Source organism: Apium graveolens, chromosome 6 (assembly GCF_009905375.1).
Source record: "Apium graveolens cultivar Ventura chromosome 6, ASM990537v1, whole genome shotgun sequence".
Classification (NCBI taxonomy): Eukaryota; Viridiplantae; Streptophyta; class Magnoliopsida; order Apiales; family Apiaceae; genus Apium; species Apium graveolens.
The window spans coordinates 84,788,662-84,860,750 of record NC_133652.1 but is presented as its reverse complement, the minus strand read 5'-3'; the positions used below and the strand labels follow the sequence as shown (position 1 = coordinate 84,860,750).

The 72,089-nt window shown below is 36.4% G+C and overlaps 2 protein-coding genes across 2 annotated transcripts; one reads left to right on the top strand and one right to left on the bottom strand.

Moving 5' to 3' along the window:
- Positions 1 to 31,011: 31,011 nt before the first annotated feature.
- LOC141665278 (uncharacterized) lies at positions 31,012 to 43,169 on the bottom strand. The gene is made up of 4 exons (XM_074471259.1): positions 43,045 to 43,169; positions 42,423 to 42,557; positions 42,120 to 42,314; positions 31,012 to 31,185 (listed from the first exon to the last, which is right to left on the bottom strand). Exons 1-4 carry the CDS (start codon positions 43,153 to 43,155, stop codon positions 31,012 to 31,014), a joined length of 615 nt encoding a protein of 204 aa, XP_074327360.1. The 5' UTR covers positions 43,156 to 43,169.
- Positions 43,170 to 47,950: 4,781 nt separating this feature from the next.
- LOC141664262 (BTB/POZ domain-containing protein POB1) lies at positions 47,951 to 52,937 on the top strand. The gene is made up of 6 exons (XM_074470177.1): positions 47,951 to 48,434; positions 49,155 to 49,268; positions 50,338 to 50,459; positions 50,888 to 50,951; positions 51,294 to 51,573; positions 51,771 to 52,937. The coding sequence occupies exons 1-6, from the start codon at positions 48,185 to 48,187 to the stop codon at positions 52,582 to 52,584; spliced, it is 1,644 nt and encodes a 547-aa protein (XP_074326278.1). The 5' UTR covers positions 47,951 to 48,184; the 3' UTR covers positions 52,585 to 52,937.
- The last annotated feature ends 19,152 nt before the right edge of the window (positions 52,938 to 72,089 follow it).

The window sequence follows — 72,089 nt, the reverse complement described above, 5'->3', positions numbered from 1 at the left end:
ACAAGACTGAATCTGTGATACAAGTGTGATGAGAAGACTAATGTGAAGTGGCTGTGTATATAGGCAAGAGAATGCCAAGAGACGCAAAGATATTTAATGCTGACAGGTAGAATTAATTCTACCTCGTCTCCCTAGACTTTGAAAAAGAATAACAGTCATTGGAAAGAGGAATCATGGTCTAGACCGCACAAGACACAAGAAACAGTGGACTGTTCAAGTACAAAACCATTAATCCTAATCATAGTGACTATTAATCTTCCACTTCAACATATGCGAGTACAAACTGAGACTGTTATTAAATTTCATTCAAAGATAAGCCAAGTAAAGGATTAGACTGAGAAATCAGAACTTAGACCTATACCAGAACTTAACAGTCATCAGAACATAATTTCTTAACTCGAAAAAGGAATGCTCATCTTAGTAAATACTCATACAAGTTCTTAGTTATGAACGTCAGAACTTAATCATCAGAACGTGTAACTAGAACTTGTCCTCAGAATTTGTGCAAAAATGACACAATGACTGTTTATCTAAAATAACATAGACCTCCACAAAAATTTTCATCATTCAGATGGAGTGATTAGTGTGTGCATTAAGCTAAATAACAGACAAAGAGTAAAGTCTGATCTACTTCAGTACATCTTAGAAATAAGTCATAATTAAAATTTTGTTAAAAAGCTGTCATTATCCTGAAACCTACTGATAAATGAGTTCATGCATGAGTCCACCTCAACTGTTTTTGTGCTAATTTTATGCATCTTTAAAATTCTCTTTTACAGTGGCTTCTCAGTGTAAGTGAGTCACGACTGCTTATCAAATTTATGCTATTATCAGAGTATTTCTCCAGTAATCATAGAGTGTGAAAAGTCACCAAGAAAATATTTTGCTTTTCTAATGCATATTTACTTAATACCAGCAATGCACTTGGGTCGTCCCTTTCACATTTTTACTCTAGATCTCAAAGGAGTACCTGATATTATTCTTTGATTTTTTTTTTCTTTTTGATAAGTGAGGTTTATCAGCACTTAGTACATTCAGCAGTTTTACTAGAATCAGAACTTAAACAGATGAGTAGCATTATTCTAATTTGGGACTTAGTAATAAGATGAATAAAGTAAACTAAACTAAGCTCAAGTATCAGAATTTGCTTGTGTCATAAGATTTCCACAGAAATAATTACTTCTTTCATGGGATCATTTGTTTATTGAAGACTAGTAGGTCAGTATCTAGCACAATTATCCTCATAGGATTGAATAGTTACTGAAACAGACATATCACTTATCAGAGTTTAGAAACATATATCAGACAACAGTCAGTACTTAAGGACATTTATCAATTAAAGCACAGAATATACAAAGAGATTAATTCTGTAAATACTGATCATAAAGTCTGATAACATAGAACAAGTTTAAGCAGATTTAGAGAAAGAACCTGAAATCATTCCAAGTTCATTTACCAATTTTGTAAAGGTAGCTTCACACAGTGGTTTTGTGAAGATATCTGCTACTTGTTGATCTGTGGGAACAAAATGCAATTCCACTGTACCTTCATCCACATGTTCCCTGATGAAATGGTACCTGATGCTGATGTGCTTTGTCATAGAGTGTTGAACTGGATTACCTGTCATAGCAATAGCACTTTGATTATCACAGTAAATAGGGATTTTGAAATATGTTAACCCATAATCCAGTAACTGATTCTTCATCCAGAGAATCTGTGCACAGCAGCTTCCTGCAGCAATATACTCTGCTTATGTAGTTGATGTGGAAATTGACTTTTGTTTCTTGCTATACCAAGAAACCAACCTGCCTCCAAGAAATTGGCAGCTACCACTTGTGCTTTTCCTGTCAATTTTGCAACCTGCAAAATCTGCATCTGAGTAACCTATTAATTTAAAATCTGATTCTCTAGGATACCATAATCCTAGATCAGCTGTTCCTTTAAGATACTTAAAGATTCTTTTTACAGCTGTTAAGTGAGGTTCTCTTGGATCTGCTTGAAATCTTGCACAAAGACAGGTAGCAAACATGATATCTGGTCTACTAGCAGTTAGATAGAGAAGTGAGCCAATCATACCTCTGTAATCAGTAATATCTACTGAATTACCAGTATCCTTATCCAGTTTTGTTGCAGTGGCCATGGGAGTGGATGCACTTGAACAGTCTTGCATTCCAAATTTCTTCAGCAAGTTTCTGGTGTACTTAGATTGACAAATAAAAGTTCCTTCTTCACTCTGCTTGACTTGAAGGCCCAGAAAATAACTAAGTTCTCCCATCATACTCATCTGATATCTTGACTGCATTAGGTTGGCAAACTTTTTGCAAAGTTTGTCATTTGGAGACCCAAAAATAATATCATCAACATAAATCTGAATCAAAAGTAAGTCCTTGCCATGGTTGAGATAGAACAGTGTTTTGTCAATAGTTCCTCTGTTGAATCCACTTTCCAGAAGAAACTGAGCTAAAGTCTCATACCATGCTCTAGGAGCTTGCTTAAGTCCATAAAGTGCTTTATCAAGCCTGTAGACATAATCTGGATGTTTGGAATCTACAAAGCCTGGAGGTTGTTCAACATATACTTCCTCTTCCAATTCTCCATTGAGAAAAGCACTTTTCACATCCATTTGAAAGACAGTAAACTTTTTGTGAGCTGCATAAGCCATGAATATCCTTATGGCTTCTAACCTAGCAACTGGCGCAAATGTTTCATCATAGTCAATTCCCTCCTGTTGAGAATATCCTTTTGCAACCAGCCTTGCCTTGTTCCTTACAATTATGCCATCACTGTCAGTTTTGTTTCTGAATACCCACTTTGTACCAACAACCGATCTATTCTTAGGTCTTGGCACTAAGGTCCAGACTTTGTTTCTTTCAAATTCATTCAACTCTTCCTGCATTGCTTGCACCCAATCAGCATCTTGAAGAGCTTCTTCCACTTTCTTTGGCTCAGACTGAGAGAGAAAAGAATTGTAAAGACATTCATTCGAAGTACCTGTTCTAGTTCTGACACCTGCCTCAGGATTTCCAATTATCAAATCAGGTGTATGTGATTTTGTCCACTTCCTTGCAGATGGAAGATTTTCTCTAGAACTGGATGCTCCCCCATGATTCATGATGTCTTCGGTTTCATTTTCTGATGCTCCCCCTGAAACTATGCTCTCTGAGTTGGATCCTTCAGCATTTAGATTTTCAGTACTGTCAGTACTTGGCTTATCAGAACTTGACGAATCAGAATTTGAAGAGCCAGATGTATGTTCTGATGCTTCTTGAGATGTGATAATATCTTGAGTATGCTCCCCCTGCATTGGTGCATCTTCCTTTGACGTAGTCACCACAGTTTCAATAACATCAGAGTTTAATCCATCAGAATTTACAGTATCAGGACTTAGACTGTCAGGACTTGAGGTATCAGAATATGAATCTTCATTTTCAAATCTCAGCTGATCATGATCAATGCAATCTTCAAGTCCAGTGATCTTCTTGTCATCAAAAGAGACATTGATAGATTCCATGACCACTTTTGTTCTCAAATTATAGACTCTGAAGGCTTTTGTAGAAAGTGGATATCCAACAAAGATTCCCTCATCAGCTTTTAGATCAAACTTGGATAGCTGTTCAGGATGAGTCTTGAGAACAAAACACTTACATCCAAATACATGAAAGTATTTGAGATTTGGCTTCTTGTTCTTCACCATCTCATATGGTGTTTTTCCATGCTTGTTAATGAGTGTTGCATTTTGAGTAAAATAAGCAGTCTGCACAGCTTCAGCCCAGAAATAGGTTGGAAGCTTTGCTTCTTCAAGCATTGTTCGTGCAGCTTCAATGAGAGTTCTATTCTTCCTTTCAACAACTCCATTTTGCTGTGGAGTTCCAGGAGCAGAAAATTCCTGCTTTATTCCATGATTTTTGCAGAACTCTTCCATTATCAGATTCTTGAATTCAGTGCCATTATCACTCCTCAAAATTTTCACAGAATCTTTGATCAATTTATCCAGATGTTTGACATGATCAATCAGGATAGATGCAGTTTCACTTTTTGTGTGCAAGAAATACACCCATGTGTATCTGGTGAACTCATCTACTATGACCAACGCATATTTCTTCTTTGCAATAGACATGACATTCACTGGACCAAATAGATCAACATGAAGCAGATAATAAGGCTCAAGAATTGATGATTCAGTCTTGCTCTTGAACGAAGATTTTCTTTGTTTAGCCTTCTGACATGAGTCACAAAGACCATCAGGAACAAACACTGATTTTGGCAGTCCTCTCACAAGATCTTTCTTGATCAGTTCATTTATCTTGTTGAAGTTTAAATGAGAGAGTTTCTTGTGCCAATTCCAGCTTTCTTCAGTTGAGGCTCTACTTACTAAACAGATTGCAGAACCATCAGAACTTGTTGAAAGCTTAGCTTCATAAATGTTACCACGCCTGAATCCCTTCAGAACAATTTTTTCTTTAGATTTACTAACTATTTCACAATGTTCTGCAAAGAAATCAACATGATAACCTCTGTCACATATTTGACTTATACTCAGTAAGTTGTGTTTAAGTCCTGAGACCAGAGCTACATCTTTAATGATGACATTCCCAAGATTGATATTGCCATATCCCAAAGTTTTTCCAATGTTGCCATCTCCATAAGAAACACTTGGGCCAGCTTTCTCCACAAAGTCTGATAGCAGGGCCTTATTTCCAGTCATATGTCCTGAACATCCACTGTCCAGAACTAAAATATTTTTCCTGTTGCCCTGCAATCAAAAAGACCACTAATTATTAGTTTTAAGGACCCAGACTTGCTTGGATCCTTTGGCCTTTTTAGGTTTGTTAACATTTGCAGCGGATTTAGCATCAGATTTTATGTTAACAGTTTTCTTATCAGAACTTATACTACCAGACTTTGAATCAGAACTTACACTAGAAGGAACAACAGAAACTTTCTTTAAAGAAGGTTTTATTTGATAATAATCATAGTACAAACTATGATATTCCTTACAAGTATAAATGGAATGCCATAAACTACCACAATGAAAACAAGGATCTTGTGGTTTGTATCTAACAGACTGACTCTTAACTCCTGATTTTGTAGATAAGGAGTTAATATTCTTATTCTTCCTGCAAAAAGAAGCCAGATGGTTAGAACTTCCACAGTTATGACACGCTTTCCTAGGAGCATCAGGAACAGATTTATAGTTATTGCTTTTATTCACACCTTCCTTTCCATTCCTGTTTTTCCTAGGTGATTTTACCTTGTTTGCATTCTTAACATCTTTCAGCTTATGCTTAAGCTGCTTCTTTGTCATTAAGCCTATGTTAACTTCAGCTGTCTTTTCCTGTTTTAGTTTGTCAGAAGCTAATTCCTTTTTAACTTCTGATTTCTCATTTTCAGATTTTTCAGTTACAAACTTAACAGGTTTTAACTTCAGCTTTTGCTTATCAACAGGCTTAATTTCTACAGTTCCTTTTTCATTTTTATTTTCTCCATAACCTAAGCCCTCTTTCCAGTTTCCACTGCTTAGCAAATTTTGAGTTGTTTTGCCAGAGTTAGTCCAAGTTCTGATAATCTCTCTCTCCTTTTCTAACTCAGTTTTTAGAGATTTATTCATTTTTAGCACTTCATTCCTAACATAAAAAGCATCATCTCTATCCTGCTGAGTTTGATGGAACATGACTAACTCTTTTTCTAAGAAATCATTTCTTTTCCTAAAAGCAAGATTTTCAGAAGTTAATCTTTCACATGTTAAAGTTTGATCTCTATAACTAACAAACATGGTTTTAAGATATCTTCTCAACTCATTAATATCATCAGTATGAAAAGCATAAGTAGTCTGAGGTACCTTTGTTTCAGCAGCTTCAGAACTGCTCTCAGAACTTGATTTATCAGCATTTGCCATCAATGCATAGTTCTCCTCACTTTCAGAGTCTGAGGTGTCTGTCCAGCTTTTCTGCTTTGTGACAAGAGCTTTGCCTTTGTCATTCTTGGTCTTCTTGCAATCAGGAGATATGTGGCCTTTCTCACCACAATTATAACATTTAACATTAGCGTAATCTCCTCTGTCAGACTTTCCTCCTCTTCCTTCAGATCTTCTGAAATTCTTCTTATCAGAACTTATGCCTTTCCTGGAAAACTTCTTTCCCTTCCTGAACTTCCTGTATGCAATCTTTGTGATTCCTTTCACCATAAGAGCACACAGCTTCATCATCTCCTCATCAGCATCAGTTTCAGGCAAGCTTTCAGAATCTGAGTCATCATCACTCTCAGAACTTGATGACTCAGTATCAGACTTTATGATAAGAGCTTTACCCTTGTCTTTCTTTGAGGAAGGTGGTTTGGGGGATTCCTCTTCAGCCTTGAGAGCAACTGTCCTTGACTTTCCTCCTTTCCTCTTGCTTCTTTGTTCCATCTCAAGTTCATGAGTCTTGAGCATTCCATAGATTTCATCAAGAGTTGTTTCATCAAGATTGTAGTTGTCTCTTATTGTTGTTGCCTTCAAATCCCAACATTCAGGAAGAGCTAACAGGAATTTAAGGTTTGTATCTTCAAGATCATACTCCTTATTTACTAATGACAAGTCATTCAAGAGTTTGACAAATCTATCATATACATCAGTCAATGACTCATTAGTCCTAGAGTCAAAGTGTTCATACTCTTGAGTGAGTATTGTCTTCCTGTTCTTCTTAACTGTTTCAGTTCCTTGACACCTTGTCTCCAGTGCATCCCATATCTCCTTAGCAGTCTTGCAGTTGATTACCCTGTTTGACATTACATTATCAATGGCACTATGCAATAAGTGTCGTACCTTGGCATCCTTAGCAATAGATGCTATATCTTCAGCAGTGTAATCACTCTTTTCCTTTGGTACGGTCTTTGCTGCTTCACCTGCAACTACAACAGCGAGCTTGGTAGGTTTGTGAGGCCCTTCCTTGATTCTATCAAGGTATTCTGGATCTGTTGCTTCCAGAAACATGGTCATTCTTACCTTCCATATGGGATATTCAGATGGTCTCAATATGGGAACTCTGATAGTCTCATATCGACTCTGAGTTGATGTCTTTGATGATTCCTCAGTTTTGGTAGGCTTAGTTGGAGTTTCTGTGTCAGACATGATTGTGTTTGGATCTTTAACTGTATGTGTGTTAACAGAAGGCTCTGATACCACTTGTTAGGTCACACTTTCACTGTAGAGGGGGTGAATACAGTGTTTATTACAATCAAATCAAACTTCAAGAACTTATGTAACAGAAAACAAACTTTATTGAAACAATAAACACTGTTACAATCTGGAACTGTTATCTCTCAGTGATGAACAAAATATCACGAGAGCTGCTAGGGTTATAATAAATAATATTCTCGATAATGATAACACTTATAGTGTAAACCCTATATCTGTGTTTATATACTACACAGTTACAAGATAATCGCTAATTGATATGGAATATAATTCTGCTTCCTAATATATATATCAATCAGATATCTTCTATTCCAAGTATTCCATTCTTCACGGAATTCCTTCTTCATGCATATCTCTTCTTATGTTTATCTTGATCTTCTTAACTTTAATCAGCTACTGTCCTTATCTGATCGTCCTTCAGCACTTAAGTTCTGATATCTATCTCCTGATGCTTATCTCCTGATAACATAAGTACTGATATCCCTTAAGTTCTGACGTCCAGTATAAGTACTGATCAGTTAAGTACTGATTTGTTCTGTTCAAATAAGATCTGAAATCTAAACATAAAACATATTAGCCATGACATTATCAAATATATCTAACAAACCTGCTATCGGTGCTTTGATTGAAACTCTTCTGCAATTTTATATGCTTCATGTCATGTATGTATGTCAGGATCAGGAGTGTACTCCATGAATCATGAATGGTGATTATGTTACCTCCTTAGAAGGATTTGATACGACATGTATGGACTCCGTATGGTTAGCTATTAAGACTTCATGGAAAATGAATGACGACAGTAGGTCAGTGGTGGACCATAGTAAGGCAACAATGATTCTGCGAGTATTGAGCTGATTACAACCGTGAGAGTTGTATTGGAATGGGTGTTGAGATTGAGTACCACTAATCGGGTCATGGTAGTGTATAAGTTATCATTGATAGACTAATTAAGTAGAGTATCTACCTAGTGAATAATTATTCTTTCTTATCAATAGAGAGTCGTATTATTATACGAGGAAGGTTGCGGTGCAAGCATAGAATTCTAGTAACGATGATGTATAGAATGAGATCCCAGATTCGATTTTCGATGTCGAGGGAGTTTCAAAGGTGATTATGTATAAGCTCGAGGAAGAGTGTGGGTCCATAGAATGATGGACGGGATAGCGAAAATATTTAGGCATGGGAAATACGAGGCTATAATGCTTAATGTTGATTTATATACGTATATGATTTGTTCTCCTATGACAAACCTCTATAGTTCAGAGGTAGGTTCCAAGCCAGATATTTTGTGGCAGTATATTTTTTTTTCATATATACAATTCTCTTCAATTCGTTCTTTTCTCTTCTTTTCATTTCATGTAAGCTGAGAAGAACAACCCTTCCAGAAAGGGGAGGTATTGCCGAATGACTATCTATCTGTGTGATAGAAGCCTAGTAGGATACCAGCTATTGTTTAATTGCTTGTCAAGTACTAAAGGCTGGCCACCTTCTGTACTAACTAAGCGATATAACAAGTGTTCATGATCATAGTGATCTCTCAACAAATTCCTTTACTTCTATTTGATTGATCAAATTTTGGAAAATAGAAACAACTGAAAAAGGAGTAATAAAGTGGTGGTAGTATGCGGAATGGAAACACATTCGTGATACTAAGGTTGACGTGGTTATTAAAATGTTATAGAACGCTAACGAGCAAAAATATAACCAGTATAATATTAGGAACGGAAGGTAGTAGCGATTACGAACTGGAAAAGAATGGGTATTGAGAAGCAAAAGCTCTAATGCTAAAAGCTATAATGAGAGTCTGTGCAATAGACTTGAAAGAAATTGGAATGATCACTTAACACGGATTGAGTTTTCTTACGACAACAGATCATATGTCAGTATTGAGATATCGCCTTATGAGATCCTTGAGGGAAGACAATATCGATCTCCCTTATATTAGGATGAAGTTGTAGAGCGCAAGATGCTCGGACCAGCAGTGGTCTAAAGGACCAAGGATATGATAGATCTAATCAGAGGACGGATGGTAGTAGCCCAAGATGGACATGATAAGTATGTTGATTTGACACGAAAGGATAAAGAGTACGAAATAGGGGACCTAGTAATGTTATAGGTATCCCTTGGAAAGGATTGATGAGGTTCGGAAAGAAAGGAAAGCTAAGTCTACAATTTGTTGGACCCTCGGATATATTAAGACGTTTGGGAAGTTAGCATATGAGCTAGCCCTACCCCCGAACCTGTAGCAAGTTCATAACGTGTTCCACGTATCAATGTTAAGGAAGTGTAATTCGGATGCCAGACAAATAGGGGCATATGAGCGCATAGACATGCAACCCGACGTAACCTATATGGAGCAACCAGGAAGGGTTATAGAGTGAAAAGGAACAAGTGCTTAGGGGAAGGATTATCAAACTAGGCAGAGTTTGGTGGCAGGACCACAATAAGGGAAAATTTACTCGAGAGTTAGAAAGTGTAATGCTAAGAAAGTATCCCCATTTGTTTTCTATTTGATTCCGGAACGGAATCCTTTTAAGGAGGGGAGACTGTAATAACCCCAATTTTTGGAAATTTTTGAAACCCTTATGAATAGTGTTTTTGCTGAATGAGAAAACTTTTCATGCCACACTATGTAGGGGTTCTGATATGGATATTCTGAGATTTTATTAGTACTTTATATGGGATATAAGTGTATGTAAAGATCGTCAGAATCCAAATCCGAACACTTTGATTTTTCCCGGAAATCCACTAGATACGGAAAGAATTGAGAAAAAGGTAACAGGATAAAAAGGATTTAAATTAAAGGATTATAAGAGAGGATCATAGAAGGAATACAATATATTGAGAAAGGTTAAGGGAACCTAAGTAATAAGATCCCGGGTATGATCCCTCAAACGATAAACGAGAACGAAAGTTAAGCGAACCGTATAACAGATCAGCGGTCATTAGGCAAACAATTAAAAGCTAATCAAAGGGATTAGTGGGTATGATGTCATCCAACCAATAGAAAGAGGACAAAGGAAGGGTGATGACATCACAAAGTGATGTAGGCATGACATGGGAAGGAAGGAGGTGTGGTTGAATGAGAACCACACAAATTCAAGGGCAACAAGGTAATTGACTAAATCAAACAACAAAAACCAACCAACCAAAAGCAAAACAAGGCAAAACACAAAAATCTCTCTTCTTCTTCTTCATGCTCTCGGCCCATTCCTTAAAAAAATGAAGATCCAAGCTCCACCACTTACTATTTAGCAAGGTAATTATCTAAGCTTCCCCATGGATAGTTACATACTTCCTATAAGTTTAAGCTTCTAATTCCAAGCCAATCTTTTTCTATAAATCATGGAAGAAGATGGTGAATAGTGTTTTTCAAGAAATAAAATTTGTGTTCTTGAAGTTTTGTTTAGATTAAGCTTGGATAAGGACTTTAAGGGTGATTCCAAGCCATTCTCTTGATTCTCCACTCTCCAAGGAAGGTATAACTTCTCAAACCCTTAGTATTAAGTTTTGTTGGTTTGGATTTCATAATGTTAGATGATGGGTTAGTGTAATGAGTGTGTACTCATAATAGAGCTTTGTTTAGTAAGTGGTTTTGTTGATTTTGGAGTTAGGAGTGATGCTTGTTAGATTTGAAGTTCTTGGTCACTTTTTTCACTTGGTTTAGATGAATAAATTGGTAATATTGAGCTGATTGGGGGCTGTTGTAATGTAGTTTAGATGGAGGTTTGATTGGGTTGTGAATTGGAGTTGAAATTGTGGTTGTTTGAATTGGTTTAAATTTGGGAAATCGCGTAAACATAGCCGTCGTAACGTCCGATTTTCTGTAGACTGTTTTTGTGCATAACATTAGGACCCGAGAACCCCCTGCTAGATTATGACCCATTTTAGATAGCTCATGTCACGAGCTTCATTTTGATATGTAGTTCGTTCGATTCCGATGCACGGTTTAGGAGAAACGACCGTTTCAAGTAACGGCGTTTCGCGAACGAAACTTTTCCCCTCGCCTTACTTTGAAACATAGGTTAAAGACCGAAAAGGGTTAATTAATGTATGAAACATTTATGGTAAGTGTGTTAGGCAGTTGGTAAGACACTCGCGAAGGAATCGCTTTAAAACTCGTAAAGGTTAAATTATTAAAAATGGTGGAGCCGAGGGTACCCGAGTGACTTAAGCGAATCAATGAGCGCAAAACAAACGTTAGAGTCTAAGTTAGTTAAAGTATAGATTTACAAGTGATTTTGGTTTAATTCCAACTTACTTGTTGTTTATAGGTTACCAGACTCGTCCCGAGCCTTTTATCACCCCAAGTCGCTCAGGCAAGTTTTCTACCCGTTATACTGTTGTTGTGATGAATATATGTATATGCATTATCTTGCGATAGATGCATGTTGGTTAATTAGCAAATGTTGCGATATATTGAAGCATGCTGATATGGTATATATATGCATGCCTGTTTCGTATTCTTGATTTATATATCTGTTGGTTCAAATGCTTATTCGTTGCATAATACATATGCTAGAGATAAGCGGTATTTGCGTATACCCTTAGTATAGGGACCCAAAGGTGAAAACATTTTCTAAAACCGGGAGTCGAGGATCCCGAGTAGATTTTATATATATATATATATATTTTTTATATATATATATGGTTATAGTTTTCAAAACTATTAATCGAATAAGGTTTATTCGATAACTTTATTTTATTAATGAATATTATCTTGAATATTCATTCGAGGGCTTATGACTCCTTTTATTTTATTAATTAAATATTATTTGAATATTCATTTGAGGATGTATGACTCCTTTATTTTATTTAATGAATATTATTTATAATATTCATTCGAGGTATTATGACTCCGCTTATTACTGAAATATATTCTTTATTTTATTAAAGAATAAGGTGTTAATAATCAAACTTATTTTCGATTATTCAAATAAAGATAATACTTTCATATAAGTATATCTTTGGTTATTTAATACCCGTTTCAAGTATAAGTTTTAAAACTTCTACTTCAATTATTTTTATAAAGATTATTCTTTATGGGAATATTATTTAAATAATAATATTCAGATATTTTCTAATATATCGGGACTGATTTATTTCATTAAATCAGCTTTACTCCAAACATTCTTAAAAATGTTTTCGAGTCTTCAAAATGATTTTAAAAGTTAGAGCGGATCCCAAAACTCGTTTCCGATTTAAGATCTTCCTTTCGAAGGAGACTTGAATATTCGCTCAAAAAAATCTTGGGGATCCGGCTCTGTGGTGTATTTTATATTCGCAACATGGTTGCTGTTTTGGAGAAAACAATTTGATTACTTGCCCAATGTTCGGGAAGTAAGTCCATCTGATTGAGTCGGCATAAGCGACAGGCCGGGGTACGGTCTATGAAAGTGTAAGTGGCTGGGTGGCAGTCCATCAACGCGTGAGTGGCCGGGTAACGGTCTAGCGCGAGGTCCTAATACGGCCAGGGTGATGACCGGTGAGGAATTCATCCATCTACAGTAGAAAAGGCTACTTATTGGTATCTTTGCCTGATCAGCAAGATATCTGGTTTATGCCAAAATTCTTTTCCTTCCAAATTCATTGGATATTGCAACTCTGTTCATACTTTACATGACAGAGGTTTTCAGGAAATATATGGGAGATATATATATGAATATATTTATATATCGGGACTTAATGAAGTATCTCGTAACTTCATTATTTATAATGATATTCAAAGATTGAATCTATTCAAGTATTATCTTGTAGTCTCATCTATGTGATGAACTTTTGAACTAATTATAACTTGAACGGTGGTAGTTCAAGTAGTATTTGGAAAAGATATAAGTATATTGGAGTATCTTGTAACTTCATCTTTTAAACTTAAATCTAGTAAATGATTATCTTATGCATGACAAAGATTTTCAGAAAAACGTTGAGACAAGGTTAGATATATGAGATCACCTTGCAACGATATTTTTATACAGTTATACACTGGAACTCTGTGTGTCTTATGCATGGAAGAGGACTTCCCATATTTTGAAAAGTATATATATATATATATATACTGAATATTTTGCGACTTCATCGCATTAAGATATCAACTTGGTTCATTTCTTTTGACCAAGACTTTCATGAGTGCTATGAGAAGGCTCATATATTGTTAATCATTATATATATTATTTTGGTGGGCTTGCTGCTCACCCTTGCTTTATTTCTTCATCACACAACAACAGTTAGGAAAGATGGCCAGACTCCAGTAGACCCAGCGCAAGCGCGTGGGAAGCGTCCCGCGTCTTCCCGTTGATGTTGTAGCTGTTATAGCTGCAGAGGTAGATCTATTGTAGATGAGACCATCTACTTTTGAGAATCAATTATGTATAATTATAACTTGTGGCAGATAATGGCAATTAACTGTAAATTTATCAAGTAATCATTTTGGGTTGTAATAACTTTTAAATTGTGGATTCAAAGACTTGTACTTATTTAAATTTCATCTCTGAGACTATAACGGGTTGTGGTGTGTGTTAGTGTGGGGTCACAGCATAAGGTTAGTTATTATTAATTAAGTGAAGTGATATTGTGGAAAGAAAGACCGTGACGACCCGGATCCCCGACCCCGGATCTGGGGGTGTTACATTTGATCACTCTTTTTCTCTCCTTTTTCCTGGGAGCAACCCAAACTCTCACTCAATTTACTCCCTTCCCTCAGTCCTAAGAGTGATTGCACTATTACTAAGTCCTCTGCACTTGTAAGAATTGATGAAATTTGAAGCTGTGTAGAGACACCCGACAGATGAGGAATATCCATTGGGTTAGCAGTTTGACTATCCGATGGATGACTGCTGTTAAGCTTATCCGTCGGGATACAATCACTACTCGACGGATGATAAATATCCTTCAGGATAGAAGAAATAATTGAGTTTGGAGTGGAGACTATTGTAGACTCTGTGCATATTGATGAAAATTTTGGCATAGATGTCTCAACAGTCTCAGAAAGGAAAGGTAAATGAGCCAACAAATCATCTAAAAGATGATGCTCACTTACTTGGATTTTTGGCTTCTCCAAGAGAGTTAAAGATGGAGAATTTAGAAGTGATGTATTGATCATGTCAACATCCAGTGAGTGTGTGGGAGAATTTGGTGTATCAGGTGCTTCAATTGTAAGAGATTTTGGCTGTGACTCCACATTTATTGGAGCCACATCAACCTGACTTTGAGAAGGTGCAGTGAATGGGTCTTTTGCACCAGTTTGCACAGTGTGTGATCCATGTGCATCCCCGAGGGTTTTTGGTTTCTTCTTTCTAATATAATTTTGGAGTGAGTTTGTGTCCCTTACCCCCTTGGCCTGTGATCTTGGCTGAGAGCTTTGTTCAATAGTCACATCCTTTTGGGAGGATGCAACTAGTAATGAGCTTAAATCTTTTGTAAGCACTGCAGTTTGTTGAGAAACTGCAGTGTGGGTAGGTTGGGAAACACTCACCTCTCCAACCTTATCCTTAGGGCTTCTTTTATTTTCACCCTGTCCCTTACCTTTCTTGCCCACCTTCACACTCCCCTCTTTGACTTTGGTGGATTTTACAACTGATTTCTTTTGAAAGAAATCAGAGGGGGCTTTCTTAGCTTTGGATTTAGGAACTTTTGTTGGTTTGGTAGCTTGGGTAGGCAACTGTTGGGTCATTGATACAGTTGCCATAGCTACACTAGAAAGCAAAGAAATTTGTGAGGTTGGAAGAATGGAGACAGAAGAAATTACCTCACTTACCTGAGGTCCCTCCATTACTGGAAAGTAGTATAGGGGAACCTTCTTGTGATGGTTTGCTCTATTTAAATCTGCAATGATCTTTCTTTCTTAAACCCAATAATTTAACTTGTTGGTTGGGTTCTCAATCACAATATCTTCAATAAGATGGTTAGCAAGCATCATAAAGAATCTAGCATAATAGACACTTTTACCTCTCTTATTGATCTCTCCTAACTTAAAGCCTAACTCAAACAAAACCAAATCACTGAAATTAAAGTACTTATCAGTAACTAGCATGTAAAACATGTTAAGCATAGAAATGTTTATAGAGTCAAACTTACTAACTTTACCAATAAAAACCTTAGTTACTACATCACATAGATAACTCCATTCTTTCCTAAGACCCAACCTCCTAATTTCACTTAATTTAGAAGTAGTGAGTGCATAGCCCATGGAATTAAGCATATTAACAATGTCAGTGTCTGTGTGTGAAGCAGTTACAGTATTATTAGGAATCTTGAAGCATGCTTTCATAATATCACTATTTATGCAAAACTGCTTACCTTTCAGAGTGAATGTGATGGTCTTGTCTGTCGAGTTGTACACTGCAGTTTTCCATATCTCTTTAACAATCTCACAGTAAATGGTGGGTGATTCCAGCATGGCATAGTTGAGGTTGCAGTTCTTCACAAAAACCATCATTTTGTGATAGTCATAAGACTATTGAATCTCCTTGTTCACCAAAGCTGAGAAGTTATTTTTCTCATAGATATAACCGGTTTGAGACATGATTTTTACTACAGGTGCCATTGTTAGAGATTTGGAATTTGCAGAGAGAGTTTGCTTTTGAGAAGAAGGAAATTATAGCAATTAAATCTTGATAATGATAAAAGAAATGAATAAAAGTGAATTTCATTTTATATTATCTCATAAATTAACTGACAAAAATAATAAAGTAAAATAAAGTAACCAATAAAAATTGCCCAAAATAGCCGTTTAAAAATAAATAAACTGTAAAAATTTTGTTACTTATCTGTCGTGTCATGCTTACAAGCTGTAAGTATACTCGATGGATAATGTTCAGGGAATTAACGGCTAGGATTGAGACAATTCGACGGGTGAGGATAAATCAGTTATCCGTCGAGTTATAAAATATTCCAGAAAAATAATTGATTTTTTTGACAAATTATATTCCGACGGATGATCAAACTCGATGGATAATTATCATCCATCAGGATGTAAATTTTGACTTAGCCAAAATTTCATCCAAAACAGAAAAATCAATTAAATTTCTGGCTACATAACCACTTGCAAAAATATCTGAAATAATTCAAGAGAAATTAAGCATACCTAATTCACTTACCAATCTTGAAAAGGTGGATTCATCAAGTGGTTTGGTAAATATATCTGTAAGCTGCTTTTCACTTGGAACAAAATGCAGTTCCACAGTACCATTCATGACATGTTCTCTTATGAAGTGGTAGTTGATGTCTATGTGCTTTGTTCTTGAATGTTGTACTGGATTTTCAATGATGGCGATTGTACTTGTGTTATCACAGAAAATAGGAATCCTATCCACTTGTAGACCATAGTCCAACAATTGGTTTTTCATCCACAAAATTTGTGCACAGCACTGCCAGCAACAATATATTCAGCTTCGGATGTAAAAGTAGTTGAATTTTTCTTTTTACTGAACCAGGACACAAACTTGTTTCCAAGAAGTTGACAGGTTCCAGTTGTACTTTTCCTGTCTATTTTACAACCTGCATAATCTGCATCTGAATAACCAGTTAGATCAAAACTAGAATCTTTAGGGTACTGCCAAGTTTTGGTGTTCCCTTGAGATATCTGAAAATTCTCTTAATAGCCACTAGGTGAGATTCTCTAGGATCAGCCTGAAATCTAGCACAAAGATAAGTAGCAAACATTATATCTGGCCTACTAGCTATTAAGTACAGAAGTGAGCCAACCATGCCCCTATAACTTGAAATATCCACAGACTTTTCAGTAGTGTTTAATTCAAGCTTAGTTGCAGTGGTCATGGGAATTTTTGCAGATGTGCAATCCATTAGATCAAACTTCTTTAAAAGATCGTGAATGTATTTAGTTTGACTAATGAATATTCTATCACTAACTTGCTTAACTTGTAAATCAAGAAAGTAAGTTAGTTCTCCCATCATGCTCATTTCATACTTACTTTGCATCGATTTGGAAAACTTTTTGCAAAGTTTTTCATCTGTAGAGCCAAATATAATATTATCTACATAAATTTGAACAAGTATACTAGAGACATTAACATTTCTAAAAAATAAAGTTTTATCCACAGTACCTCTTGTGAAGTGATTTTCCAAAAGGAACTTTGAGAAAGTGTCATACCAGGCTCTAGGTGTTTGCTTCAGTCCATAGAGTGCTTTCAAAAGATAATAGACATGATTTGGGAAATTTGGATCTTCAAAACCAGGAGACTGACTGACATAGACTTCCTCCTCCAAATCTCCATTTAGAAAAGCACTCTTGACATCCATTTGATAGACCTTGAAATTGGCATGGGCTGGATAGGCTAAGAAAATTCTGATGGCTTCAAGTCTTGCAACAGGAGCAAAAGTTTCATCAAAATCTATTCCTTCTTATTGACAATAGCCTTTAGCAACCAATCTAGCTTTGTTCCTGACCACTATGCAATTTTCATCCATCTTGTTTCTGAATACCCATTTGGTGTCAATTGGATTCTTTCCTTTAGGCTTGGGTACCAGCTTCCATACTTTATTCCTTTCAAATTGGTTTAGCTCCTCCTGCATAGCTAAAATCCAATCAGGATCCAACAAAGCTTCTTCTACCTTCTTTGGTTCTTCCTTAGATAGGAAGCTGCTATATAGACATTCTTCTTGAGTTGCTCTCCTTGTTTGAACTCTAGAAGATGCATCACCAATGTGAGCTCAAAGGGGTGATTTTTATCCATTTTCTTTGTTGAGGTATATTAGCTTTAGATGAAGAGGCCACATTGTTGTCTTGATCTGTAACTAAGTTTTGATTATCAGAAACTCCCCCTGAGTTTATGGATCTTTGAATTGAGAAAGGGGAACTTTCGGTAAGTGATCTATTCTGACTTTCAGCTTCTTTTGATGACTCAACGGATGGTTGTTAGAACGAAAACACGCACTAATATTCACGCAAGTATACGCGTTCGCAAGTAATATAGAATACTTTCTAGTTCGTTCCCTCAGAGACTCAGACTAAATTATTGTCTAATTAAACTCACTCACCAATGTATGATTACTTCTCAATGTTAAGAGAATAACACTTAAAATTGTTGATTAAATATTAACTATGATTAACTACTTAATTAATCACTTAACTAACACTTCAATTTATCAATAATAAAACACTCATGAAATCACAACTTCATTATTACTTCCTTCTATAGCCATTGTTATTACCTTTAGCATGTGACAATGATGATATTAATCGAATAACACGAAACTGATAAAAGCCAACTTTCATTGTACTAATATCATTCTACCAAGCATCCACAATTAAGATAGAAGTTAAATAGTCATCAATTATGTTGAGTTCCCATATGTCTACAGAAATTGACAACACAACGATTTAAGCACAAGTTATTCTTTTTGATTACATAGGGCAAATAAAACTATTAGAGTTACCCACTAATCATGCACAACGTACATGAACCTATGCTAGCATGGCAAGTTCTAAATCTCAAGATCCACCGTCGCTTCACAAGAGATTAACACCCTATCTTATATGTTCGCGACGCACATAAGACGAATACGCACAACCAATACTAGATATCATGCAATCATCACACACTAAAGTATTAAACAATTAACTAAAGAATTCCATAATAAATCCGTTGCAACCCCATGATCACGATTAGCCCATAATAGCACTTATCGACATCATGGGTTCAATTGAAATCATGATAAACAAACACAAGAAAATAATAACTAAACTAATTATATTAAAACAAAGTACGTCACAAGAGTAAATAAGTTCAAAGCAAGAAAACTAGCATCCAACGTTACAACGAAACAAGAATCACAAGAATATATGCTTCCTCTTCGTTGCGGTGTGCTAAATCGGTCTTCTTCCTTATCTCCTTCGCTCCTTGCGTAAAAACACAATCTTCTTCAATCCACACATGTGAAAACGTCTCAAATCTACTTATATAATAGTCCCATAAAACTCAGATTACATAGAAGTGGAAACCAAACAGAAGTAGAAGTCCTAAAATAATTTGTCTTTTTTCCCGACCCTGCGCGGCCGCTCAGCATAGCTGAGCGGGCGCTCAGCTTGCTGCGCGGCCGCTCAGCAATGCTGAGCGGGCGCTCAGACCTCTTCTGGAAAATTTCTGATTTCGCTCCGTTTCTTCGCCGTAATCTGCCCGTTTCTTTCCTCTCGCAATGGTGAACACATGCCAAGGCTTATTCTTGATGATTCATCCCCCGAAATGCAACTAAAACCCTGAAATGCATAAACACTAGAAAAACGCATCAAATACACAAAATACTTGATTTCAAGACACCAATTTAAGCCATTTTAAGACGCTCTAAGTGGTATATAATGCCACTTATCAATGGTGCATTTTGAGTTCCGACGGATGAAGCTGATTATCTCCCGACGGATAAAGCAGATTATCTCCCGACGGATGAAGCATTTTTCAACTCGACAGATGTTGAATTTTGTGCTTCATTGGTAGTAGATTTTTTTGTATTATCCTTTGATACTGTATCTTGATCACTTTCATCATCACTGTCATCACTAATCATCTCCACATTATCAAATTTGAGGCTCTCATGGTAATCTCCATCTTGCAGTCCTTCAATCTTCTTATCATCAAACACAACATGTATTGATTGCATAACGATATTGGTTCTTAGATTGTAGACTCTATATGCTTTACCAACAGCATATCTAACAAAAATTCCTTCATCTGCTTTAGCATCAAACTTTCCATTTTGATCCGTTTGATTTCTCAAGATATAACATTTGCAGCCAAAGACATGAAGAAAATTTAGAGTTGGCTTCTTGTTCTTGAACAATTGGTAGGGTGTCATACACTTTGCTTGATTAACCAAAGAAAAATTCTGAGTGTAGCATGCAGTATTTACAGCTTCAGCCCAGAAGTATGTTGGTAACTTTAATTCTTCAAGCATTGTCCTTGCAGCTTCAATAAGTGATGTGTTCTTTCTTTCCACTACTCTATTTTGTTGTGAAGTTTTTGTTGCTGAAAATTCATGCATAATCCCATTCTCTTCACAAAATGCTCTCATGACAGAATTCTTGAACTCAGTTCCATTGTCACTCCTGATTCTTCTAACTTTGAAATCAGGATGATTGTTTACTTGCCTTATATGATTGATGATGATTTCACTAGCCTCATCTTTAGACTTTAGGAAATATGTCCAAGAGAACTTTGAGAAATCATCTACAATTACTAGGCAAAATCTTTTCCTTGAGATGGACAACACATTGACTAGTCCAAACAAATCCATGTGTAGCAATTGCAGAGGTTCTTCAATTGTTGAATCAAGCTTCTTCCTGAATGATGCTTTAATCTGCTTTCCTTTCTGGCAGGCATCACACAGTCCATCCTTAGAAAACTCCACTTGAGGAATACCTCTAACCAGTTCTTTCTTGCCAAGCTCATTCATGGTCTTGAAGTTTAGATGGGACAGCTTCTTGTGCCACAGCCAACTTTCATCTTGACTTGTTTTACTGAGAAGACAAGTGATAGATTCTGCATTTGATGAGTTGAAGTCAGCTAGGTACATATTTCCTTTTCTCACTCCAGTGAGAACCACTTTGTTGCTCCTTTTGTTTGTCACAACACAGGCTTCTGAATTGAAGGTTACTGAATTGCCTTTATCATAAAGCTGGTTGATACTCAACAAATTGTGCTTGAGACCATCCACTAAGCAACCTCATCAATGATAACATTGTATTTAGAAATCAAGCCATATCCCACAGTATAAACCTTGTTGTCATCTCCAAAAGTAATATTTGAGTCAGCTATCTCCTTAAACTCTATGAGCAGGGTAGAAACTCCAGTCATGTGTCTTGAACAACCACTATCCAAGTACCACAGATTCTTTCTGTTTCCCTGCACACATCAAAACCAAATCAAGTTGATTTTGGTACCCAAGTTTCCTTGGGTCCTTCCTTGTTAGCTTTCTTCTTTTGTTTCTTAGGTTTGATCTCATTTGACTTGGGAATATCAGATTCATCCTTAGTCATCTGAGTTGGACCTTTGAAACCACTCATTAAAACAGAATTATCATGCACATTTTGATTAACAGGAAAAGACATGTTGTTTGCAAAAATGTTATTCCAGTAAGGCATGCTAAATGGCATTTATGGCATACTAAATGCAGCATAATAAGGATTAGGTGCAAATGGCATATTAGAAAATTGTGCATTCATATTCTGTGCAGACATAGCATTCATAGGCATAGAAGGCGTGGCATTCATGTTGGGAAAAGAAGATGGTACAGATATAGGAGTAGGCATAGCAAGTTTGCAATTAACAGACAGATGATTAACACTACCACACCTAACACATATTTTTCTTGGAGCATATTTATCAGGTGTGTAGTTGTTATGTTTGTTAATCCCTACTTTCCCGTTTCTATTGTTTTTCTTTTTAGTTTCTATTTTAACCTCAATCTTTTCTAATCTGTCATTCAATTGCTTGATAGACAGATGACCAACATTCACTTTCTTCTCCTTCTTCACTTGACTTGATTCTCATGGAACAAAGTTTCTGGAAACTGATCCATACTTTTCATTGAACTTGGAAAGTTTGGCTTTGCTCACAGGTTTGCACACAGCCGACGAATAAAGATTTGTGTCACTCGACAGATAATCCTTTTGATTATCTGACGGATGACTCTCATCATTCGTCGAGTCCACATCTATTAGCAATCCTTCAACCAAATTGGATTTCAGCTTCTCCTTACTCTTTTTCCAGGCTGCATCATAAAAGGACTCAATACCTTGAACTTTGGTGATTTGAGCATGAACATCTCTAGATGATTTCCATGCCTTAATTACCTCTTGTTCTTGTTCAAGTTGCTTCTTCAAAATCTCTTCTTTCTTCAAGGACTCAGTTAATTCCTATCAATTTCTCAAATTCAATAAACTGAGACTCTAGCACATTATTCCTCTCACTTCAAAACAAATTGTTTTCTTTGATTTTAGCATTTTCCTTAGTGAGGGACTTAAATGTAACACGCAAATGATATAATTCTGTAGACATGTCATTAATTGCATCATTACACTCAGCTTTAGATAAATGTGCTAGGTTAGTGGTGATTACCTGATTACTTGAAGAGCTTGTTTATGTTTCATCAGACTTGGCCATTAGGGCTAGATTGGCATAGATGACATCTTCATCCTCATCCAGTCCATCTGTTGCCCAGTCATTTTCTTGTGTAATGAAATCCCTTTCCTTTTGCTTGAGCAACTCAAAATACTTCTTTTTATAATCCACAGGCTCAAACTTCTTCTTGCTGGAATCTGACTTTCTACACTCACTGGCAAAATACCCTGCCAAACCACATTTGAAACATTTGAATTTTGATTTATCCACCATGTTTCTATTTGGCTTAGCTGCTCCAAAGTTCTTCTTAAACTTGAGCTTGGAAAATCTTCTGGAAAGGAATGCAAGAGGTTCCTCGAACTTAGTGAGCAGGGTAGAATCTCCAGTCATGTGCCTTGGGCAACCACTATCCAGATACCAAAGATTCTTTCTGTTTCCCTGCACACATCAAAATCAAATCAAATTAATTTTGGTACCCAAGTTTCCTTGGGTCCTGCCTTGTTAGCTTTCTTCTTTGGTTTCTTAGGTTTGATCTCATTTGACTTGGGAATTTCTGATTCATCCTTAGTCATTTGAGTTGGACCTTTGAGACCAGTCATTAGAACATAATTATCATGCATATTTTGATTAACAGGAAAAGGCATGCTGTTTGCAAACATGTTATTTTAGTAAGGCATGCTAAATGGCATTTGAGGCATACTAAATGCAGCATAATAGGGATTAGGTGTAAATGGTTGTTAGGTCTCAATATGTTTGTAGAAGGGGGTTGAATACAAACAATACCGTTTAATCGAATAAAATGCGGAATAAAAAAAATAAAACAAAATTCAAGTTAAATAAAACTATTATTAAACTTGAAAGGTGTTACAACAACGGTATCGTTTACAAGGGATTAATCTCAAATAAATTATTTCAAATCTAGAATAAATTCGACATGAACTTTTTCTATTTTTGAAATAAAAAGGATCAAATGCTAAAAGCAATTTGAGATTAAGTTCTAGGGATTTTGATCCGCTAGATAGTTACACAAGAACAAGAGGAGTATTTCTAGTGGTTTAGATTTAACAATTAATACTAGAAATAAATGTTCTGAGAAATTGCAATAAGTTCTCTGCTGATTTCTTTGTTCAGTGTTCTTCTGTTTTTCTTTTGATATTCAATGCTCTCTTGAAAAACAAACAGCTGATGCTCTTTATATTCAATCCTGTGTTTTTAATTGGCAAGACAATCCTTTTAGCTCAGCAAGACAATCCTTTTAGCTAGTAAAACTTTCGGTAGGACAATCTAACTGAACTTGTAAGACTTTCGGTAGGACAATCTAAGTGAACTTGTAAGACTTTCGGTATGACAATCCAATTGTCATACCAGTTCAAATATTTGTCTTGCTGAATTAATTTTGAATATTAATTCAAAATCACTTCTGAAAAATGCATAATATTAATTCAGAATTAATTAACCAATTAATTCAATTAATCAATAAATTAATCTTTGCAGATATAATTTATTTTCTTAATTAAATTATATGACTTAATTAATTAATTAGAGAATTAATACTAATTTTGAACAGCAACCACTCTTCTGACAATTTCTGAAAATCACTGAATCCATTTCACCACTTCAATGTTGACACTCGATGTACTGTCTGGTTCATGAATGACTAACTTCTGTGATGTTTCTTCATGTCTTGATTTTCTTCAGATTAAATCCCTGTAATCAATTGATACCCTGACGAGATCTCTGTCACTTGATTAAATCCACAATCTTGATTTATATCACTGAGGCATGATCAATATCTTGAGCTTCTTCCAGTGACTTAAGTCCTCAAGTCTGTAGATGAACAATGTTACTTAATCCTTTGACATATGTTACTTTGTGAGATCTCTCTGACGATAGAACCACTATTTACTTGTTACATTCTTATTTGAGTTGAGTTAAATCCTCGAATAAACAAATAGGCTATGACATATGCCTTTCAATGGCATATTAGAAAATTGTGCATTCATATTCCGAGTAGACATAGCATTCATAGGCATGGTAGGCATAGCATTCATGTTGGGAAAAGAGGAAGGTACATACATAGGAGTAGGCATGGAAAGTTTGCAATTAACAGACAAGTGATTAACAGTACCACACTTAATACAGATTTTTCTTGGTGCATACTTATCAGGTGTGTATTTGTTATATTTATTAATTTCTACTTTCCCATTTCTATTATTTTTCTTTTTAGTTTCTGTTTTAACCTCAATCTTTTCTAATATGTCATTCAATTGCTTGATGGACAGATGACCAATATTAACTTTCTTTTCCTTTTTCACTTGACTTGATTCGTCTGGAACAAAGTTTTTAGAAAATGATCCATATTTCTCATTCAGCTTAGTAAGCTTAGCTTTGCTCACTGGTTTACTCACAGGTGACGGATGTGGCTCTCTATCACTCGACGGATAATCTTTTGATTATCCGACGGATGATTTTCATCATCCGTCGAGTCCACATCTGTCAACAATCCTTCAACCAAATTGGATTCAAGCTACTCTTTACTCTTCTTCCAGGATGCATCACAAAAGGACTTAATGCCTTGAACTTTAGTGATTTGAGCATGGACATCTCAGGATGATTTCCATACTTTAATCACTTCATGTTCTCGCTCAAGCTGCTTCTTTAAAATCTCTTCTTTCTTCAAGGACTCGGTTAATTCATCCTTAGCAATATTACACTCAATTCTCAATTTTTCAAATTCAATACACTGAGACTCTAGCACATTATTCCTCTCACTTAAAAACAAATTATTTTCTTTAATTTTAGCATTTTCCTTAGTGAGGGACTTAAGTGTAACACGCAAGTGATATAATTCTGTGGACATGTCATTGATTGCATCATTACACTCAGCTTTAGATAAATGTGCTAGGTTAGTGGTGATTACCTGATTACTTGAAGAACTTGTTTCTGTTTCATCAGACTTGACCATCAGGGCTAGATTGACATAGTTTATTTCTTCATCTTCATCCAAACCATCTACAGCCCAGTCATTCTCCTGTGTGATGAAAGCCCTTTCCTTTTGTTTGAGCAACTCAAAGTATTTCTGTGTATAATCCACATGCTCAAACTTCTTCTTGCTGGAATCTGACTTTCTACACTCACTGGCAAAGTGCCCTGCCAAGCCACATTTGAAACACTTGAATTTTGATTTATCCACCATATTTCTATTTGGCTTAGCTGCTCCAAAGTTCTTTTTGAACTTTAGCTTGGAAAATCTTCTGGAAATAAATGCAAGATGTTCATCAATATCATCCATATCATCCTGGCTCAAAGAATCTTCATTTTCAGCTACCGGCCCCTTTCCCTTGTTTTCACAGACCTTTGTGGTAGACTCAACAGCTTCTACCTTCATTTCCTTCTCCTTTTCCAACTCAGCAACCAGTTCTATGGACCCTCCTTTCTTCTTCCCTTTCTCCATCCTCTCATCTTGCTCTATTTCAAGCTCATAAGTTTTCAGGATGCCATATAGTCTCTCCAAGGTAAACTCCTTGTAATCCTGAGAATTTCTCGGTGAGACTGTCATTGGTTTCCATTCCGTTGGAAGAGATCTAAGGAACTTGAGATTGGAGTCTTTTATTTGATAGACTCTTCCATGCAACTTCAGAGCATTTAGTAGCTTTTGAAACCTACTAAATATGTCAGTGAGAGTTTCATTGTCTTCGCAATGAGTGCTCATATTGCTGAATTAACAGCTGCATCTTATTTTCTTTAACTTGCTCAGTACCATCACAGATAATCTGAATTATGTCCCAAACCTCCTTGGTTGTTTTACAGTTAATGATGTTATCAAACATATCACCATCAACTCCATTGAACAATATATTCATGGCCTTCTTGTCTTTCCTGACTTGCTCAATATCAGGATCTGACCATTCATGCCTAGGCTTGGGAACAGATGGTTCATTCCCTGTTGCAGCTCTCATTGGTACATGAGGACCTCTCTCTATGCAATCCACATAGGCCTCATCTTGAGAAAGAAGATGTAGGTGCATCCTCACCTTCCAGTGGTGATAATTGTCTTTGTCCAGAAATGGAATCTTCACTCCAACATCCTTCTTGTTCATCTTGTTGTTTCGTTGTGATCTTTAAACTCTTTTTACTACAAGAGCTTGCTCTAATACCAATTGTTATTCCCTAACAATACAACAAGAATTACAGAAGAGGGGGTTGAATGTAATTCTGGCTTCTTTTTGAGATTTATGAAAAATGGTTCTAACTCAATTCATATTTAACTGTTTGATTTGCAAAGTGCGGAATACAGAGTTAAGTAAATCAAACATAAAGTAATAAAAACTCAGGTCTTTAAAACTTTCTGGTGGATTTGAATGTATCCACCAGAGATATATATATATATATCAAGAGAACCCTGTGAAGCTTGAATAGCCCACAACTGCTTTACAAGTGAATGAACAAACTACAGAGAAATTCTACAAAATACAGCTTACAAATGTTTCTCTGCTAAAAATGTGTTTGCTTAGTTAGTTTGTTCTACTAGATACACTTGGTTTATATATCACCAAGTTTACATGGTAATAAGACAAGATAATAAAACAAAACCTATCAAGTCTAATTCTATGCTACTTCACTACTCTATTCCAGCATCTTTGAATATCTTCATAATAGTATGGAAATGGTAATGCTTCTTTGTTCTCATTTTCCTGCTAAACAGGCTGCCACATTCCTTTTACAAACACTCGACGCATGTGATTGTGTTGTCACTGTCAACATATATTTGAATTGATCATCCGTCGGGTACATGCTTGTTATCCGTCGGGTAGCCTTGTTGATCATCTGTCGGGTAGCTTTGTTGATCATCCGTCGGGTAGCCATTTATCACTTGACTCCATTTTATTTGTGCAGAATTATAAGACATCTTATATTTACATTTAATCAACCTATTCTGCACATCTACTAGTAGTCTACATGATTCATAAGCTACTACAGAATCTTATACAAAGTTGTTTGCAGAAATGTGCTACATAACTTATTGTTACATAAGCTACTTACCCGGTGGATATCAATTAGTCATCCGTCGGGACTATATTGAATCATCCGTCGAGACTATAATTGATCATCCATCGTGTGCTATAAAATTCACTAAGTTAAATCTACTAAGGTGTTTTGTTTAGCTTATCATCAAGTACACAACATATTCCTAACACAAAGGTTTAGTAAAAATGGCAGCTAACTGTTTTTCTGTTGGAACAAAAATGAGCTCAATGGTACCATTTGCAGTATGCTCTCTAATAAAATAGTACCTTACATCAATGTGCTTTGTTCTAGAATGATTAACTGGATTAGCCACAATAGATATAGCACTAGTTTTTTCGCACATAATTGGAATTTTGTGTAACACTAGACCATAATCCATTAGCTGATTTCTAATCCAAGGTACTTGAGCACGGCAACTTCCAACAGCTATATATTCAGCCTCAGCTATGGAAATTAACCCAGATTGTTATTTCTTGCTATACCAGGATACAATTCTTTGTCCAGGAAACTGACAGCTTCCACTAGTGCTCTTTCTGTCAACCCTGCATCCAGTAAAATCTGCATATGTGTATCCAACATCTTCAAATCATGTTCCCTTAGGATACCATAATCCCAAGTTTGGAGTCCCCTTTAAGTAACTGAAAATTCTCTTCACAGACATCAAATGTGATTCTTTTGGATTGGCTTGAAATCTTGCACACGGAAATGTTTCAAACATAATGTCTGGTCTACTGGTAGTCAAATACAACAAATATTCAATCATTTCTCTATAACCTGAAATGTCTACACTTTTTCCTTTCTTATCATCATCCAACTTTGTAGCTGTAGACATAGGTGTTGATGCAGGTGAACAATCAACCATACCAAACTTCTTCAATAAATCTTTAACATACTTAGTTTGGCTGATGAAGATTCTATCACTTCTTTGAATAAATTGGAGTCCAAAAAAGTAACTCAACTCTTCCATCATACTCATTTTATATTCACTCTGCATGAGTTTTAAGAATCTTTGACATAACTTTTCATTAGTAGAACCAAAAATGAGTTGGTAGATAAAATCTGGAAATTCATGATCTTCAAAGCCAGGTGACTGTTGCATATAAACTTCTTCTTCCATCTCACCATTTAGGAATGCACTCTTTACATCCATTTGATACACCTTAAAATTTGAATGTGCGGCAAATGCAAAAAAGATTCTTATTGCTTCTAGTCTTGTAACTGGAGCAAAAGTTTCATCATTATCAATTCCTTCTTCCCGTGAGTAGCCTTTTGCAATCAACCTTGCTTTGTTTCTTGTCACAATCCCATTTTCTTCCATTTTGTTCCTGAACACCCGCTTTGTTCCAATTACACTTCTGTTCTTTGATGCAGGAACCAACTTCCAAACTTTGTTCCTTTCAAACTATTGCAGATATCCAATCAGGATCAAGTAGAGCTTCTTCAGTTTTCTTAGGCTCAACTTGTGACAGAAAGTATGCATGTAGACATTTATTTGCAGTTGCACTTCTAGTCCTCACTCCAGCATTTGGATCACCAATAATTGCTTCTCTTGTGTGACTTTTATCCCATTTCCTGGCATGAGTTTGTTGACTTGAATTTTTTGTATTTTCTTCATCATTGGCATGACTTGTAGAACTTTCTCCTCTTCCTCCCCCTGAGTTTGTACTATCAAATTTAGATGTTTGAGATGAGCTTCTATTCTCATGATTCACTTGTTCAGTTGACTCTTCATCAATTGTGTTGCTTGTGTTGACTTCATCTTCATCTTCAGAATCTCTATCAATGTTGAGATTTTCAAATTTAAGGGCCTCAGCTTCATTTTATCAAGGCATTCCAAGCCTGGACACTTGTCATCATCAAAAGTCACAATGTGCTTTCCATAATTTTCTTTTGCACAAGCACATAGACTTTGTAGGCAGTTCTCTCCAATGAGTATCCCAGAAAAATTGCTTCAAAAACCTTGGAGTCAAATTTTCTCACATATTCAGAGTTGTTTTTTAGGATATAGCACTTGCTTTCAAACACATGAAGATGCTTCACATTAGGCTTCCTTTTAGATAAGTTTGAGTAGGGTGATTTGCCAATATTCTTGTTAATGAGATATCTGTTTTGAGTATAGCATGCAATGTTGGCAGCTTCTTCCCAAAAACTTGTTGGCAGTTTGGCATCTTGTAGTATTGTTCTAGCAGCCTCTGCTAGTGTTCTATTCTTTCTCTCAACTACCCCATTTTGCTGAGATGTTCTAGCAGCTAAGAACTCTTGAACAATGCCCTTGTCTTTACATAATTAAGTTAAAATTGCATTTTTAAATTATGTGCCATTGTCACTCCTCAATCTCTTCACACAATTTTGATCTTTAGCCTGCTTATCAATCTTTTTAATGTGTTTAATTATGATGTGTGGAGTTTTATCCTTAGAATGCATAAATTTTACCCATGTGTACCTTGAGTAGTCATCCACCATCACAAGTGCATATTTCTTCCTTGAAATTTATAAGACATTTACTGGTCCAAATAAGTCAATGTGAATAAGTTGCAAAGGTGCACTTATGGAATTCACAGTTTTACTCTTGTGACTTGACTTCTTCATTATGCCTTTTTGACCAGCCTCACAAACTTCATTTTGAGCAAACTCCAGATTTGGCATGTCTCTCACTAACTCCTTCTTCACCAAGGTGTTGATTGCCTTGTAATTCAGGTGAGAGAGCTTTTTGTGCCACAGATTGTTTTGCTCTACAAATGCCTTGGTGTAGAAGCAACAAATTCCTTCCTTATTTACGGAGTGTAAATCTGCAACAAACAGGCTTCCCTTTCTTACTCCTTTCAGAGCAACTTTAGTAGTCTTTTTGATGATGATTAAGCATTATCCTTTGTCAAATATAACATTGAATCTTCTATCTGTGAATTGACTGACACTTAGAAGATTCACTTTCAAACCAGCAACCAGTGCTACATCTTCAATGACAACATTTACAGAAATTAACTTGTCATATCCCATTGTGAAACCTTTATTGTTGTCTCCAAAAGTCACTAATGGGCCAACCATCTCCTCAAACTGTGATAACAGGGCTTATCACATATCATATGTCTTGAGCATCGACTATCTATGATCCATATGACTTTCTTCATTTTGCCCTGCACACAATGAGGATTAAGTGTGTTTAGCTACCCAAGCAGTGTTGGGTACTTTCTCCTTGTTAACAGAATTTGAAAAATTGGAATAAGTTGATTTAGAGAGAATGGTGTTCATTGGTTGATTTGCATGTTCCCTTTTAGCTGCAGACCCAATATTGACTTCTTTGAGGTCTACTCTCAGCTTGTGGTAACTTGTCATCACTTTCATGTTGCAAGGAATGCAATAAACTTATCACATAATGAATAGGGATCTTCAATCTTTGCTTCATTATATTTGCATGCTCCAAATCTTGACTCACTAACAGCCATTTTATAAAGGTGAGTTAGAGGATTTGTAGAGCCACATTTCTGACACTGTTTCCTAGGAGCATCTGTAACAAATGCAAAGTTATTGCTCTTATTTATCCCAATCTTCCCAATTCTATTTTTCTTCTTCTTTCCTGTATTCTCAGTCTTAACCTCCTTGATTGGCTTCTTGGGGGTTCGATCCACCATGGGCTTCTTCTCAGTTTTAGGGGTTGGAGTTGTTTCTATGCATTTCTTCTCATTATCCTCATCAACAAGTTCTTGTTTTATGATCAACTCCTCTTCACTGAAATTTATTTCACATGCCTTGAACAAAGGTGAAAACCTTTCTCAACATAGCTGGGACATCTTCACTTACAGTTATTTTTCCCTTGTCACCTTCATTCTTCTTGTTACTATTTATGGCATCATAATCAAGACCAACAGCTATGTTATCACATGGCTTGTTCTTCTCATGGTACTGACCAACTAACTGAGAAGCATTTTTGAATGACTTCAACTTTACTTCATTTTTCTCTAGCTTCTCCCTTAACACAGCTTTTATCTCAGTAGCACACTTTAGCTTGTTCTTAAATATTCATTTCCTTTCTAGCTGTTGTCCTTGTTGAATGTCTGTCCTTTGTTCTTGAAGAACTTTGGCTTCTTCACTCTAATATTAGAGTATTTTCTTGCTAGGTAAACCATGGATTGATCCAACTCATCCAGTTCATCCAAGGTATAAAACTCATCTTCTTCAAGTTCCCGAATGACTTGCTTCTGTGGCTCCTTGTTCTTTTGCTCAACACTTGAGACAGTTAGAGTCTGGATTTCTTGTTCATCATCAGATGAATTACAATCATTAACAACTAGTGCACTTGAACCATCAACAATGTGCCCTTGACCAGCTCTTAAAGATTTTCTTTGAATCATTTCCAATTCATAGGTTTTCAAAATACCATATAAAACCTCCAATGTCATTCTACTCAAGTCTCTCCCTTCTCTTATAGCTGAATTTTATGTTCAAGATGGTCTGGAAGGGTGAGCAAAAAGTTTGAGTTAACTTCCTCAGCTTCATAGTACTTGTCATGAAGTTGCAAGTCATTTATCAATTTATTGAATCTTTCAAAAATATCAATTATACTTTTCTTTGGTTTAGCCATGAAACCCTCATAATGAGACACCGGTATTATCCTTTAGTTGGATCTACTTTCTCTACACCTTTACAAAAAATTTCTATTTTCTCCCAGATCTGTTTAGCTGTGTCACAGTTGACAATGTTGTTGTACATGACATTGTCAAGTGACTCTGTCAGAATTAATTGCAGACCACTGTCAAGAGAGACTTTTTCTTTCTCAATTTCTGTGTATTTTAAAGGATCTTTAGGACCATAGTAAGCTGGGATGACCATGTCTCCATCTATAGACTCTTAAATCCTTTCCATAAGAATAAAAGGTCCATTCTTTAGAATATGGGTGTACAAGGGGTTGGCCATCCTTAGAAACAACATCATGTTTTTCTTCCATAGTGTGTAGTTGATCTTATCAAAGGCTGGTATCTTTATACTGCTAATCTTTTGTGTATTCATTCTTCCAAAATCTTTATATGTTTATTTTGAGATTTTGCTCTGATACCACTTGTTAGATATTGAATACAACACAGGGGGGATGGATATGTTTTGGATATTTTATTCTTTTTCAAACTATTGTTGATGATGAACAAAGCAGTTAATTTGTAGAGATATCGTGTTTAACAGGAATAATAAAGCATGCACAACAAACACAGTATTTTCAAAACTCACTTAACTTTTTATTAAAATTAAGTATGTCTTACTAAAAATTTATGGGTTCTTTTGTAGTAAAGAACTCAGCTCCTATCTTGAGAGAGTTACAATAAAATCTAAATCTGTTTGTTACTTCTAAAAATAAAGGACAAGTGTTTACTTTATAGATTAGTAAACACATGTTTACACAACATGCAATAAGATGTACTAAACTCAACTTTAAGTTATCTCTAAAACTTTCCATTCCTGGCTTAGTGAATCTTTGCAAATCATGTAGGTCTGTGACTTTCCTTTGTCAGTTAATCTTGGCCTTTGATCTTACACTCTTCAAGCTGCTTTTGTAGACTTTTCAATCTAAGTGATTAGATCGTTTGTTAATTGATAATCTAGAATATTTAACTTGTCCGCATTCTGTACTTGAGGTTCATATCGAGATCTCCAGTTTGTTGTATAGAGAACTGACATCTCGATAAGTATTATGGCTTATCGAGATCTCCGAGTTCTCTATAAGTATTTTGACTTGTCGAGATATCTGAGTTCTCTATAAGTGAACTTTACTTGTCGAGGTCTCTGAAACTCTGCATGTAAAAATGACTTGTCAATATCTCCGGGATCTCTATATGCATTTTGACTTGTCGATATCTCTGAGATCTCTAATGAGAAATTGACCTGTCGATATCTGCAATCTTCATATCTTCATTTGACTTATCGATATCTCTCAGTTTTCTATATGCAGAAATAATTTGTCGATATCTCCAATTTTCATATCTTCATTTGACTTGTCGATATCTCTGAGACTTTTATATAAGCCATTTTGGACTTCCCGATAAGTCATTCTGGAGTTCTCGAATGACTTCTCTATGACTTGATCCGTGACTTGTAGATATCTTGACTTAGAATATTTTTCCTAAAACAGATTTATTCAACTCCAAGCTTCTTCACCTTTTCTCTGAGGCATGATCTTGTTGATCTTCTTCCAAAATTTATTCTTAGGCTTGAGACTGTTCACAGAAAAATACTCCAGTCTGATATTTAACATTTTTATAGACTCAAGTAATACAATACAACCATAAGATTTAGTTGTATGATAGCTCTCTGCTAAAAACAAACTGAGTTTCGTTAATGGAACTGTCCTGCTAGACTACCAGGACATAAACTTTAATCATGCACACTATTCCAGTTAGGGATGACAATCGGTTCGGTCAAAATGGGTTTAGCAAAAACCAAACCCAGACCCGATTATTTTTGCCAAACCCGAACTCGGAAAATGTTCGGGTTCGGATTTGTAGATCACTATCAAATTGCACCTTAATTTGCACAAATCCTAGTGAAAAATTACTATAATCTGATTTGAGCAAATTGCTCATAAATTTGACGATATTGAAATTTTTAAGGTTGAATTAGAGGGTTCAGAGAAGACAGTGGATCATTATAACACCCTCCAAATCCGGGGTATAGATTTGGGGCATTATTAACAACAATTACCAACTATACCTGCACAAGCGGAATATTAATATAATAATTACCCCGAACTATCACTACTCAGGATCTTTTAAGGGTTGAGTTTGGAAACAAGAATCATGCACTACACTTTATTACAAACCCAACTAAATAAAACCTGTCTCAAGAACTCTCTTTATTATAAAACTTTATTCTATCTACAGTTTCACTACGCAATCTTTTATTCAAACTACACAAAACTTTTATTCAACCCAACATTACTACTTATCCTGCTACACCTGATCTGGCAATTCAAAGCTCTCTTCGGGAATAGGAAGGAACACTCTTGGTATAAGAGGGTCCCGCTGCTTGACTCGCTTCTTGACTATGCGGGTCCTGATGGGTTTCATTCTCTACCTTAACTGTAAAACAATAGGAGTGACAATAAAAGAAATAAGCCAAAATTGCTCAACAAGCCTGCAACAATATATATATATATATATATATATATTATAAAGAGAGAGAAATAAATGAACCAATAAGCTGCTGGTTTGAACAACCATCTGTATCTGTATATGATAATAATTTGCCAATGATGGCGAGTGCCAAATGAACAAGACTGGAAACAAGAACCAACATATGCACTATAATCTGCTGATCAGTCAGAATATAGTGCGGATCTATACCCAACTGCATAGACCCAACCAACATAAGGAGTACTCAGGCAACTATGGCCTATTAATTAATGGTCTGGGAAAAACCCAGCCTTTATAGTAACCATCCAGTCCAAGGCTGAGCATCCGGAACAATCGGTATGCTATTGATATATCCCAACACCAGAATATACCAGAATATATGTAGGGTAAAAGAATTGAAATATGAACAGGGAATTCAATAAATTGGGTAAATCAAGAATTGAAATGAAACTGGAACAAGTAATGATAAATGGACAACAGTGTATATGAACAATGATTATCAAAGAGAATTGATATGATAGAAAAGAAATATAATTCACTATTCTGAATTTAGAATAGGGGAAAAACTTGCCTTGCGCGTATTTAACCTGGTTTAACTCGCTGTCTTCTGACCCTAGCTTGCTCTGCCTTGCTAACACTGAACAGATCATGGAAAGATAGGTGTTTAGATAATTTACTACATACGTGTATCTTGAATTGATATCACGCAACCTTATCAGTCTACCCATGCGTTTCTATCTGACTCGCATATATATATATATATACATACATTTATACAGCACATCTATTCATATAATCACATAAAGCACGTAGCACGTAAAGCACATAATTAATTTCTAGATTTATAATTATTTTTAGAATCAATTCTGGGCTTATACCTGCATTACTAGTCGTATCTGATTTTATTATAATTTTTCGGGATTTATTCAGCTCAATTATATCCCTACTAGGACCTACGAACTATCAATTATCACCAAACCACTCTTTTTCAGAAGAAATTATAACTTACAACCATTTTTATTGGATTTGTCTCATTTTTCTGAGTCTAGAGGTCTTCGTTTCACTCAAATCGGACTAACGGTTGAATTGTTATGAAGTAAATACGGATGATTTAATTTATTATTCATTATAAATAATTATTACAACCTTTTAAATCCTAAAATAATTTTTACATAATTATTTAAGAAAAATCAAAGTCAAAAATAATTTTTTTATAATTTTTGGAGTTAAAATGAAGAAGTTACGATTTATTGAAAATTATGTGATTAATTATCGAAATAATTAATCACTTTTTAAATATTGAATAAATAAATAACTAATAAATAATTAATAATTACTTATTTAATAATCTAAAATAATAAATCTCTAATTATCAGGATTAATCACAATTTATTATAATATTTCTGAGTCAATCGACTCCAAAATCGACGATCTAAACATCTATACTAACATAATCATCAAACAATTACCAGAACTTCAAACCCGAATTCGAGAAATTAATCCGAAAATTATGAAACACAAATTAATACCTCGGTTGATGATTTTGACGTGATAATCTGATAGAACAGACTTTGGGCTTCAAATCGGTTACTCACACTTCAATTTCTGTCACCGGAATCACCTTCAAAAGTCCGATTGATTCTGCTGCTGTTCTTCACAAAACCCTAACCCTAATCCCCTTTCTTTTTCTTTTTATTTTTTTCTTCTGATTTTTAATTATAATTAACTGATTTAATTAATAGTAATTCAGGTATTTATATTTATGAAAATAATACCCCTAAGTAAAATTAAGGGTCTAATTACACTCCTAATAAAAATATTTGGCCCCAATTTTTATAATTTTTGGGTATTAATAATGAATTTTTAAATATCCAATAAATATAAAATAAATACTAAAAATTCCCAAAAATTGTGAAAAATACAAAAATACAAAGAAAAATGATATATGATAATTTCATAATCATATAAAAATAAAAATGTGATTTTTGTGGGGTTTTTGGTACCCGAAGGGGTCCGGAAAAGTCGTTTTTTCGCGAAAAAGGTCAATTGGTAAAACGTCTAGGGGTTCAGAATAGCGATACGGTATAGGGCATTTTTGGCAAAATAGGGCCAATGATTTTGTTTGAAATACGGGCTTTTAAAACATAGTTTTGAGCTGTACAGGTTTTGATATAATATATATAACTGACGATAGAACGCTCAATAAATATCCAAAACACGTTTGGATCAAAACAACCAACACATAACACATAGCAGTTAGGATTCAACGACTTAACACATTTAATCACATAATAATACTCATAATTATTATTATTATAATATAATACAAGCGTAATTCCTCGGTCGTTACATTCTCCCCCCCTTAACAAGATTCTATCCTCAGAATCTAATTATGCAAATAATTGAGGATACTTTTCTAGCATTTCACTTTCAAGCTCCCAGGTTGATTCTTCAACCACGGGGTTTCTCCATAAAACTTTTACTAATGACACAGACTTATTTCTTAATACCCTCTCTTGCCTATCTAGAATTCTTATTGGCTGTTCTACATATGACAAATCTGCCTGAAGTTCTACTGGTTCATACTCTATTACATGCCTTGTATCAGGATTATACCTCTTAAGCATAGATACATGAAATACGTTGTGAATGTGCTGCATATGGGGTGGTAGAGCTAATTCATACGCAACCTTCCCAATTTTCTTCAAAATCTCAAATGGTCCAACGTATCGTGGCTTCAATTTCCCTTTATTGCCAAATCTGGTCAATCCTTTCCATGGCGATATTTTGAGCAATACGTGTTCTCCTTCCTGATAGTCCATATCCTTCCTGGCTTGGTTTGCATATCTGCTTTGTCTATTTTGTGCGGCCTCGATTCGTTTTCGAATAAGATTAATCTTTTCTTTTGTCTGCTGAATTAATTCTGGACCCAAAATCTTGCGTTCTCCGACTTCATCCCAATGCACGGGTGATCTGCATTTCCTCCCATATAATGCTTCATACGGTGGCATTCCAATACTGGCGTGATAGCTATTGTTATAAGAAAATTCCACTAGGGGTAAATGTTCATCCCAACTGCCTTCAAAATCGATCGCACAAACTCGTAGCATGTCTTCAATCGTTTGAATTGTCCTTTTACTTTGGCCGTCAGTTTGCGGATGATAAGCTGTACTCATATTCAACTTCGTTCCTAGACATTCTTGGAATTATCTCCAAAATCTTGAATTGAAACGAGGATCTCGATCCGATACAATTGATACTGGTACTCCATGACGCATCACAATTTCTTTGAGATACATGTGCACTAATTTGTCGAGCGAAAATCTTTCATTAATTGGTAGAAAATGTGCCGACTTCGTAAGTCTGTCAATGATTACCCATATCGCATCATGATTTGCCCTAGTCCTCGGTAGTCCTACCACAAAATCCATCGCTAGATGTTCCCATTTCCATTCTGGAATGTCTAATGGTTGCAATAACCCACTCGGACGTTGGTGTTCTGCTTTAACTCGCTGGCATGTGTAGCATTTACTCACCCATTCTGCTATCTCTTTCTTCATATTCGGCCACCAAAAGTTTTCCTTCAAATCGCGATACATTTTCGTGCTTCCTGGATGAATGGAATACTTCGAATTGTGCGCATCTCGCATAATTTCTTCTTTTAATTCTGCCACGTTAGGGATCCAGATTCTTGACGCAAAACGTAAAATTCCTTCATTATCTTTCTGAGTTGTAATCTCTTCTCCTGTTAAGCTGTCGTTTTGACTCATCACTTCTTCTTGACAACGGCGAATCTTTTCCAGCAATTCTGGTTGGAAAGTCATAGCGTAGATAGTTTCTGCAGATTCATTGGGAATACGAATTTCGATTTCCAATTTATCGAATTCCCTGGCCAATTCTTCGCATGAAGTCAACCGATTCAATCTTTCTTTTCTGCTTAGCGCATCTGCTACAACATTTGCTTTTCCTGGATGATAACTGATTGTAACATCGTAATCTTTAATCAATTCCAGCCATCGACGTTGTCGCATGTTTAGTTCCTTTTGCGTGAAGATATACTTCAGACTTTTATGATCCGTGTAGATTTCACATTTCTCACCGTACAAATAATGTCTCCACAGCTTCAATGCAAATACAATTGCTGCCAATTCCAGATCATGCGTAGGATATTTCTGTTCATGAAGTTTAAGTTGTCTCGACGCATATGCAATGACGTTACCATGTTGCATCAACACACATCCTAAACCACGATATGAAGCGTCACTGTAAATAACAAAATTTCCTTGCTCGTCTGGCAGTACTAATACTGGTGCCGTCACCAACCGATTTTTCAACTCTTGAAAACTTTCTTCACACTTACTATTCCATTCGAACTTTTCACTTTGTCGAGTTAACTTGGTCAGCGGTGTAGCTATCTTCGCAAAATCTTTGACAAATCTTCGATAATATCCTGCCAAACCTAAGAAACTTCGAACTTCTGTCGGCGTCTTTGGTCTTTCCCAATTCAACACAGCTTCAATCTTTGTTGGATCAACTTGAATGCCTTCTCTGCTGATGATGTGCCCTAGAAACTGCACTTCTTTCAACCAAAATTCACATTTGGAAAATTTTGCATAAAGCTGCTCCTTCCGTAATATCTCCAATGTCGTTCTTAAATGCGCTGCATGCTCTTCTTCCGTCTTTGAATAGATCAAAATGTCGTCAATAAATATAATGATAAACTTATCCAAATACTTCTTGAATATTCGATTCATCAAATCCATAAACGCTGCAGGTGCATTCGTCAATCCAAAAGCCATTACAAGAAATTCATAGTGTCCGTACCTTGTTCTAAACGCTGTCTTTGGAATATCTTCGGCCTTGATCTTTAACTGATGATAGCCTGATCGTAAGTCAATTTTCGAAAACCATGCTGCTCCTTTTAATTGATCAAATAAATCATCAATGCGAGGTAAAGGATATTTATTCTTGATAGTTAACTTGTTCAGCTCACGATAATCAATACACAGTCACATACTACCATCCTTCTTTTTCACGAACAATACTGGCGCACCCCATGGGGATACACTTGGCCTTATAATTCCTTTGTCAAGAAGTTCTTGCAACTGCTTTGCTAATTCCCTCATTTCAACAGGTGCCATTCGATATGGAGTTTTCGAAATTGGTTCAGTTCCTGGCGTCAAGTCAATAGTAAACTCGATTTCTCGATCTGGTGGAAGTCCTGGTAATTCGTCCGGAAAAACATCAAGAAATTCACAAACTACAGGAATATCTTCAATCTTCAAATCTCCCTTATCAACATCCCGTACATAGGCTAAATAAGCTTGACATCCTTGACGTAGCAATCTTCTCGTCTGCATTATTGATAGGAATTTCTGCTTTTGCTTCTCACCTTTAAATATTACCGTTTCATTTTCTTCAGTTTGCAATTTCACTCTCTTATTCGCACAATCAATTTGAGCATTATTACTAGACAGCCAATCCATTCCTAAAATAATATCAAACTCCCCTAACCTAAAAGGTATCAAATCAACTGAAAAATGACATCTCCCTATCTCAATATCACAGCTCGGACATACTCGATCTACTGCAACCTGATCATTATTCGCTAATTTTATAACTAACACTTCATCCAACCACTGAATCTCACAATCTATCTTAGAGATAAAGGCTTCAGAAATAAAAGATCTAGTAGCTCCTGAATCAATCAATACTAAAGCATTTACGGAATTTACAGGGAGTGTACCTGCAACCACATTCGGACTCTGTACCGCTTCCTTCATTGACATGTTGAAAGTTCTTGCTCTGGGCTGATTTTGCTGTGGTAGTGGAGGTGGAGGTAATGCTAAAATTCTTGGAATACTGGCAGCCATTGCAATTCCTCTACAGTCTTTGGCGATATGTCCTTTTCTCCCACATTGGAAACAAGTAACTTCTGCCTTTCCCATTGGACATTCTCCAGAATAGTGTCCCCTTTGCTTGCACTTGAAACACGTAACATTTAGCTTGTTGCAAACTCCTGTATGCTTTCTACCACACGTTCTGCAATCAGGTATAGGCGGTCGAATAAGCCTTTGCTGAGTTGGGGCAGGTAGTCGATTACCCATCCTCTGGTTATTTTGTTCTGGTCTCCTAAAGTTTACTTTTCCTCGAGCTTGAAATCCCGGCCTTTTGTTGAAACGATTCTGAAAATTCCCTGGTCCTTTCTCTTTCTGAGCTGCTTCGCTTTCTCCTTCAATAATTATAGCCTTCTGAACAACAGCCGTATAAGTTGTCAATTCAAACACAGCTACCCTGCTACGAATCCATGGTTTCAGTCCTTGCTGAAATCTCTTGGCCCGCTTCTCGTCCGTATCCACCTGTTCTGGAACAAACCTTGCCAATTCAGTAAACTTAGTCTCATAATCTGCAACCGATAAGTTGTCTTGTTTCAGCTCCAGGAACTTGATCTCCATCTGGTTCTTCATAAAATGAGGAAAATATTTCTCCAAGAAAAGATCAGTGAATCTGTTCCAGGTCACCACACCTTCTTCCAAAGCTTTCTTTGATTCCCACCAGTAATTAGCTTCGCCTTTTAGAAAATAGCTAGCGAACTCTGTCTTCTGCTCTTCCTCAATCTTTACCAACGAAAAAGCCTTTTCCATCTCTTTCAGCCAAGCTCTCACTTTTGTAGGATCTGTGGAACCCATAAATTCCGGTGGCTTCACCGACTGAAATTGCTTGAAAGTAGTCGTAGGTGCTGCTGGTGGTATTTGATGTCCTGGATGAGCGGCTTGCTGTAACATCTGTTGTTGGAACTGCTGTTGTTGCTGCTGCATTTGTTGTTGCATCATCAACATCTGCTGTTGCATGAGATTAAACATCTGATCCATCTGTTTATTATTGTTTTGGCCATCGGTGTTTCCATTCGATGAGTCAGGCTGCGCTTTTCTCTTAGGTGCCATTTTTCTGGTAAATAAATAATGGATCTTATTTAATAACAGTATATTAAACATATATTAAAACAGTCGATTCGAGAAATAAAATAACTTATTAAATAACTGAATAGATAAAACAGTATGATATGTTTTAATTTTTTTTTTTTTTTTTACAACATGATCGTGAATAAAACTATATTTGTAAATATGCAATGGTACTGAAATAAATGTAAATGCTTAAATGACTGGAAATAAAATAAAGAAAACGTGCAAAAGATTATCTCATATATATATATAGGTAGAACACCAGCTACAGGTGTCAGTGCTTGATACAAAAACCTATGATATAACAGTCGTACTGCTACTACTATCAGTCAGAGTCAGTAGCTACACTCATACAATACTATACTGCCTCTATCTACAAAATATACATAATACAGCACTCATCGATCTACTAATCTCAAAATCCTGGTGGTACATGGCTCAATTCCTCCTGCACTGCCTCTAGCACTGCCTCGGTAAGTCCCAATGCTCTGCGATATGCTGTCTCCGCACTAAGATCCTGCTGTCTCAAATCAGTAAGCTGCTGAAAACTAACCCGGTGAATATGATGTAGTCTCTCTCTCAGTATATAATCCGGTCGTAATGCTCTGACAGGACCATCCGTCTGTGTCTCATACAATCCGAGGATCTCTCTACACTGGTTCTGCCATCTAATCCTCTCCCCCCTCTCTGCCTGAAAGCGCTGGTAAGTCACGGTATGATGCTCATGAAGATCAGTGCTGGAACCTCGAGAAGGTAATGGTCCATCTACCACGATCTCATCCATAAACTCTGGCTGAGGAAACTGATAAACTCCTGGAACAGGTGCATAAATGGCTAATGGGGCAGGAAATAAGACAGGCTGCTCCATAGGCGCATACACAGGCGGCTCTGCCTCTGGCTCCATCGGTGGCATCTCTGGAATCTCGACTGGTGGCATAGGAATCTGAGGCTCTAAATCCTCCCACTGCGGAAGATCACCCATATCAGGAATATCAAACATCGGAAACTCTAATGGTGGAATATCTGGTATCTCTGGCTCAACGTATGGAAAATAATCTGCAAAACCTGGTACCTCCGGGGGAAGTGGTATCTCTGGTGCTGGCTCAGGTGGTAATGGAGGTAAGATCTGCTCTGACACTGGGGCTACTACCTGTGCATCCACTGGATCTGTCTCGGTCCTCTCCGTAGATGATGATAAAGAAGCCATCTAATATACATAAAAATAATAACACAAAACAATCAAATCACAATTCTATAACTCATAACTTCTAATCACATAGACTAACAGTCCTAACACTCTTACTCTCATCCTATCTTATTTTCCTATCTTATCTTAACCCTAACATTCTTGTTTTCCAAGGTCAATCCTAAGCTCTGATGCCAACTATAACACCCTCCAAATCCGGGGTATAGATTTGGGGCATTATTAACAACAATTACCAACTATACCTGCACAAGCGGAATATTAATATAATAATTACCCCGAACTATCACTACTCAGGATCTTTTAAGGGTTGAGTTTGGAAACAAGAATCATGCACTACACTTTATTACAAACCCAACTAAATAAAACCTGTCTCAAGAACTCTCTTTATTACAAAACTTTATTCTATCTACAGTTTCACTACGCAATCTTTTATTCAAACTACACAAAACTTTTATTCAACCCAACATTACTACTTATCCTGCTACACCTGATCTGGCAATTCAAAGCTCTCTTCGGGAATAGGAAGGAACACTCTTGGTATAAGAGGGTCCCGCTGCTTGACTCGCTTCTTGACTATGCGGGTCCTGATGGGTTTCATTCTCTACCTTAACTGTAAAACAATAGGAGTGACAATAAAAGAAATGAGCCAAAATTTCTCAACAAGCCTGCAACAATATATATATATATATATTATAAAGAGAGAGAAATAAATGAACCAATAAGCTGCTGGTTTGAACAACCATCTGTATCTGTATATGATAATAATTTGCCAATGATGGCGAGTGCCAAATGAACAAGACTGGAAACAAGAACCAACATATGCACTATAATCTGCTGATCAGTCAGAATATAGTGCGGATCTATACCCAACTGCATAGACCCAACCAACATAAGGAGTACTCAGGCAACTATGGCCTATTAATTAATGGTCTGGGAAAAACCCAGCCTTTATAGTAACCATCCAGTCCAAGGCTGAGCATCCGGAACAATCGGTATGCTATTGATATATCCCAACACCAGAATATACCAGAATATATGTAGGGTAAAAGAATTGAAATATGAACAGGGAATTCAATAAATTGGGTAAATCAAGAATTGAAATGAAACTGGAACAAGTAATGATAAATGGACAACAGTGTATATGAACAATGATTATCAAAGAGAATTGATATGATAGAAAAGAAATATAATTCACTATTCTGAATTTAGAATAGGGGAAAAACTTGCCTTGCGCGTACTTAACCTGGTTTAACTCACTGTCTTCTGACCCTAGCTTGCTCTGCCTTGCTAACACTGAACAAATCATGGAAAGATAGGTGTTTAGATAATTTACTACATACGTGTATCTTGAATTGATATCACGCAACCTTATCAGTCTACCCATGCGTTTCTATCTGACTCGCATATATATATATATACATACATTTATACAGCACATCTATTCATATAATCACATAAAGCACGTAGCACGTAAAGCACATAATTAATTTCTAGATTTATAATTATTTTTAGAATCAATTCTGGGCTTATACCTGCATTACTAGTCGTATCTGATTTTATTATAATTTTTCGGGATTTATTCAGCTCAATTATATCCCTACTAGGACCTACGAACTATCAATTATCACCAAACCACTCTTTTTCAGAAGAAATTATAACTTACAACCATTTTTATTGGATTTGTCTCATTTTTCTGAGTCTAGAGGTCTTCGTTTCACTCAAATCGGACTAACGGTTGAATTGTTATGAAGTAAATACGGATGATTTAATTTATTATTCATTATAAATAATTATTACAACCTTTTAAATCCTAAAATAATTTTTACATAATTATTTAAGAAAAATCAAAGTCAAAAATAATTTTTTTATAATTTTTGGAGTTAAAATGAAGAAGTTACGATTTATTGAAAATTATGTGATTAATTATCGAAATAATTAATCACTTTTTAAATATTGAATAAATAAATAACTAATAAATAATTAATAATTGCTTATTTAATAATCTAAAATAATAAATCTCTAATTATCAGGATTAATCACAATTTATTATAATATTTATAACTTATCGATATTTATTCGATTAGATCGATTATTTACAAATAATCAATCGATTCTATTAACGGATACGCTATTTATCGAATATCTACTATGTGCTCGAATTATAATCTAACTCAACGATTAATTACTCGTATAAATACGAGCTACTCGCAATCCTCACATAATTATCGAACTATTACATTATTACTGAAACTTATACGATTCGTTAATCAATTAATTATCGGTATTTAATTATACGATACAAATAATCACTACAATATTATTCGAATAACTATCGCTCGAATAATAATTCTCATTATCGAATCATTACTCGTAATAATAACTAATTATCGAATTATTAATCATATTATTTAATTATTTTTAATCCTTATTTATTAATTAATTACCTAATTATTAATTAATTACCTAATTATTAATTAATTAGATAACTAATAAATAATTAGATAAATAATTAAATAATTAATTAAATAATTAAATTCGAATTTATAAATTAATAAAATAATTTAGAAATTAATAATACTATTTTTCAGAATTTAAAACTAATTTTTAATTAATTATTAGAATTTTTAAAACTGATTTTCTGATTTTAGAAAATATAATAAATAATTAATATATCAGAAACACAACACAGGTTTTCAGATTAGGGTTTTTAGGATCAAACCCGGGTCGAAACCGGGTTGCAAACCGGGTCGTCCCCAACCCAATCGGGTCGGGAAGAACAGCCGGCCGTTGCCCAGATTCCGGCCCGGCGGAAACTTCCGACGAAGCAAAAACGGCAATCAATCGGCCTCGTTTCTTCTGCTGCTTCGTTCCCTTTCGTTCCCAGGCCTCCCCTGTCGTGTTCCTCCTTCGTTTTATCCGTCCCCGCCGCCTAAACCACCGATAACAGCGGCGGCGGCGCCGCTTTTCCGGCGAGACAAAACCCGAAGCCAAACTCGACAAAACCGGTGTCAATCGACTCCAAAATCGACGATCTAAACATCTATACTAACATAATCATCAAACAATTACCAGAACTTCAAACCCGAATTCGAGAAATTAATCCGAAAATTACGAAACACAAATTAATACCTCGGTTGATGATTTTGAAGTGATAATCTGATAGAACAGACTTTGGGCTTCAAATCGGTTACTCACACTTCAATTTCTGTCACCGGAATCACCTTCAAAAGTCCGATTGATTCTGCTGCTGTTCTTCACAAAACCCTAACCCTAATCCCCTTTCTTTTTCTTTTTCTTTTTTTCTTCTGATTTTTAATTATAATTAACTGATTTAATTAATAGTAATTTAGGTATTTATATTTATGAAAATAATACCCCTAAGTAAAATTAAGGGTCTAATTACACTCCTAATAAAAATATTTGGCCCCAATTTTTATAATTTTTGGGTATTAATAATGAATTTTTAAATATCCAATAAATACAAAATAAATACTAAAAATTCCCAAAAATTGTGAAAAATACAAAAATACAAAGAAAAATGATATATGATAATTTCATAATCATATAAAAATAAAAATGTGATTTTTGTGGGGTTTTTGGTACCCGAAGGGGTCCGGAAAAGTCGTTTTTCGCGAAAAAGGTCAATTGGTAAAACGTCTAGGGGTTCAGAATAGCGATACGGTATAGGGCATTTTTGGCAAAATAGGGCCAATGATTTTGTTTGAAATACGGGCTTTTAAAACATAGTTTTGAGCTGTACAGGTTTTGATATAATATATATAACTGACGATAGAACGCTCAATAAATATCCAAAACACGTTTGGATCAAAACAACCAACACATAACACATAGCAGTTAGGGTTCAACGACTTAACACATTTAATCACATAATAATACTCATAATTATTATTATTATAATATAATACAAGCGTAATTCCTCGGTCGTTACAATCATGCCTCTATGAATAAAATTGTTGGTGAAATAATACAATAATCTTGACCTTTAGTATACTTGTATTGAACATGCTGCTAAAAACCTATTTAAACGACTTTAATGCAATAGTTTGTAAAAAGTATATTTTTTAGTACTAATATTAGTAATATATTATATTACGTACTTATAAAATGAAAAATATCATTTATATATTAACACGGGTTTCAGATCAAGTTCGTGTCTGAACGAAACGATTTTCGGGTCGGGTTCGAAATAGTATGCTTTAAACCAAAATCCGACCCGAAAATGATTCGGGTTTAAAAATCAAACCCGAACCCGAATCCAAACACGAAATATTCAGGTTCGGTAAAACCCGATCGGGTCGGTACAGATCGGGTATCCATCAGTTCGGTATAAATTGTCATCCCTAATTCTACTGCCCCTTAATTATACCAACTACAACATCTCTATTAAATCATAAATTTAATTATTTAAAATATAAAATTTTGATTTTTTTTAATTTCATATAAATTATATAAATTACATATTTATTTAATTATTTAGATAATCAGATCGGTTCTTACCAGTTTGGTTTTAACTAATAACCAGAACTAAACCCATGAAATCAGTTCGGTTCTTAATATTTCGGTTTTGATTTTGCTTCGATTTTTTCGGCTCGATTTTTTTTGGTTTTTACTGGTTATGGTTCGGTTTCGATTTGTTTTCGGTTTTTTGCTCACACCTACGTACTTTCACGTTTTCAAGCCCTCATTTCTCCGTTTTTGTGATTCAAACTCATTTTCTACGAAGCGTAATTATCATATATTTTCTTTTGTCTCTGATCTAAATTAATTTTGCTATTAATATTACGTAAGTAATCTTTACTCTAATTTTTTTTGATTTTAGTAATTTGCATTTCAATATTTTATATTCATGTGTTAAATAATTATGTTAAAATTTTGATTTTTTTAGAAAAATTATAACTTATAAGTTACCCCCTTAGTTTCACCCAACTTTTTCCATCGTGGGACATAACTCGTCACAAATTTTAAAACTCTTATAAAATGCGTTGGATAAATTTTTTCTCCTAAATATAGATATGATGTTCAATTTTTTGTACAAGATTTTTTTTTAAAATAAATTATAGAACTATATTTTATATTAACCTTCAAATCCATGTCAAATATAAAAAAAACTGAAAAAATTATAAAAAAATGAGTGAGACGAAGGTAATATCATTCACCAAACACATCACTAACTTATAAATAAAATTATTCAAACACCTTATTCACTTATAAGTTATAATTTATAATTTATAAATTATAAGTAAAATTATCCAAATACTCAAATCACTTATCACTTATATTATGTTCATATCACTTGCATTTTTTTAAGAAAACTTAAACCGACCCATCGAAATCACGTTAATAAAGAGGGGGAAATTACTTAATAACTAAAATAAAAAGAAAAAAGAAAGAAGAACACACCTCTCGCCCCCTCTTTATCCTGTTTGTTATATCTACTTGTAGTAGCTACAATTTCACAAACTAATAATTCACATTCACATACAGCTAATAGCTGATGACGCCACAGGCTTATCCCAGCCAAAACTTCAATTTCTAGGGTTTTATATCTTCTTGTTCGTTTGTTTCTTCCGTACAACATATCCATAGATCTGTTTGTATCTATATACATGAAGAACTCGAATTTAGATCTGTTCGATCCTCGCTCGGAGGTCATGGATTCCGATTACTCGTCGGAAGGCGTTCGCGACGGCGATTTCGGTTTCGCTTTTAACGATAGTAACTTCTCGGACCGGACTCTTCAGATCGAGATCATCGCTGAGTCGCCGGAGACTCGCTCTGATGCCGAAGGTTGTCAGAGTCTCGCTGATTGGGCTCGAAATCGGAAGCGTCGCCGAGAAGATATTAAAAAGGAGACCGGTATGTAATTGTGTGTTTGTGTGTGCGTGTGTGTGTTTAGTTGTTTTTAAGTGTTTTTGAATTGAATTTATTGTTTGTTTGAGGTTAGAGATGTGTAAATTTATCATTTGTGTATTGAATATGTTTGTAGGCACACGGATAAGATGTTGACTTTATGAATTGTTTTTTTTTTCAAGTTTGATCGAGTGAATTGAGAGTATTTGTAGGTTTAAAATGAGTTTGAAAGTTAATTTGGAAAATTTTGAGAAATCGATGTGGATTTTTATATTTTTATGTAAAATTTGATTTTGGAAGAGTAAGATGAGCTGAAGAGCCTTGGTAGTTTTGTGATATGTGATGGTATGTGATTCTGTGTGTATGGATGAGCATGTGAGTTCAGCCAATTTGTTTCCATAATATTATGTGTCAGGGAACTAGGAGTATAGTGAGTTTATGAATTTGAAGTGCTGAAACAAGCTTATTTGCTACTACTGAATAGAATGTTCATTTTAACAAATTTTTATATTGAAGTTGAAGGCTGTTTTGATTTTTTTATTTTTTCATTGGTTCCTGCACATATTTTTGTACCGTCCTATTTGATTAGAGTTGTTCACTTAAACATTGATTGTGTATGTTTATTAAATGTTCTTTGTGCAAAGTTTACCAAAAATAGGTTAATAGGGTAACTTGCATTTTGTATGAGGGACAATTAATGCGCTAACGTATCAGTAATAAATACAGCTGTTGACATCAACGTGGGTCCAGAAGAGCAGATAGTGAATTGCAACCAACCTGATGCGGAGGATGAAAACGAAGACGAAGAAGCTGTTGCAATGAATGAAGAACCAAATTCAGGTATTTAAAGATCCATTTTTAGAAATTATATTTTTTTCGTCACTGTATTCATAATATTAGTGTTGTTTAATACTTTAATGCACAGTCTTAGAAGGCCCAAGACATAATTTTGAAGTGGCAAAAAAAAAACTTAATCACAAAATTAACAGTAAATTAATACGTTGCATAGTCGTATCTTTTAAACATTAATAGAGAATATATGACACAACACAAATGTCAATAAATAAGCATGAAGCATCTATCAATAACGTTCAGCAATTCAAAATTTTCAAAGTCATCATGTAGCTTAATCTCCAGCCCCTCAAAATTTTTCGATCTTTCTCTTCATCATCTTCATCTATTAGAGTTGAAGAAGCTGCTTCACGAGTTGCATCTAAGGTGGATGTACCTCTTGTTTGAAAGACCGGGAGATATGGATTTTTTCCCAATCTTTTGTAAGCGTCTTTTCGTCATTTTAACAAATTTGTAATGCTTATCAAGCGAAAGCATTTAACATAAAACAAAATAAATAAATCCATAAAGGCTTCATGTAGCTGGTGACACCATCGTTATCAGGATTGCAGTTTACTATATTAGTGAGTGTGCAATTTTTTTTACTGCACCGCATGGAATAGTAACAACTTGACAGTATATTAATGAGAAGTTGTGTACCGTTTTCCTTAATGTGCAACCTTAAACCTTTTTTACGACAAGTATTCACTTAGGAGATTGACTGTTTTTTTTACCAAAGCGATTGATTCTTTTATTATTATATTATGAAGTGGATTGGTGTACATTGTAGATAAAGGTGCTTAAAGTCTGATTGTAGTAATCTGCTACTCAGTACTCATTGTTACTTTGCTGGCATTATGTCTGTTCTATGGGGTATAGAAGATGTATGTTTTCGATTATAATTTATGACTTTTATCTACACTTAATGCACCATGTGATAGCATAGATAGGTTAGTAGGTTATATTATGTAATTATCTTTTGGTTATAGATTCTTTTTTGTTTAGAGTTCCTATTATCCGAAGAGATACTAGGTTACTTTCTCTTAAAAGTTAGTCTTCGTCGCTCATGTAATTGCAGGAGACGAGGCTGCAGATAGTAATGACTCAAATTGGAGCATGGAGTGTTCTACAGTTCTCAGAGTCAAAGTTTTACATATTAGCTCTCCAATTTTGGCAGCCAAAAGTCCATTTTTCTATAAGGTAAGATATGTTACTTTCTATACTTCATATATATATATAAGGGAATGATCAAATACAAACTAAAATTGAAATAGAAACTAGGAACCAATCTAAGCCATTAGATTTACCTAATCTAATGGTCCCCCCTAAATCACTCCATCCAACTACTCTGCACCCTCCCACACCCAATTTCAGCTTTTCCCCTCCGTTTTTAATTTGATTTTTCCCGTCAAACCGTAAGTTTTTTTTTAAAATCCGATTTCACTGTATTTTCTACATCTCTCAACGATCGATTTGCATACCATATGTGTTATATTTCGAATTAATTTAAAAAAATTATTTGATTTCTAGTTTCTATTTTAAATTGGTTTCTATTAGAGTAGCCCCCTATATATATATATACTTGTAAAATTTTAAATGTTCATTTTCTATCTATTTAACATTTGCAGCTGTTTTCAAATGGAATGAGAGAGTCCGAGCAGCGACATGTAACTTTACGGATCACCGTCTCTGGTAAGGTTTATGGTTTCAGTTTCTTTCATACGAGGACTTGGTTCTTATTTTTAGATGAGGAAACACTGGTCTATTGGAACCGTATCTTGAATTATGCATGATTTGGATCATAGTTGTACACTTTTCATAGCCATATTACTGGTTCATATCTTTCACACTGCAGTGATGTGAAAATTTAACGAGTACTTGGATATCTCTGAATTAGTTCGATGGAGCATGCTTTTTTTAAAATATTTGAGTTGGATGAGTATATCTTGTCGCATTTATTGCTTTGCATCTGATAACAATAATTAACTGTTCATTTTATATCATATCATGACCTTTGTTTCTCTCATTTGACAGAGGAAGCTGCCCTTATGGAGCTCCTAAATTTTATGTATAGCAACACCTTATCAGTCACTACTGCCCCTGCTTTGCTTGATGTGTTGATGGCTGCTGATAAATTTGAGGTTGCTTCATGCATGAGGCACTGCAGCCGTTTGTTGCGGAATTTGTCCATGACACCTGAGTCCGCATTGCTGTATCTAGAGCTTCCTTCCAGTGTCCTGATGGCTGAGGCTGTTCAGCCATTAACAGATGCTGCTAAGCAGTTTCTGGCCGTACGTTACAAAGACATGACCAAGTAAGTTTGGTTTACTTGCAAAATTTTGTTGGTCATGCTTTATAACTTGTAGCTCATTGCTTAATAAGCAGGTTCTTAAGAAAGAGCTAGATAAGCTTTAGTGTCGTATGGTTATCTATTCAGAATGGTTTAATTTAAAATTTGAACAATAATGATCCTAGTTTTTTTAATTAATAAGCTATTACATTATTGTCTAGGTTCCAAGATGAAGTCATGAGCTTGCCTCTTGCTGGAATTGAAGCAATCATGTCAAGTGATGATCTCCAAGTGGCATCAGAGGATGCAGTGTATGATTTTGTATTGAAGTGGTCTAGGGCTCAGTACCCAAAAATTGAAGAGCGGCGGGAGATCTTGGGTTCACGTCTTGGCCGCCTCATCCGTTTCCCTTACATGACTTGTCGCAAGCTTAAAAAGGTGTTAGTTTGCAATGACTTTGATCATGACCTAGCTTCTAAGGTTGTGCTTGAGGCACTCTTCTTTAAAGCTGAGGCCCCACACCGGCAACGTAGCCTAGCTGCAGAGGATTCTCCTACAACAAACCGCCGTTTTGTGGAGAGAGCCTACAAGTATCGGCCTGTCAAAGTGGTTGAGTTTGAACTTCCGAGACAGCAGTGTGTGGTTTACTTGGATCTGAAGCGTGAGGAATGTACTAATCTATTTCCATCTGGGAGAGTATATTCACAGGCATTCCACTTAGGAGGACAAGGTTTCTTTCTTTCTGCACATTGCAACATGGATCAGCAGAGCTCTTTTCATTGTTTTGGCTTGTTCTTGGGAATGCAAGAAAAAGGATCCGTCACTTTTGCAGTTGACTATGAATTTGCAGCAAGGTCAAAGCCAGCAGAAGAGTATACAAGTAAATACAAAGGCAATTACACTTTCACCGGGGGCAAGGCAGTGGGTTACCGTAACTTGTTTGGCATGCCATGGACGTCATTCATGGCTGATGACAGTCCTTACTTTATCAATGGCATACTTCATCTAAGAGCTGAGCTTACGATACGACAGTGACTTGTCACACTTTCTTATGTAGCTACTTGGTTGTTCCTTGTCAGTTATCTTCTGTACGCCACCGTTGCAAAATGAAAGTTTAGAAACGTGTTTCGCGTATATCCGTTGAATTTCTTTAAAGGTGTTCATTTTGGACTGCTTGCCAAAACATTAAGGCGTGGTGTACATTTGATGACTGAATTAAAAGTTGTGTTGCATATTCTCTGCAACTAAGATTATTAAATCTGTATGCATATGCTCAAGTGGCAATGCCTTTCAGTTTTGAAATTGTAGTACATTGCCTTTTGTGAACTTGGTTGTATAAGTGGCCACTTGCAAGGCCTTTTTCTATCACATAGTATATTTACGTAAAATGAATAATCAACGCCGCTAATTTATAGAAAATGGACATAATTTCCGTTTGTTGATGGAATTTGTATTTGATTATTTTTTAGCATAGTTTGGTATATAAAATTAGAGCTGCAGACGAACACTTAGTCGAGTTTATTTATTTTTAAATTTAACTCGGTCGAGCTGAGTTTAATAATCAAACAAAGTCAAGCCTGAAATTTGTCCGAAATGAGCTGAACTTTTTTTTTTTTAAATCGAGCCCAACCGAGTATAATAAGCAAATAGAAAGTGATGTCAAAATTGGCTCGCTAAAAGAGCTGATACTAGCGTGCTCACGAACAATTAAGCTAAAAGAGCTGATCCCAGCATGCTCACGAACAACTAAGCCGAGCCAAGTTTGAACTGAGCCGAATTGTCTATTAATAATTCACATTTATTTTTACTCGACCGACATTAACGTATAATAATTCATAGTTTCATAAGTTACAAAGAGATTATATAGTGATCTTTATTTTATAATGTTATACACTCGTATCGTATACTTATTTCCTAACGTATATTATTTTTTTATAAATAGAGTTTGAAAAACATATCTAATTTAATTTAAAATATTTAAACATTTGTAACTTTAGAAATCGTTTACTTTTTAAATTGTTAATGTCTAAATTTTATTATGTTTTAATTTTTTACTATTTGGTTTTTAATAAATCACCAGTTATGAAAATGTGAAGAACTAGAGATATAAAGATTGCGATAATAATGTTCGATAATTTTTTTACGAAAAAATTAAGTGTTTAATTTAGAAATATATACAAAATTTCTAAAATAATTAAATTATTAATAAATGACAAGAAAATTGTACTAATTAAAATATTTAAATAATTAATAATAATTTATTAATTAAATATATATAAAATCGAGGGTTTTTAGAAAATATCCAAGTTGCATAAATTAGTTTCAAAAATACTATCCGCAACATTTGCAATCTCGTATGTAATTTTGAACAACTTCCTTGGCACCATTTTCAACCTCAGATGCAACTTCGAGTAACCTCCTCTCCCTTATATGCAACATTAATCGTATTTTTGTAAATAAGTTACTAAAAACATGATTTTTTTTTGATAAATTCCCTATAAACTTTGTCCGAGTCGAGTTAGCCGAGTTTGAGCCATTTCGAGCTAAATAATCTGATTCCGAGCCGAACAGACAAAAAACTCGACTCAACTTATTTACTCATCCGAGCTCATTTTTATATTCAAGATCGGCTATTTAAAAAAATAAACTGAATCACGTTTACTTAAATGAGTCAATGGCGAATTTTATTCACGAATGACTATGTTCATTTACGGCCATATATACAAATTTTATTTGAGATACACACCGTGGCTATTCAAAGAATCAGGTACTTGAGTCATCAAATAGAACAAAATTTAAAGAAACATGTGCCCTGATGCGCAGAAGTGCTTGATAACAATAAAATATGTGGGTGTTACCCACCTCAAGTGGGTTATCGACATTCTTTACCAGCACATCTACCGTTTAGAGATGGTCACTTTCTATAACTACTGGTTGATGTTATATTCATAATCTTCCCTCTCAAGATTACCAAAAGCTTCTGCTTCGCCTTCCAAGATGATAGAAACATCACCCTCCACTTTCATAATTTTCCCTCTCAAAAACGATCTTTTCAAGTCTCGAAGAACCATGCCCACTGAGAATGAAGATAGTTGCGTCTACATTTAATTTTAAACTTCCTTCTTCAGGTGCACTCCATTTCAAATTTCTGCTACAATTATTACTCCAACATTGATTATCACTTTATGTTTTTGTTGTGCCTCCCTCCAGCTAAACATCTGGTTTAAACTCCATTCCATGACTACCACTGGTGTCATCACTCACTGTCCCTCACCACCTTGTATCGAGCAAACCATAACCCGAAACTGCTGCAATATTATCAATTGTCTCGTTGGGCGTGTTACTTAAATGTTCTAGAAACCGGGCAGGGCAGATTTAATGCGACTCATACGATAATAGATACCCTTGTAATGCCACGGCAAAATAACAGTTATAGAAGACATGAAGGAGATGTTTTACATCCGTGTTAAACATTGGATAGACAATGGGAGACTGAACTCCTTTATGACACAGTAAATTGCGAATGGGGAATCTGTAACCTCCATATATGACTCCAACTAATCGAATGCACCATATCATTGCCAACAAAAATCTGAGAATACCGGCTGATAACTCTATTTCTTCTCCGGTCTTCTCCTCTCCCTCTACGAGCTCAAGCCCCGGTCTTCTCCTCTCCCTCTACGAGCTCAAGCCCAATACACGGGGCAAGTGTTGCGTGGTTAAACTTCTGTGTAGGGGTTTCGGTAAAACAGAACCGGAGGCGGTCGTGTCCCCGAGTCAATTCCGGTGTGAGAATAAAAATGGGTTTCTTGAAGGAGAAGAAGGAGCTATTCAAATAATATATGCAGTTTTTGGGCCCTTTTATAGGCTCCCAAATTTAGGGTTATAGGGGTTTGTACCTCTTCATCCTAACCCTTGGTGATTCTTGGTTAGTTAATGATTGGACGGTTTAGACTGCTAGTGGGGCCCGGCTGTCCCTTTGCAGCTGGAGTGTCTTGAGATTTACATACATGGACGGCTTGGATGTTGTTGTTCCATTTCTGATAACATGGGACATGGACATTTTGACTACTTGCCACGTGTTCTGGGAACCACCCCAGTTTGGGCCTGGGGTGCCCTTTCCTTGGGCTTTTGGCCTGATTACTTATGGCCTATCATTTGCCTCACACTCCCTTATGCGGGTTTTTCTGGATTTCAGTTTTCTTATTCCTATAAAACTCTTGTTGTAATCATTTCGGCTTCGTGAATTCTGACCAATTAACACTCGATTCCGGCTCAAAAGCAGCAAGAATTCGAATTAGTAGCACAGAAACATCACAAAGGGTAGTTCTCGGTGCTGGTTCTGCCACTGACTCGAGACTATAATAAATCATGAAGTGGAAACCAAGATGTGGACTCCGCATTCACTTTCCTTAAATCTACAACTCATACCAATGTCCTGATATGCATGAGCTCGGTCACCACTTGTTAAAATTCATCTTTTGCTCCACTGCAGAACTTGAGTTTCCCCCTCTTTCTCTCCTCAAAAGTCGCACCTGTTAAATAATTACAGCTATGTAATCATTAACTGCTGCGGTTACTTTATGAAGGGCCATGATCTTGCCACTTGTCCCATTTATGAGGACACGATCGTCCAACGGTTGAGTGGGTTTTTACCCATCTTTTCCCTATAAATACCCGTCCCCTTTATTTTCTTCATTTTTTACGCATTCTCAAACACCAAGCACGCTCTGATTTTTCTTCGAAGTCCCTTGTGGAGCTTTTCTGGTTCTTGCTTGAAGCCTTGCTTTTTCTCCTACTTTCTTGTATGTCTTCGAATTCTTCTTCTCGTTTTGCTTTATCACACTTGTCTTTGGTTTGATGAATAGAGTAGGCGAGTTTTTCGAATGCATGTGTCTATTTTCGCATGTATCTGTTGGCTTGATTTTGTTGTTCTGATTTTTGATATTTGATATGCAAAACTGTTGTTGTGTTTGGAGTTTTTGTTCGTGTATTTTTGGTTTTATTTCGCAAAACTGGGTTTGTTTTGGAATTTATTGCATTTTTATTCTTGGTTTTTTGGAGTATAGGTTCTTGTAAAAATTTGGGTTTGTGTTTATTGTTCATCGCTGTTCTTCGTGTTTTGGTGTAAGTATATGTGTATGTATAGGTTTTAGGACATATTTTGGTTGTTTTGATTTCGAAGTTATGTGTTCTGAGTTTTATTTCTGTTGGCTTGTTTTTTGTATCCGAAATGGCATAGACTCCGGGTAGTTATATAGTTATGAGATTTAAACAGTTGGCTAACCTTAAACTTAGATCTGCCCGTCCTGCATTCTTAGGGTAACCCAAAACCTCTTTTAGTGACTCGTCCCCGAATCCAGAAAACATGCCTCCCCGTTCTTCTCAGCCCGCAGTTGAGGAATTGCCCACCTTCCTTCTACACCCTGGACAGACATTGGGCCGGAGGGATGGGTCTTGGGTATATACAGATCACTACTTTGTGCAGACCCAGGAGAATAGTCCTCCCCATGGTTACTACTTTAGAGATCTTTCTGATGTCTACAGACCTATAGGGAAAGAGCCTTGTGACCGGGCCCGGATGGATGAACTGTTCTACAACGCCGAGAGGACCGGGTACGCCCCTGCCCCTCGTCACCCAGACCTTGACATTTATACCTCTAGTTAGATTGATGACCTTGTTAAGGCGGTGTTCCACTTCGGGGATGGAATGGAGTGGAGGTGGCCCGAGCCTCATGAGAGGGTATATCATCATCCGGAGGGGGGTTGGGTAGCCATCTCACTAGAACACATGCGTAGCATGAGGCCTAACCTTCACCAGTTCACCAAATCCCGCTGCCGTGATGTCTACGGGATTCCGTTTACCCAGTTGTCCCCGAATTCGGTTAAGTGAATATCCTGGTTCCTTGCTTGTTGCCACATGAAGGGTTATTTGCCGACCTTTAAGCTTTTTCACCACCTTTTCAAAATTAAGAAGTCCATCAGTGCCCCCCATATATGAGTTTACCTTTAATATAGATGATTGTGGGTTCCCTGTTGATGCCAAGCATTCTCTCGTGTTTATATTGAACTCTCTCCGGAGTTGGCACCAGGAGTTCATCTTCGTCCGGGGTGGGAACCTGGAGTTTATGTCTGTGTACAAAAATGCTCTTAAAATAGCAGGTTCCCAGCCCAGCGGCTCGGGGGGCTTCTTTGGCGAAGATGTATGACTTTGTGGTGGCTCTCGGGGTGTAGTGGACTCTGGACACTTTTTTAGATAATCAAACATTGTTTAATATTGGATGTAAGTGCATTTATTATATGGATCCTTCTATTCTGTAGTTCTTCCTCGTATGTACTTGTATTTTTCCAAAATTGGTTTCTAAATTGTTATTCCGTTATACAGGTCTCACGTTGCTCAATCCCTTCCACTACGAGATGTCGAAGTAGTTTCAGGACTTGGAAGGTAAGTTCAAGAAGATTGGTGGTGTTGTTCAGCTTAATTCAGCCAAGAGAAGGAGAGGTGATGGAGGCAGTGGCTCCCAGATTCGGGATACAGGTTCTTCTAGGAACAGTGTGAGGCAGACCGTTCCAGAGAGGGAGCCTCCTATTGTTGTTACTGATCCCGAGATTGAGGTGTTAGAGCTAGAGGAGGGAGAAGTTGGTGCCTTAAACCCTCGCTAAAGATGTTGCTAGAGGTTCCGGGACTCCGCAGCGCAGGAGGATTACTCTCCTGGCTCCTTCGGAAGAGTAGAGTCAAAAGTTGGTGGAAGCTGATGCCTTAAAGGACCTCTTGGCCCGGATGACTCTTGATGACCGTATGAGTGAAATATTTGACAAATATGCCACCTCTGGGGACTTCGAAGTTTATGCCAAGGAGGATGTTGAAACCTTCCTTGATCACCTTGTTCGGGACGTCTTGGAGGTTCGTATACTTTGTTTTTACGTATTACTAATCTCCTTGTGTTTTTACTTATCCTTTGTTTCTTGTTCCAGGCTAATGCCCGGATTTGCGGTTGCTACACCGTGATACACAACTATAGGGTGAGGGTGGCGAAGGCAAAGACTGCAATGAAATATTTGGCTGATGAGAAGGAAAGGATCACCAAGTACCGAGAGGTTAAGAAAAGGGAGTCCCGGGAGCACGAGAAGGCTCTTGTTGAGGAGGTCAAATCTCGGGAGGAGGCTACCCAGGTTGCTAAGATCCTCCAGGTGGAGGTTGAAAACTTGAAGAAAGAGCTCGCTGCTAGGCCTCGGAAAGAGGAAGTTCTCCCTGCATTCCGGGGTATACCTGCTTACTATGAGGAGCTCAACAATAAGATCTTTGAGAAGGTGAACCTCTCCTGGGATATTGCATCTTCATATTTGGCTGAGAACCCCGTTGGCAACATGGATGGGTACACATGGTTTGTGTAATCGTCCCGGGATGGGGTTAAAAACTTAAAATGAATAAATTTTTTATAAGTACACATGGTTTGTGTAATCGTCCCCGGGATGGGGTTAAATTTTTTAAATGAAATTAATCATGCATGTGGGTGTGCAGATAATAATTGTAATGTATTTATAAGAGTAACATCGTTTTAATTTAGAAGGAGCCCAAAATATAGCATTTTCATTTCAAAATAGACATCGAGAATTGATTACATTCCAGGCGGGGTAAATACAGATTTGAATTTCTTATTATTCAGCAAAAATTATGCAGCCATGCGCACCTTTCTACTGGTAGAATTTTCTGAGGCGGGCTCCATGCCAAGTGTTCGGGACCTCAGTTCCGTTGGGATAGCTTAACTTGTAGGTCCCCGAACAGAGCACCACTTTGACTATGTAGGACCCTTCCCAGTTGGGCTATAGCTTTCCTTGGTTCGTTGAGTCTGAAGCTTCGGTGTGCCGGAGTACCAGATCGCATATTTCATGCTCCCTTATCTTGGCCTTTTTTTCGAAGTAGAGTTTCATTTTTTCCTTGTAATTTTCCATATTTTCACAATACGGTCTCTTACTTCGTCTAACAGTTCCAAATCAGTTCTTAGACCTTCAATATTGGACATCTCATCAAAGTTGATGATCCGGTGAGAGGGGGATCCGGTTTCAAACGGGAGCTTGACTTCCGAACCGTATGCGACCTTGAAGGGGGTTCCTCCGGTGCTCATCCTGGGGGTGGTTCTATAAGACCACGAGACCTTTGGGAGCTCGTCCAGCCAGATCTTATTCGAATCTTCAAGCCTCTTTTCCAATCCACGAAGGATCATTCTGTTGGTCACTTTGACCTGCCCATTGCCCTGAGGGTGGGCTACAGAAGACCTTTTATGCTTGATGCCCAGTTCCTTATGATACGCTTCGAAATCTGAACCCACGAACTAAGGGGCATTGTCCGAGACCAATACAAACGGAATCCCGAATCTCATGACTATAGAATCCATGAACTTGATGCAGTCTTGCTGATTGATCATCCTCATAGCTTTTGCTTCTGCCCACTTGGTCATGTAATCGATGGCTACCAGGACATAGCATAGATCTCCCTTTGCCCCAGGAAAGGGGCCCATGATATCTATGTTGGGAACCACAGACTTAGGGTGTTACTACGTTTTACGATAAAGATTACGAAAAGAGGATTACCTTGTTAATGGTTGATTCCACGCTCTTCTATTGTATTCCCAAATTCCCTTGAGCGAAGTGTGGCCTCCGTCTTCTCAAGTTATCCTCTCTTCTTGCTCCTTGGTGGCTACAATATGTTTTCACACAATTGCCAAGCAAGAAGAGAATAAGAATATATATAGGCTACAATAGGGACCATGGATAATTAGGTTGGGCCTTCTAATTACATCTTGAGCCTAGCCCAATATAATTAAATATTAATTCAATCCACTAAAGAATTAATATTTGCACTACCTTTCCTAATACCGTAATTTAATTAATTCGGTTCCAATATTATTTGCTTATTAAATTCCCCATGTTTAAAATATCATATGTCCATTAATTAAATAAATTACTGATAATTTATTTAATTAATATCTTTTATCCTTGATCATCCACTCAACCTTTGTTTAATTATGCCAGAATAAATTCCACCTGCAGGGTTTCACATAATTAAATCTTTTTGAGCTTTCAAGGGGACATCATTAACCCGAATATTATCAGGACATGGATTCCTTCAATAAATAATATCCACCATGTATATAATTCCATCACCCAAAATATAATGATATAATTCAAAAGAATTATTTCATATATAAATCAAAGCATGTAAATAATATACACGTGTCAATTACTATTTCCGGATTAAGAACCTAAGCATTAATAATAACATAAAATCTTAGTTCTCCTTCTTAATCAGTATTAAGGGAACAATTCTAAATTTGATCCTGTTCAATATACACAAAGTATACTAGTATTATTTATTAGTCAATATAAACTAATCTAAATAATACTACAGTCATACCAGTGGATTGTCCAACACCACCTGTGCTGTGAACCTTATTATATTATATAACCGTATTTAACAATCTAATATTCTGTATCTCATTTGATACTAGATTGTTCACAATATATAATATTAGACAACATGTAAACATTCAAATGATTCTCAAATAAACTGGCCAGAAATAAATATACATACTTCAAATAAATATTTTCAGTATACACTAACAATCTCCCACTTATACTCAAAATATTCTATGTGTACATCAGTGTTTATTTAATCCACTATTACATAAAAATCTATGTGTCCATCCATCTGACTCCTATCGCTTCCACATGCTTGTCAAAAACCTTGGTTGGCAAGCTCTTTGTGAAAGGATCTGCTCGGTTGTCTTCTGATGATATGTGAGCCACAACTATATCCCCTCGCTTTACGATTCCTCGTATGAGATGATACTTACGTTCAATATGTTTAGCTGCTTTGTGGTCTCGCGGTTCCTTTGAATTTGCCACAGCACCAGTGTTATCACAATACACCGTCAAGCTCCTAGACAAATTAGGTACCACATCTAAGTCCAAAAGGAAGTTCCTGAACCATACAGCCTCCTTGGCAGCCTCAGAGGCCGCCACGTACTCGACCTCCATGGTGGAGTCTGCAATGCATTTCTGCTTTACACTCCTCCATATAACGGCTCCACCTCCCAAAGTAAAAACATATCCCGAGGTTGATTTCCTCTTATCCCTATCTGATTGGAAATCTGAATCATTATATCCCAAAGGAAATAGATCTGAGGCCTTGTAAATTAACATATACTCCTTAGTCCTTCTCAGGTACTTGAGTATAGTTTTTATTGCACTCCAATGTTCCTGACCTGGGTTCGACTGATATCTACTAACCATGCCTACAACAAAGCAGATGTCAGGCCTCGTACATAACATAGCATACATTAAGCTTACACATGCTGAAGCATAAGGAACTGCTTTCATGCTCTCTATATCCTTAGGCGTCGAAGGACACTGCTTCTTAGATAGAGCAACTCCATGCTTAAAAGGTAAAAAACCTTTCTTGGAGTTCTGCATGTTAAAACGAGCTAATACTTCATCAATGTAGGGCTCTTGAGATAAAGCCAACATCCTTTTCTTGCGATCCCTTATAACTTTGATCCCAAGGATGTATGCCGCTTCACCTAAGTCCTTCATGTCAAATTGTTTGAACAACCATGCCTTTACTGATGACAATATCTCAACATTGTTTCCAATGAGTAAAATATCATCTACATATAGTACTAGAAAAACCACTGCATTACCTTCACTTCTCTTATACACGCACGATTCGCTTGGACTTTGATCAAATCCATATGACTGGACTGCCTGATCAAAACGAATATTCCAGTCTCTAGAAGCTTGTTTAAGTCCATAAATAGACCTCTTAAGCTTACATACCAGATGCTCTTGGCCTTCCTTAATGAATCCTTTTGGTTGCTGTATATAGATGGTTTCTTCAAGACTTCCATTAAGAAAAGCTGTCTTGACATCCATTTGCCAAATCTCATAATCGAGATGAGCTGCTATAGATAAAAGAATATGGATTGACTTAAGCATGACTACCGGTGAAAAGGTTTCCTCATAATCGATACCTTCTTTCTGAGTATACCCTTTCGCAACAAGTCTTGCTTTCCAGGCTTTCACCTTTTTATCTAATCCCCTCTTTTTCTTGTAGATCCACTTACATCCAATAGGTTTTATACCTTTGGGTGGTTCCATGAGCTCCCAGACCTGATTAGAATACATTGATTCTATCTCAGATTCCATCACCTTTTGCCAAAGATCTGCATCTTTGTCTTGTACTGCCTCTTCGTATGTACGGGGATCATCATCATGTTCACCAGGGACCAAGTCTGAAGACTCTCCCAAAAACATGAATCTATCAGGCTGTTGAACAACCCTCCCACTACGACGAGGCACTGGTGTGGTATTAGTGACAGGTTGTACATTATGTTGTGGTTGTTCTACTTGTACTACAACTTCATGGGTATTATTTGTCCCTCCCACTAGTTCCTCTAAAACGACACTACTCATGGGTTTGTGATTCATTATATAGTCCTCCTCCAAGAATCTTGCATTGGTGCTAACAATGACATCCCGATTCTTCGGACTATAAAATAAATATCCTTTCGTTCCCATGGGGTAGCCTACAAACAACCTTACTTCTGTACGAGATTCTAACTTAGTCGCGTTCTTGTTCAGCACATGTTCTGGACAACCCCATATTCGAATATGTCTTAGACTCGGTTTATCCCCGGTCCACAATTCTAAGGGGGTTTTAGGAACCGACTTAGAAGGTACTAAGTTCAGAAGATAAGCTGTTGTCTCTAAGGCATGTCCCCAAAACGACTTGGGTAAATCCGAATAACTCATCATCGATCTAACACTCTCTAAAAGAGTCCGGTTCCTTCTCTCTGCTACACCGTTCTGCTGGGGTGTGCCTGGTGCAGTTACCTGGGATTCTATCCTATTTTCTGATAAATATTCCCTAAATTCTCCAAGCAAGTATTCGCCACCATGATCTGATCGTAGTGACTTGATACTTTTATTAAGTCGCTTCTCCGTTTTAGCTTTGTACTCTTTGAACTTATCAAAGCACTCAGACTTACGGTGCAACAAATAAACGTACCCATATCTAGAATAATCATCAATGAAAGTGACGAAATATTCATAACCACCTCTTGCTTGGATATTCATGGGTCCACATAAATCAGAGTGAACAAATTCTAACAGTTGTTTGGCTCTATTCCCTTTTGCCTTGAAAGGCCTATTAGTCATTTTACCTTCCAAGCAGGATTCACAAACTGGAAATGGCTCCACTGCCAATGAGCTTAAAGGCCCGTCTACTACCAGTCTTTGAATCCTCCTCAAGTTAATATGACCTAATCTCAAGTGCCAAAGATATGTTTGGTTCAAACTAGAAGGTTCCTTTCTTTTAGTAGAGTTAGAAGATGTGTTGTTCAATTCCCTAAATTGCAGTTGCAGTGCAGGTTGACTAGGATTAATTATATACAAATTGTCTTGCAATGTACCAGAACATATAATTCGTTTATTCATCATAATAGAAACATTACGATCCAAACAAACATTATAACCATCCAAAGCAAGTTTAGAAACCGAAATTAAATTCCTTCTAAAAGAAGGTACATAAAGACAATTGTTCAAAACCAAAATCCTATCAGAACCAAAAGATAAATGAATAACTCCTACTGCAACTACTGCTACTTTTGTAGCATCTCCCATGAACACGTATATCTCACCATCTCTAAGCATTCTGGATAGTTGGAACCCCTGCATAGAATTACAAACATGATCAGTGGCTCCTGTATCTACACACCAAGTGCTCGTAGATATAGCCGCTATAAATGTTTCTGTAACTAGAGAAAGAGACATACCAGTATTGTTTGTCTTCTTAGGAAGAGGACAATCCTGTTTCCAGTGACCTGACTGTTTGCATCTGAAGCACTTTCCCTTAGGCTTTTTCACACCACCCTGAACTCCCACTGCCTTCACAGCTTTCTGTGTCTGAGCCTTTTTCTTCTTCTTAATACCTTTCGGCTTAGAGGAAGAACCTTTCTCAGCCACATTCACTTGAACACTCTGCCGAAATAATCCTTCAGCTGCCTGAAGTTCTGTCAGCAGTTCCGCGAGACTATACTGCCTCTTGTTCATGTTGTAATTCAAGCGGAACTGCTCAAAACTCTTGGACAAGCTCATAAGGATAATGTCAATCTGGGTTTCCCCGTCAAGTTCAGCACCAAGGATCTCTATCTCATTCAGATAAGACATCATCTTGAGAACATGATCCCTTACAGGTGTGCCTTCAGCCATCTGAGTGTTCATTAAAGCCTTCATGGCTACTTTCCTAGCAGCCCTATTCTGATCTCCAAAAAGTTCCTTGAGATTAGAGAGCATATCTGAAGCAGTGGCCATAGACTGATGCTGATGCTGCAAAACACCCGACATTGCTGCCAGAATGTAACATCGCGACATTTCATCAGCTTTAATCCACCATTTATAATACTCTTTCTCATCTTCAGGAGCATCAACAGCAGGCTGTTCAGGCTTGGGTTCATAAGTGCAAAACTTGTACTCCTCAGCAGTCAACACAATGTCCAAATTTCGTTTCCATTCAATATAGTTAGGTCCGGTAAGTTTGTTATCCTTAAGTATGGTGAATAGTGGATTAAAACCCATTTTATCCTGAAAATCATGCATAAAAACATCACATAAATAAGGATGCATTAATTATTAAGATCTATCGATTCCTCTAACAATTATTAAAATTTAATGCAATAACATATAAATACCATAAGCTTCTGGTACGCCACGATGTGTGACATGTATACCACCTAATTTTGTTTAAATGTTACTTCAGTCCTATTACTAAACAATATGCCACGTTGGGGTGAACTATATTATTTTTCATAGCTAAGTGTATACCATCATCAAATCTTAAATTATTTGAAATCTATGGAACTTGGTACGCCACGATGGGTGGCGTGTATACCTTCCAATTATTCGTAATTTTGCCTTGAATAGAATACTTCAATTCAATATTCATCAATGGTTTGATTTTCAGGTAGTGGCGGAGTCACATCGGTCTCGCTTAAAACCCACAGCCTTACAAGTTCGATGAACCTGTTTTTGACAAAATCGCCCCAAATCAGAAATAAAGAAAATCCGTATTTATTCCTTTCAAAATTTATTAATTTAAGAAGTTTGTTCTAGTAATTTCTATAACATTCTAGACACCATAAATTACATGCCACGATGGGCGACGTATATATAATTTATATTCGTCTTTATGTTAAATTACCTACAACCAATAATGTAGACCATGGGATTTAATTTCATATTAATTCCCTCTCCCACTTAGAATTTTTTTTATTAAAATTGAGGAATTTTAAAATTAAATGGGGCCCTATGTTGTTATAATTATGTCTAATCATGCATTCAAAATACACACATAATTTTAACAACATATAACATTTAATTAAAGCAATAAATAAAATTTATGTCCATGTCGTCCTAATTAAGTTAAACATGCAATTTTAAAAGAATTACACACATAATTAACGACACACATAATCAATAAATTAAAGCAATAATTAAAATTTAATGGAAAAAATTAAAATAAATTTTCCACTATTATGGCCCTTGAAAAAAAATCCAGCTCTAAAAACAAAATCTGCCCCAAGCGCGTCCCGACGCCCCCAGCAGCCCCAGCAGCCCCAGCTGTCCCAGCTGCCGCAGCAGCCCCAGCAGCCCCAGCAGTCCCAGCTGCCGCAACGGCCCCAGCAGCCCCAGCTGCCGCATCAGCCGCAGCGCGCGCGCCTGTTGCTTTTCTGTGAGTTTGGTTTTGATTTTGTTCGATCCAAACATCAACAGCAGCCCCTTGTAATCGCACAGCGGAACAAAAAACTACCGGAATTGATTTCCGATCGCACATAACTATTACAAAATACCCGGAACAATTACAAAAAAAATAGATCTAATACAAAACTAATTTTGTAAAATCTATTCTAACACGATCAACCCTCGTGTAAATTACAACCACGATTAAACCACGTGGAAACCAAAACAAAAATTAACCACGATTAAACTACGTGGGATCCAAACACATAATTAAAATATACATGGCCATAATAGTGGATTAACAACCTGCATCAAAACCAATACAAGCAAAACACTATATACACGCATATATAATTATGACATGGACATTATATCATAAAACGTAGAACCCATTACCAGGCTCTTGATACCAATTGTTGGGAACCACGGACTTAGGGTGTTACTACGTTTTACGATAAAGATTACGAAAAGTGGATTACCTTGTTAATGGTTGATTCCACGCTCTTCTATTGTATTCCCAAATTCCCTTGAGCGAAGTGTGGCCCCCGTCTTCTCAAGTTATCCTCTCTTCTTGCTCCTTGGTGGCTACAATATGTTTTTACACAATTGCCAAGCAAGAAGAGAATAAGAATATATATAGGCTACAATAGGGACCATGGATAATTAGGTTGGGCCTTCTAATTACATCTTGAGCCTAGCCCAATGTAATTAAATATTAATTCAATCCACTAAAGAATTAATATTTGCACTACCTTTCCTAATACCGTAATTTAATTAATTCGGTTCCAATATTATTTGCTTATTAAATTCCCCATGTTTAAAATATCATATGTCCATTAATTAAATAAATTACTGATAATTTATTTAATTAGTATCTTTTATCCTTGATCATCCACTCAACCTTTATTTAATTATGCCAGAATAAATTCTACCTGCAGGGTTTCACATAATTAAATCTTTTTGAGCTTTCAAGGGGACATCATTAACCCGAATATTATCAGGACATGGATTCCTTCAATAAATAATATCCACCATGTATATAATTCCATCACCCAAAATATAATGATATAATTCATAAGAATTATTTCATATATAAATCAAAGCATGTAAATAATATACACGTGTCAATTACTATTTCCGGATTAAGAACCTAAGCATTAATAATAACATAGAATCTTAGTTCTCCTTCTTAATCAGTATTAAGGGAACATTTCTAAATTTGATCATGTTCAATATACACAAAGTATACTAGTATTATTTATTAGTCAATATAAACTAATCTAAATAATACTACAGCCATACCAGTGGATTGTCCAATACCACCTGTGCTGTGAACCTTATTATATTATATAACCGTATTTAACAATCTAATATTCTGTAACCCATTTGATACTAGATTGTTCACAATATATAATATTAGACAACATGTAAACATTCAAATGATTCTCAAATAAACTGGCCAGAAATAAATGTACATACTTCGAATAAATATTTTCAGTATACACTAACAATCTATGCCCCTGAAAGTGAATGGAATTAGGGAGAGAACGGACCCAGGTAGGCTCGGGCTCTGCTTGGGCACATTACTGAACCTCTGGCATTGGGTGCATTCCTTGACATAGGCAATAACGTCGGAGTGGATTGTGGGCCAATAGTAACCTTGCCCGATGACCTTGTATTCCAAGGATTTTGCTGCCAGGTGATCCCCACAGATACCTTCATGCACTTCTCGGAGACAATAGTCTGCTTCCTCCGGATCTACGTATTTTAGAGTTAGTGCCGAAAAGGTTCTCCTGTATAGTTGACCATTTTCCAGGAAGAAGCAGACAGCTTTATGCTTCAGATATTTGGCCCTGTTCTTATCTTCCGGGAGGGTTTCATCTTTCAAATAGGCTACGAAATGAGTCATCCAGTTATCTGGGTTGCCGATGCATAGGATCTCTGTCCTTTCAGTGCTTGGAGTCTATAGTTCTTCAAAGTAAATCGAGGAGCTCAAGTCTGAGCAGTTTTGCACTAACTTGGAGAGCTCATCTGCTTTGCTGTTTTCTTCTCTGGTGATCTGCAGGATGGTGGTATCCATGATGAATTCTAGGAGGCCTCTTACCATGGTCTGGTATTGGGGTGGCGACGTATTCACCATTCGTTTGTTTGAAGACTATCTGGGAGTCGTTGTGTACGACCAGACTCCAAGAGATTTTGCTAGCCTAAGTCCGGACAACAAGGCTTCATATTCGGCTTGGTTGTTTGTTGCTTTGAAGGAGAAAGTAATTTCCTGCTGGATGGTGAACCCCTCGGGACTAATGACCAGCTTTGGATCTTTCGGCTGTTGATGATCCATCCACATAGAGCTTCCAGGAATCTGTGCTCAGGGTTTCATTTTCACAGACGGTCTCACAAGAAGTGGGTTATTGTGGCTCCGGGAAGGTACTATCCATTACGAACTCAGCCAAGGCATGGGCCTTCATTGTGCTTCATTTTGTACTTTCTCAGATTGTTAAAGCACTCTTTGAGATCTTTTATGTGATCCGGGGCCAATACCGATTTAGAGATCATGTCGTCGATGTAAGACTCCATGTTGCGTCCCAGTTGGTCCTTGAAGATAGTATTCATCATCTTCTAATAGGTGGCTCCGGCGTTAATGAGTCTGAAAGACATCATGATAAAGGCGTAGACCGTCCGGTGGGTGATGAAGGTCATTTTAGCGATGTCCTCTAGATTCATGCGGACTTGATTATATCCCTAAAAGGCATCCATAAAACTCAGCATAGTGTTTCCGGAGGTTGTGTCGATCAATTGGTCAATATTGGGGAGTAGGTAAGAGTTTTTTGGGCATGCGGAGTTGAGGCTTGTGTAGTCGATGCACATTCTCCACTTCCAGCTTGGCTTCTTGACCAAAACAACATTTACGAGCCAGTATGGGTACTTGATTTCGTAGATATATCAGCTCTGAGCAATTTCTCAACTTCTTTGTCGATAGCTTGCTGCCGCTCCGGGGTGAAGTTTCTCGTTTCTGTTTGATTGGTTTCTTTTTCGGATTCACGTCCAAACTGTGCATCACAACTGACTGGTCAATTCCGGGAATATCCTCTAGTGCCCATGAAAACACGTCGGCATACTCTTTCAGAGCTCTATGAGCTTTTGTTGGAACATTGTTTCTAAGCCCTTTCCGACCTTTAATTTTCGGGTGGGGTTCCGGATTTCCAACTCTACTTCCACAGTCTGTGCAGCAGGTTCAACCTTAGTCTTTTCCTTTACTTCAATGAATTTCTGTATCCGAGCATCTGCATTGGTTACGTTGTACCCTGAATCCTCTTTCATGTTGACATCCAGCTTCAGCCTTTTACTGAGGTGCTCTCAATGTTTCTTTCGGCTTTGGACCTTGGGTATGGTTATCGCCTTCTTCCTGTTTTTGGGCTCAATTTCTACTATGACCAATTCCTGCTCATAACACCACCCGACCACGTCTCTATCTCCCTTGAGTTCTACGTTTCCTCCCGGGGTGAGGAATTTTAGCTTCAAGTGAATCGTTGAAGGGATGGCCCGAAGCTTCGTGATCGTGGGCCTTCTGAGGATCATGTTGTAGGAGGATGCCGCACTTATCACGTAGAATTTCATGACATGGGAGACTTACTGTGGGGCAATCCTATTATTCCCTAACAATACAACAAGAATTATAGAAGGGGGTTGAATGTAATTCTGGCTAATTTTTCAAGATTTTAAAACAGTTCTAATTCAACAGATATATAAGTGTTTGATTTGCAGATTGCGGAATGATGTAGTTATATAAATCAAAACATAAAGTAATAAAAACACAAGCTTTTAAAACTTTCTGGTGGATTTAAAAGTATCCACCAGAGATATATATATATATATATATAGAATGAGAACTTTGTTAAGCTTGAATAGCTCATAGCTGCTTACAAGTTTGAACAACTAAACTTACAGAGAAATGCTACAGAATACATCTTGAAAATATCTCTCTGAAAATATGTGTGCTTAGTTAATTGTTCTACTAGCTACACTTGGTTTATATATCACCAAGTTTATATGACAATAAGACAAGATAATAAAACAAAATGTATCTAGTCTAACTTCATGCTTCTTCACTACTCTATTCTAGCATATTTGAATATCTTCATAATAGCATGGAAATGGTAATGCTTCTTTGTTCTCAAATCCCTGCTAAACAGGCTGCCACATTCCTTTTGCAAACACCCAACACATGTGACTGTGTTGTCACTATCAACAGATTTTTGAATTTGATCATCAGTCGGGTACATGTTTGTCATCCGTCGGGTAGCTTTGTTTATCATCTGTCGGGTAGCTTTGTTGATCATCCGTCGGGTAGCTATTTGTCACTTGACTCCATTTTACTTATACAGAATTACAAGACATCTTATATTTACAATTAATCAACCTATTCTGTATCTACTAGTAGTCAACATGACTCATATGCATCTACAGAATTTACACAAATTTTTTTGCAGAAATGTGCTACAATACTTATTTGTTACATAAGCTACTCACCCGGTGGATGTCAAATTGTCATCCGTCGGGACTATATTAAATCATCCGTCGAGTTCTACAAAATTCACTAAGTTGAATCTACTAAGGTGTTTTGTTTAACTTATCATCAGGTACACAACATGTTCCTAACAATCTCCCCCAATTTATGTCTACTGGGATTATAGCCATAAATTAAGAGAAACTTGATGATAACAAAACACAAAAAAATACAGATTGAAAATAGTAGATAAAACTGACAAGTGCTACAACTTTTACTGAAAATTGAACAAATCAAAGTATACAAAGAAGTTGCTCACAATCATTATCAAGGTGCTCCTCTAGTCTGAGCAGGTAAGTCTATTTCCTTGATTGTCTGGATTTCTTCCCAAGCCTCCTGTTGTTCACCTCTATTTGATTCTGGAGTTGTCTGTGGAACTCAAGTTCATCAGCTTCTGAGAGATCTAGCATTTCTTGCATTTCCAATAGAGTCTCATTGCTAGAGATACTCAACTGGTCCTCCAATCTGAAGAATCTTCTTACTCCCATTTCATCCCCGAATTCCATCAGCCAATAAGGCCTTAAATGCACTCTATTTCCTGTGAAGGGAATTGACAGAGTTTTTGGTAGTGCATCTTTAGCTCTATTACTCCTTAGCTCCTCAATCTTCTTTAGAACTAATCTCCTTGCAGTTACATTGTATCCAAAGTTCTTTTTGAAAGATGAGTAGATCTTTATTAGAACTGATTGGCTTTCTAGAAGAATCCTGTGAAGTGGCCATATTATCTCTTTTCCTCCCTTATATTTAAACATCAGCCTTTCAGGAAGATGTCTGTGAGCATCAATTCCTCTTACTTCTTCCAATTCATCTAAGTAGAGGTTTATGTCAGAGAACTCCTTGATGTCACAGATGTATATCAAATCTCTATTGTTGACTGTAGATTGAGATTTGGTTAGGGTCTTGGCTCTGAGAGTCACAGGCTTCACTTTCTTGTTTGCTCTATTCTTTGTCTTTTTTGGCTTGTTGAATATAGGAAAATTTAGCCTATCCCAGTCTACTGGCTCATCCTTAGGAATAATGGGCTCATCATGAATGTTCCTAGTTAGATCCACCACCTTGAATTCTTCAAATACCAATGAGGGTTTTGATGTCTGAGTTGAAGTTGTAGGCTTTTTGGGAATATAGTCTTCCATTTCCTCATCACTGAAGTCCAATTTCCTTTTGGAGTGGACCTTGTATC

Bases quoted from the DNA above. Each gene is read 5' to 3' on its own strand.
- LOC141665278 (XM_074471259.1), bottom strand. From the start codon at position 43,155: ATGAAACCCATCAGGACCCGCATAGTCAAGAAGCGAGTCAAGCAGCGG. The intron at 42,315-42,422 runs GTACCAGGTTTT...GATCTTCCGCAG, and splicing joins AGATACCACTTCCCCCGGAG to TGGGAGGATTTAGAGCCTCA. The intron at 31,186-42,119 runs GTAGATGGACCA...AATGCTTCTCAG, and splicing joins AGTTTATGGATGAGATCGTG to TTAGTTGGTCAGTACCATGA.
- LOC141664262 (XM_074470177.1), top strand. From the start codon at position 48,185: ATGAAGAACTCGAATTTAGATCTGTTCGATCCTCGCTCGGAGGTCATG. The intron at 50,460-50,887 runs GTAAGATATGTT...TAACATTTGCAG, and splicing joins AAAGTCCATTTTTCTATAAG to CTGTTTTCAAATGGAATGAG. The intron at 51,574-51,770 runs GTAAGTTTGGTT...ATTATTGTCTAG, and splicing joins CGTTACAAAGACATGACCAA to GTTCCAAGATGAAGTCATGA.